This window comes from Girardinichthys multiradiatus, chromosome X, assembly GCF_021462225.1.
Source record: "Girardinichthys multiradiatus isolate DD_20200921_A chromosome X, DD_fGirMul_XY1, whole genome shotgun sequence".
Taxonomy (NCBI): domain Eukaryota; kingdom Metazoa; phylum Chordata; class Actinopteri; order Cyprinodontiformes; family Goodeidae; genus Girardinichthys; species Girardinichthys multiradiatus.
This window is the reverse complement of record NC_061817.1, coordinates 3,896,882-3,968,970: the sequence shown is the minus strand read 5'-3', so window position 1 is coordinate 3,968,970 and position 72,089 is coordinate 3,896,882. Positions and strand designations below refer to the sequence as shown.

Here is a 72,089-nt window from a genome sequence, read left to right as displayed (position 1 = left end):
CTTCATAGACCAATAGCAGAATTTTAAAATCTATTCTTTGACAAACAGGGAGACTATGCAGTGATTTTAGAACTAGTTTAATATGATCCATTTTCCAGATGCTGGTATGAAGATGTATACATAGGTGAAAAACTGAACCAAAATATTATATAAACACCAACTGAAGTAAATAAACAAAAGTATTTAAGTAAATGTGCTCATTGTGGAGAATATTATTGGCTCTTGCCATTTTGATCTTTATACAAACTGGGCATATAATTAGGTGATGTTAGCTGGTTAATTAGAAGGGTTAGGGAGAAAGACTGTTAATGCACCTAAACAAATAAAGAGGGACTAGCAACTCTGCATGTTGAATTTATTTCACTCTGGAAATTTCTGTGGCATTTTATTAAACCAGCAAAGAACTGTAACTTTTAAAATTGGTGCTTTACCTTGAGACCAGGAACTGGCATTTGAGTGTAATTTCACCTCGCATGAGATAGAGAGCAGAGGTCTATTATTAACACGCACCATGTAGCGCCAGAAATCACTAAGTATTGTCAAAGATTTGGTCAATTCAATTCAGTTTTATTTATATAGCGCCAATTCACAACACATGTTGTCTCAAGGTACTTCACAACAGTCAGGTACATACATTCCAATTAATCCTAACCATTGAACAGTGCAGTCAGATTCAGTTATTTATTCAAATTGGATAAAACGTTTTTCTGTCTAAGGAAACCCAGCAGATTGCATCAAGTCAGTGACTTGCAGCATTCCCTCCTCCCGGATGAGCATGTAGAGACAGTGGACCGCCACTGGCGTTGACTCTTCTTTTTTCTGCCCTGTGAGATTATGTAATATGAGATGAATTTATATTAAGGCAGCAATCCCTCATACTGAGCATGCATGTAGCGACAGTGGAGAGGAAAAACTCCCTTTTAACAGGAAGAAACCTCCAGCAGAGCCAGGCTCAGTGTGTGCGGCCATCTGCCACGACCGACTGGGGGTTTGAGAGAACAGAGCAGAGACACAAAGAGAACAAAGAAGCACTGATCCAGGAGTACTTTCTATGGGAAGGAAAAGTAAATGTTAATGGATGTAGCTCCTTTAGTCGTTTCACCTAGAAAGAAAGAACAGATAAACTCTGAGCCAGTTTTCAAGGTTAGAGTCTGAAAGAGAGCACATATAATTAGTTACAGTAAAAGCTAAGTCAATCGCCATGTCTAGGAAAGAGAAAGGGTTAAACACCGAAAGACAGGGCCATGTGGATCATTGGTAGAGGGTAAGCAATAAGTTGCTGCCAACAGAAGCTCGGACGATGCCCCTCTCCAGAAAGGTGTCACAGGTAGACACAGAGCCAGGCCAGGTGTAGCTTCTAGGAAGAGAAAAGAGAGAGAACAAAGTTAAAAGCTGAAATAACAGCAAATAATGCAAAATTGGAGAGTAGTGTGAGAATGTAGCAAAGAGGGTGAAAGTGGTCATTATGTCCTCCAGCAGCCTAAGCCTATAGCAGCATAACTACACAAAAAGTTTCAGTTCAGATTATTTAGTTAAACGGCGCTTATTTTCAACAATGTCGTTTCAAGGCACCCCACAAAGGGTCCGTCCCACTGCTGGCCATTGTTAAACTAAAAACCACAAGGATTGGGATACCTCTCTCTGTCAGACTGATTATAACCATTGGAAAAGAGAAGGGGTCATACAGGTAGCAGAAATGGAGGGTGTGTTTGGATCTCAATCATAACTGAGCCGGTTTAGGCTAAACCTGACTCTCCCTTACTCCATCCAACAGGGAGGGAGGAAGGCTCCCTCCCTGATAAACTAAGCCACTCTAACTATAAGCTTTATCAAAAAGGAAAGTTTTGAGCCTAGCCTTGAAAGTAGACAGGGTGTCTGCCTCACGGACTAAAACTGGGAGCTGGTTCCACAGGAGAGGAGCCTGATAACTAAAGGATCTGCCTCCCATTCTACTTCTAGAGACTGTAGGAACCACCAGTAAACCTGCAGTCTGAGAACGCAGTGCTCTGTTAGGAACATATGGAACAATCAGATCTCTGTATGGTGGAGCTAGATCATGAAGGGCTTTATATATCAATCAAAATTAAAATTAAGCCTTTCAGTAACAAACCCTTTCAGGTGGATCTGGCATGAACCAAAGGATGGACATGTTGAAAAGCACCTAATGCCCCACTGTTAACTATGGTGCGGGATCTGTAATGCTTAGGGCCTACAGTATTTATCTTCCAAAGCCATTGGACTCTTGTTGGGATGCAAGAAAATGGTCAAAATACCAGAAATCAAACACAAAAACAATCCTCTTCCATGGCCACCCCAGTCCCCAGTCTTGTATCCTTTTAAAAAGCAGTAGGGGAAGCTGAAGAGGAGAAGGCAGAACAGAGGACCTGTGACAATGGACTATTTAGAGATTTTGCAAAAAGGAATAGTCAGATCTGTCTCTCCTTATGCTTTAGCCTTTTGGAATGTTACGTTTCCTGCTCGGAAGTATTGGCAGGAGGAGTACCGTCGGTTATACCACTAATCATTTTAAGAAATATTTCTTAACATTGGATTGTTATCACCACTGAATAAAAATACTCTTAAGGGAAGGTTGGATTTCTTTTCACCCTACGCTGCTGCAGTTAAAGATTATGAATAAAATAAAATATTTTATTTCAAAGCTTTTTCATACATCTTTATCAGGGGTTCCAACAAACATTTGAATATAGTGGGAAAAAAATCTAATTTAGTATTGATGCTTTTGGCAAAAAGACAAGCATGCTATATGGTTTCATACTGGATGTTAGCTTTATTGCTGAAGAAATAATACTATAAAATTATTTATGTGATGGTGGATAAAATAATTGCAATTCTGCTCATTGATTATCCTAAATCTCCTGATTTGTGGCTATCTGGATCTGAATGACAATTGATCATTATGACAATCAGTAACTGTGGATTTATGGTTATACGGTTTCATTGGCTATATATTGATGAAGGCTACACCAGCAACTTAAAACATTATTTTAAATATTTTATTTTTGTTTGGTCTCTCTTTCTCTTTCATGGCCCCATGCTTGATTAATAAAAACTCTATTTTTAACACCATCCCACTTTAAAAAGTAAAACTTTAAGTCCATTTTACTTTTCACACAATTTAAGATATATTGTGTTGCTATTTTGTCCTTATAACTTCCAAATAGAGGTTTACGTTTCTGCACTTCTACATGTGTGTCTTTTGTTTCAACAGACACAATGTCATAGGGAATTAAAAACTCCAACATTGCCTTCCTACTCTCTAGTAGTACTTGGCTTTTAAAAGTAACAAAAAAAAAACCTTGAATAAGATGCTGTCATAAATTAAAAAGTATTTGACGCAAGTAATGGCTGGTGCTGCCAACCCAAACACTTTAAGATGCCACGCCAGTGAAAACAAACAGAAAAAGGCATTATTTTATCCATCTGCATCATCCAAGTGATGTGACCTGACCTTTATCTACACCAGAAGTGGATGGTATTCATTCTGTGTAAAAAATCCAATAAAAAAATGTTGAGATCTTACATGATTTATAAAAAATAATTATTATTTGACTTTTCAACTATTAACCATCTGTAAAGAATGGCATTGTGAGCCATGGTCTGGTGTTTGAAGGATCAAGAGTTATTGCTTATACACTTTATGTCCTGACTAATTTATATTTTTATTTTTCCTTGCAGTGCTGAGCTTCTAACTCAACCACCACAATCTCATAATGAAGAGGAAAACAGTAAATAGGTCTGCTGTTCCACTTTTCCCTAATATTTTCAAAGTAGAAACTGAAAGGAAAGACCAAGAGAAGAGAAAGGAGTTTTACAGATGCCCTTCAACCTGATCATTTCCATTATCATATGCAACACAAAAGAAAAAACCCTTTTAATTATGAGCCCTTTTGAATCTTTTCACGACTTTTGAAGCAAATGATGAAGCAAAGCACAGAAGGAGCTTCCCAAATTAATATCTTGAAAGCTGGGGTCTGGAGGCCATCTACCAGAAGGTCACTATTTCCACAGCTGTGTATAATTATTGCTTTACTGATGCCATCTTTTATTTCAAATAACTCTAGTCACATATTTTGGTTTCTGTCATTTTTTGAGATTTTCAGCTTTATAAAGGACCATGAATGCTTAACAATTTTGAGTACAGCCTCTTGCAAAGTTCCTACTGTTCGACTCTCTAACTAATCAGTACTAAGCTACAGGACCTATAAGAATAAACAGGGGTATATTAGATTAGGGAAAATGCAAGCTATCCCCCCAGTCTTGCAGTACACTGTAAATGTTATCTTGAGACATCCCAAATCATAATGTCCATTTTTACCAACTTTGACAGAATTTAACCAAAGGCAAACACTTGGATGGGTATATCAGATGGTACAAGCAGAAACTCATGCAGACATTAACATTTGCATAACAAGAAAACGAGTCTTTCACTGAAGATTAAGATGCAACTGGATCTCTTTTTTTCTTTGCTTTTTCCAATGTTTTTATCCCACCTCCACTCCCTTCCCTTCATTGAAACTGCTCCTCATCTCTAGCAAATGTTGCATGGCATGAATTGAAACAACTGCCACCAGAAAAAGGCAATTAGAAGAATGAGTAAAATGAGAGGAAAGATATATTAGAGAAATAACATCATATTTTTTCCACTTGGTAATTTTAGAAAAAATTACCAAGTTACCAAGTTAAACCCCCTAACTTGTTGTTATAATAAGAAAAAGACACATATCCTAAGGAAACAGCACTTTCTAGAGACATAATGAATGAAGAAGAACTCCTGTGTCCCTTTAGCAAATGAAGAGGAACAGAGATTCTGCAGACCATGTTCCCCCCAGGATGTGAAAGAAGACAGACTTTGTTAAGAAAGCAGGTCATCAGCAATATTAGAAGAGCGTCTCTGCTAAGATATTCTAGGAACAAAAATGACATTGATTTTTCAAGGCATTGTTCACCAGCATGAATATTTTGCATGTCTTCTGCAAGCCACTGATCTCTCCTTATGAATAACAATTCTAAAAATGTAAGTGTGTCTACTTTGAACTGTTTGTGTTTAAATGCCACAGACTGTACTGACAGTCAGATTTAATAATAGTACGATGCCTAAAAAATGCTGTGCGTATTACAAGAAAGGATAGCTACATGATACATGGAAACCCTTTCTTTGTATATATTCTGGTATGTATTCTGGTAGTGCTAGATCATTCTTCTGTTTCTACTATTACTTCCAACAGGGCTGCTTTTCTACTTCCTTCCCACACCACTTCTTCTGTTCATTCTTCTTCTTGTGGCCTTTATCAAAACCTTGGACTATACAATGACAGCTGTGTTTGCCTGTGCCAGTAACCAGATGCAAACCTATTAGTTCAAACTAAACTTAGCTATCACTGATTCTTTGAGTCTGAACTGAAAATTTCTGTTGTCCCTTTACATGGATTTTCCTGTTTGACCCAGGTATCTAAGATATCAGTCTGCTCTTGAAACCTGGTCAAAGCATTTGCAAAGGGATTTTTCTCACCACAACATTTCTGTTTGTTTGACTCTGTAATGTTTCTCTGTCAGGAAATGGGGTAAAAAAAAAAAAAAACCATTAAAAAATACAATAATAAGGTTTATCTGTTATGCAAATTACATAAAATGATAAAATACCCTGAAGTAAGAACAAACACACAGCTGTGTGGAACCATTTTAGAAATATCAAATTCAAAAAGCTGGCATCGCAATAAAATGTAATATATTAAGATAATATGCTTCAGATTCTTAACAATTTTAATTTATTGCCAAAATATAAACTAAATACAGAAACATTCTTAGATATCTATACATATAAATCTGAAAACAATATATAGATATGAACTTATTTAATTACAAAATTATTAAATTAAACATATTTCTCCCAACATTCAGAGATGATCTTTTCTTTACTGTCAAATGGGCACTTGTATTGCAGTCAGATTTTTTATTTAAGTTCAGATCTTGCTCTTTTTCTCAGATATTTCATGGAAATGCATTTCTCTAAGCAGCTATCAGCTACACAGTGTATCATAAACACATTTTTGAAATAAGTAATAAATCCCAAACAACAAAATCTTAGTTGTTCAAACATTCTGGGAGCAATCAAAGAACTGTAGTCTCTAAACCCTGAGGGATTCAGGGAGTGAAATGTTTTAGAGAAAATTCCAGAGTGGAAGCTTTCCGCTTTATTCTTTTTTTTTTTTTTTTGTACAAGTAGCTCAGTGTGGAAACCAGTTGATTTGTTTTAATCATGCTTGTACTTCCATGTTTTACTGTAACACTGACATGAGTTAGTTTTGTGAGCTGCTAATTTGTTCAACTACATTTACTGATGAGAAAGGAAAGGACAGTAGAGGAAAAAAAAAAAACAGGCTCAGAGGCAATCAATTTGGTCAAGTACCCACACTTTTTCATCAAATGTCTGGAGAGGTTGATACGTTTTATATCAGAGAAATTTAATTTTTGAATTATTGGTATTCTGATTTTCCAAGATGCTTTATTTAATTTATGTGTTCCATATCATGTGGTGTTTGGTTTGTCTATGGGAACTTTGTGTGAACTGTTCTGGAGCTGTGACATTGGCAATGTTCTCTTAATCTTTAAAATGAAATAGAATTGTGTGGGTTAACAATATGGGGACAGGCCTTTTCATCCCTTTGCAATGTAACTTTAGCCTTTTTGTATGTCATTTTCACAGTTTAAGATGGAGGTATCTATCATGGGACATTTCATACTACCCACCAGGGAACTATTTGCATCTGCTTTAATAATCAGTGATTTCAAGTCATTTTCTATAATTAAAGCTTCGTCTGTAAGAAAATGCAATTAGGCTCCAAAAAATAATCACTGGCAGCAGAAGGCTACTCAGAGTTATCTTTATTTGATGGAGGGTCATAATCTCATGTTTTTGTCAACAGTCCTAAATGTGGATCAGAACAACTGTCAATGGGAATAGGTGTAATTTTAAATCCTCATAAAATAAACAAATAAATAAAATTAAACATGAAATTAGAATTTTTTACAGATCTTTCTCTTCATAATTCACCAGAACACTTAACTACCCAGAGAAAAAACCTAATACCCAATAGTTTCATAGATATTATGAAATGGTTTGTTGACTGTATGTAATGGAAGTAAGTTGGCACTAAATGGCAGCTCATGTGCATGAATTGTGGTTTAAATTAGCAAAGGGGTGAATTGACCTGGAACCTGAAAATAGTCTAGTTTTTGTCTTTTATTACTTGTGCAGGCCTTTTATTTTGTACCAGATAAACATAACATATAACTTAAATATTCCTTCCCATCTGTTTGCTTTCCTTAAACAGAGTTGAGCAAGTTATGATGAAAAAGGTCTTCACAGTAATAAACAAGAAATACTGTGAAATAATTTTTTGCTAAGGGCTATAGAAGTCTTTGTAGAATTCTAGTATTTTTGGTAAACTTGCTATAATAGTATTTCCTAATGTTTTGCATTGAAAGTTTATACAGAATCTTCACCTAAAAAATTGAAAACAGGGTTGATTCTGGCTGAGTAAAACTACCATAAGTCTAACTTTGTTTGTATTCACACTGAAAACAATCTAGAAGTGAGCTTTGTACCCGTTGTGTACTTGATTAATAGCAAACTTTGTCAAGTCTCAGCATGCACGATGAAATATTTCAAAGTTACTTCACCACCTGCAAGATGTTGGGCAGAATCAAGTTTGTAAACTGAAGTTCAAGCAAAGTTTACAAACTCAAAAGCTATGTCATATCTGCAAAACATAAGTTGTAGCATTTACTTGATATGCAAGCAGGCTATCTAAATGAAGTATTAAATGTTTGGTTTTATTGTCTCATTTTATTTTGCTGTTTAATTGCAAATGTCTGTTTCTGATGGATGGTTAAAAACAAATAGCATTATAACTAAATCAACAAAGAACAGCTTTCTCAGGAATATTTTGTATTAAAATCAGACATACAATGTGAAATATTATGATGATGCTGTATATATTTTCAACAGTACCAATTCTAACTTCAGATAAATATTCAGATTATTTCAAACTGTTGATTTGGATCTGCCCAATTTTACTTGAAGCCTTGAGGTAGATTTTTCAGTCTAAACTGTATGTAGCTACCCCTTCAGACCGCTGTAATTTGTTTCATCTTCTGTAGGATGAAAAGTAATTCCTACCTATTTATGTCAACAAATCAAGCAAATGTTTTCTGTATGTGTTTCAAGCAGAAAAAGTATCTGAACATCAGTGACATTTTTGTGGCATGGAATTATAAAACTGTGATCACATATAGACCAGTAAGAGAATCTATAAAGGCTTTGGTAAACAAGCATGCAATTAACATACTTAAAAGACTATGCAATTACTAGGTTCAGCTTTTTGTGTATTATTTTACAAGACACACCTGATCTTGGTCAGGTTGGATAATTAATTTAGACTTGTAGCGAATTGCTAATGCAGCCCCAGCTTCATTGATTGGTTTTTGTCAAAAGATGTTTAAAGTTGCAGAAAGGGAAATCTTTTGCCACGTACATGTATTTATATATATATATATATATGTATATACAGTACTGTGCAAACGTTTTAGGCAGGTGTGACAAAATGGTGTAAACAAAGAATGCTTTCAGAAATATAAATGACTATTTATTTTTATCAATTTCACAAAATGCTAAGTGAGCGAACCTAAACATTCAGCCAAAGTTATTAGGAGCAATCTTCAGCGTAAATAACAACAAGACTTACTGGTATGGTATGATCCCCACAGAGCCCTGATCTTAACTTCATCCAGCGTGTCTGAGATTGCATGAAGAGACAGAAGGATGTGAGAAAGCCTACATCCACAGAACATCTGTGGTTAGTTCTCCAAGATATTTGGAACAACCTACCAGCCGAGTTCCTTCAAAAACTGTGTGCAAGTGTACCTAGAAGAATTAATGCTGTTTTGAAAGCAAAGGGTGGTCACACCAAATATTGATTTTATTTAGATTTCTCTTTTGTTCATTCACTGCATATTGTTGATTGTCGAATATAAATGATTAACACTACCAATTTTGAAAGCATTCTTTGTTTACAGCATTTGTTCACACCTGCCTTAAACTCTTGCACAATACTGTATGGATATCTATCTATCTATCTATCTATCTATCTATCTATCTATCTATCTATCTATCTATCTATCTATCTATCTATCTATCTATCTATCTATCTATCTATCTATCTATCTATCTATAGATAGACATATATATATAAATTATTATTATTTATATTTGTTATATATATATTACAAATATAAATAATAATAATTTTTATTATTTATATTTGTTATATATGTGTTTTTTAACATAATTCCCATCATGTTTTTTTCCAAAGCTGAGTAATAGAATATTTCACATTTCACAAATGTTGAATGTATGAAAAAAGGTTTGTGTTTTGTATATGCATGTAAAAATGTGCAATAATACAAGAACATTTGCATTTGTGTTTAGAAAAAGGAGCATGCACTTACGCTTTGAGCTAACCAATAATATATATTTGATTAAAATTGTTATAATAGTAAAACATTTGAAGAAATAAGTCTTCATAGTAGTTTTCTTTAGTTTATCCAGAACAATGTTACCCAAATCTCTGTGAAGTAAATTTGATTGTTTTTTCTTAAAGTATGGTGAACTTACATGTAACATCTTTTAGTTTTCTGAAGAACGCAGTGAAGTTCTCTAAGCTAAATATTAGGTCTAATGCTGCGTGTGACCCTAAAGACTATATTGACATACAAGCTCACTGAAATCTTGTCTTGTTTGTCCCAGTTTTGTAACAGCAGGGCTTGACATTAACACCCACCAACCCGCCAAATGCGGGTCAATTTTAGCAGTGGCGGGTAACAGCCACTCCGACTACCCACTTTGGCGGGTTGAATCATATATACAGTTTTTAATTGTAGTTTTCTCAAATGGGATCTGAAATAATAAGCAAGTTGAAATGCGACACTACAACTTCCACGAGCCCCGCCTGCGTACGGAGTTTGCTCTCTGGTCCGTTCATGACCGACGTCGCTTTAGACAGTGGAGACTGTGGAGAACACAGTTGTGTCGCGGTGGGGGCGGTAATATTTGAAACATTACCGCAGTGTACAAAGTAGAAACACTATGTTTCTACTTAGTACACTGCACATTTTCATATTTAGGGAACTTTACACAGAACCAGGCTTGACCCGGACGTTTTGATAGAAGAAATTTACAAGTATTGTAAAGATGCAGCCACAAAATGGTATTGGACTTCACATTTTTACTTAAAAACAATCAGTTAAAAAAAAAAAATTGTGTTCCACATAGTCCACCTTCCACTTCACCTAACCTGACGATGAGTTAAAAGGAGAAACAAAAAGTACTTATTCGCGGCACTGCGAATGCGCAATTACGCACACAGGTAAAGACAGACTCCATTCTGGAGAAGTCCAGAACAGCAGTTCACTCCAGGGCCGTCGACCTGCCTCGTTCATTACCCGAAGAGTTACACTGAGCGCCTCAAACAGGTATAATTTTAGAGCAACCGTGGAGCCAACCAGAGAGTGGGAGGCTGGTGCGTGTGTGTGTACAGGAACAGGTGGAAGCATAGCGGTATAACCCAAGCTGAAGATAGCGGTAAATCAACACATGCTGGATTTGCATCATGATGTGAAAATATTTGGTCCTGCACTTCAGTCAAAAATAAAAGCATTTAATCCTAACGTAGCGAAACACAATAAAAGTCCTTCAGATCAACACATTGCACCTCATTGCTGCAGCCAGTCTTAGTTCTACATGTAGACAGAACAAGTGTTGCTCAATAAACCAGGAAAATATCTCCTGGTGCCAGTAAGACGTAGTAGAAAGTACAAAAGTACGTCTCCCTCTTCTCTTTCATATCTTCTGTTCTGTTTCTAAACATACAGCTCTGAGTTTAAAGATGCAGCATAATTAAGAAATAAATCATACCAATTTACCACAGATGGACCATTAATTAGTTAACTATTTTATTTTTCTGAATTACACATGTAATATTATATAGACTAAACTAATTAAACAATGATACCATATGTATACAGATGTTAATAACTGTAATATTAGTACTGATATGGTCCAGGATGAGGCTCTATGCTATATTTTAAACACCACAACTTAACACCCTTTTCTCTCAGAAAGTGTTTAATAGTAACAACTGCTCTAATGTTTCACATGCTCAATGCAGAACAAAAGACTGTGTTGTAAAATGTTTCATTTATTATTTTTGACAGGCCAAATTTCTTCAGAAGTGGAATGAAGGGCTGAAAAGATGGCAATAAAAGATAACAGGTTCATAAACGAAGAAACAATTTTAATGAAATGTTTCGAAAGCTCTTGTCATAATTAAAATAAATAAATGTGTCTTAGGATTTTACCATTTGACTAGGATTTAATAAAAATCTACTTTATACACATTTCCTTTTTTGAAATTAGACAATGGAGCCTTAGGAGTGGAACGCTTTGATGAGAGTGTGATGTTTAAAAAGGTAATTTATGTAGATGATAAAACAAGGAAATTTATCTGGCCCATAGTAAACATCTCTGAGTTTAAGAAAAAGTTTTGTCATCAAAAATTCAGATTACGTTTATTTCTAAATACCTCAAAATGTGTAATTATTTGCTTCAGCAAAATGGTTTTTCATGACTCCTAAACTCTGTTTCTTCTTATCCTTCATTCAACTTCTAACAAAAATTAAAAAAACAAGTAAAATGATTGTAAACCTTTTTTGTTTGATTCACAATAACTTACCTTCAGTCTAAACCCAGCCGAGACAGAGAACTAGTACAATATGTCCTATGTTATTTTAACTTTAAATTACTTATAAACTATCTTATGGAAAGATAAATATTTTGGGTTTGGGCTAAAGCCTCCAATGTTTTTAGACCCTAAAAACGTCCCTGCACAGAACTTTATCGGAGCTGAATGGTTGATAATGACATGAAGTGTCAAGTATTTTATGTAGTCTTGATATGATTATGTAAAAGGCTCCTTTACATTTAAAACTGCTGTAAATCTAGTTGAAGTAAACTTTAGCATGCTATAGTCAGCTTCAATCATATTAATCATAAATTCTCAACAACAACATTGTGGCTGGTGAAAATGCTGAGTGGCTTGTAACTTTGGAAAACCACTAGCCACAGTGGCCGGTGAGCAAAAAAGTTAATCTCAAGCCCTGTGTAACAGTGATCTAATATATTAAATGATCACACTAACTGTGATTTATGCTCAGAATTTCCAAATTACAGGTCCATTGTGCTTGTTCAGCTGGCCTACATATTCAGGACAAACTGGACTTTTAGCTTCAGTAACTAAAGTTTGAGTTGCATAGTTTTATTACACTATTACAGTAAGTCATTTTTGTATATTTTTAAATCATCAAGTAAGAATTTGCAGTGAGTTTCAACAGTTATCCTTGAGGATTAAGAAAATGTGAAAAGCTTTACCTCTTCCTTTTCATGTCTTCATCTTCTCCTGCTCCTTACCCACAGAATGTTTATTTGAAGTTCTTGTTCTCTGTTGCATCATATTTTAGGTTAATTCCAAATGCATGTGTGGGACACTTACAAAACTGACTTTAATGTAAATGTTCTTTTGAAAGGAAGCCTCTCCTCTTGATAAAAACAGTTGTCTTTTCTTTTCTATGTTAGAGGAGAAACTGTTTGGCATCCGTTTTTCTAAATACCAGGAGTGCACGATGCCAGGGAGAAGTGTGGAAAATGGGCTTAAAGATTCAAAAGTCCAGTGGGGATTTTTTTTAGATGTCTCAATTTATAATACGATTTCAAAATATATCCTTACATGGGTATATTCTTAACTATCTTCTATGGAAAATTTTTTTCCCCCTCCTTGTTTTTACAGCCCATTTTTTACCAACTAAGAATTCTAGGTTTGCCATGAAGATATGTTTGCCTAGTTGATTTGTGATCACAACAAAGTGACAGAGAAAATAAAGGAGCAGAAAGATGAGAGGCTTCCTTTAACTAATGAATGAGTTTATGCAATAAAGATGCTGGATATGAGTAAATTGTCAAAACACTTGAGAGAAAAAAAGTACAAAGTATATATCACTGTACACAATGTATTTTAATTGAATGTCAAGCTTGGTATTTACATTTTCTATTTTTAAACATGTAGAAAATGAATAAAAATGTTGAAAAGAGACTTGTAAAAAAGTTATGATGTAAATGAAAACATGAAGTTCTGACTGAATGCTGATTTATTTGATCAAATACCCTTTTAAATAATAGAATGAACAAAAAACAGGAATATTATGAAAAAATGTTCAGAAAAGTAACACATTCAGTTGAATGAGAAAACTTTAGAAAACAAATAAAAATGACATTAAGACATTTTATATATTTCTCCTGTGCTTTTTTTTTATATATGTTTGAAACAATATTTCACACTAAATTCTTGCATCAACACACTACTATCCAGTTAAATTCAAAACAATGTTGTGCACTGTAGGAGCATGTTTAGTGTTTAGCAAACAACACAATAAGGACCCAACAACATGTCTGAAGACATTTATCAATAATAAATTTTTTTGTAAAAAATGACTGGGTTATTTTATTCTTGGTTATCTGTTGGCTGTTATGTATCAATCTGTTCTGCTGACACCTACAGGTCAATCTAATGAATGTGTAAATTCAGGCAAGATTTACTGACAGTGAAGCAATGCTAATTAAAATCTATGGTACTAACGGTAATAAACTCTACTGTCACTACTGTCAGCTACTAATTTATCTAAACACAGAATGATAATTCTTATTGGATCACTTTGTCATTCATGTCAGACTTGGTGAGCCAATGTGTGCCTTCAAAACAGACCAAATGGGCAGGGCATACAGGTCCTTCTCAAAATATTAGCATATTGTGATAAAGTTCATTATTTTCCATAATGTCATGATGAAAATTTAACATTCATATATTTTAGATTCATTGCACACTAACTGACCCTGCCCTTGATAAAACACAGTGGACCAACACCAGCAGCTGACACGGCACCCCAGACCATCACTGACTGTGGGTACTTGACACTGGACTTCTGGCATTTCCTTCTCCCCAGTCTTCCTCCAGACTCTGGCACCTTGATTTCCGAATGACATGCAGAATTTGCTTTCATCTGAAAAAAGTACTTTGGACCACTGAGCAACAGTCCAGTGCTGCTTCTCTGTAGCCCAGGTCAGGCGCTTCTGCCGCTGTTTCTGGTTCAAAAGTGGTTTGACCTGGGGAATGCGGCACCTGTAGCCCATTTCCCGCGCACGCCTGTGCACGGTGGCTCTGGATGTTTCTACTCCAGACTCAGTCCACTGCTTCCGCACGTCCCCCAAGGTCTGGAATCGGCCCTTCTCCACAATCTTCCTCAGGATCCGGTCACCTCTTCTCGTTGTGCAGCGTTTTCTGCCACACTTTTTCCTTCCCACATACTTCCCACTGAGGTGCCTTGATAGAGCACTCTGGGAACAGCCTATTCGTTCAGAAATTTCTTTCTGTGTCTTACCCTCTTGCTTGAGGGTGTCAATAGTGGCCTTCTGGACAGCAGTCAGGTCGGCAGTCTTACCCATGATTGGGGTTTTGAGTGATGAACCAGGCTGGGAGTTTTAAAGGCCTCAGGAATCTTTTGCAGGTGTTTAGAGTTAACTCGTTGATTCAGATGATTAGGTTCATAGCTCGTTTAGAGACCCTTTTAATGACATGCTAATTTTGTGAGATAGGAATTTTGGGTTTTCATGAGCTGTATGCCAAAATCATCCGTATTAAGACAATAAAAGACCTGAAATATTTCAGTTAGTGTGCAATGAATCTAAAATATATGAATGTTAAATTTTCATCATGACATTATGGAAAATAATGAACTTTATCACAATATGCTAATATTTTGAGAAGGACCTGTATAACTCAGCACTACCCATAACTGTGTTGGGCATCTACCCTCTGTTTGACCGAGCTCCTTATCACGCAGCGCCTCCAAAATCCATTCATTTCGAGTAACGATTTCTACCTCTCAGAGTGGACTTTCAGCTCATGTTGCTACAGAACCTGGTCATTGTGGATAATGACACCCTTTTACCAGTTTCAGTCAGTATGTTGACATGGTCTTATGCTTTTCTCTTGCGGTTAGTAAACATATTTCAACTCAAAATATATCTCATATTCAGAAACCATCTCCTTCCTGAGCAGTATGATGGCTGGACATTCCCTTGCTGTTTATACTAATAATTTAAACAGATGAATGTAAAACATTTATCTAGAAATTGTTCCGTTTGATGAACCAGAGTTAAGGAGATCCCCAACTAGCTTCCTGATGTCCTGCCAAAACTCTATTGATCTTTCCACAATGAAACACAAGGAAGCAGAGTGTTTGAAGGCCCACCATTTATTTCTTTATATTTTTTTGGAACTAGTGGCCTTTATCTTGTAAGTTGACCGACAGGAAATGGGATGGAGAGGGGGGGAGACAAGGCCATCGGCCAAATGTGACGGCTATGTCGAGAATTGTAGCCTCCATACATGGGTTGTGTGCTTTACCCCTGCACCACTGCCGTCTCCTGGTGTCTCCATTTAACTAAATGTTTTAAATTGATCTGTCAGCAGCTTACAAAGTCTTGAAATCGTCTGAGCTTTCCTAATGCATTGTAAACACCTGACTTTAAAGAAAGTACTAAAAGAACTCTAAAGTAAAAAAAGAGATCATTCTGGCATTTTGCTGAAAGTAGGTGTGTCACTATAAATGAAATCCCATTCCTAGTACAAAGGCATTCATTTTGCGTTTGGTCATCCTTTGCAGCTACACCAGTTTCATCTTTTCTAAAAAGACTTCACAAGGTTTAAAAGAACGTTTATGGGAATCTTTGACCATTTTTCCATGAGGATCATATGTTAGGTTAGGTAATGATGTTGGACAAAACAGCATGGCTTACAGTCCATATTTTAACTTATCCCAAAGGTGTTCTGTCAGGTTTAGGGTAGTACTGCAAATGCACTCATCCATCTCTTTATTGAACTTGCTTTGTGCACTGATGCCCAGTCATGCTAGAACAGAGGGGGCTATCCCTAAACTATTCCCACAAAGCTGGAATAGTGAAATTGTCCAAAATGACTTGGTATATTGAAGCAACAAGAGTTTTTTATCAATAGAACTTTTCATCTGGCTCAATTTAGCACAGCTCCGCTCCACTCAGGTCGCTTTGTGAGCGTTTCCATGACTGTTTTTTCCATACCGGTACCTAGTTTTTTGGACCCTGCTCCTGAGCAGGAACAATCGAGTCTAAGTCAGGACTACATGTGACATGAACAAACCGCTGTTCACTCATTGGCCATGGGACCAAGAGAAATTAGATGGTTTTAAGTAAATAAAACTCAAGAGTGCCAAAAACATTTTAAAGACCACATAAGCTGGAGCGGGTCAAACCTAAATAAAATTTATCATTTACAAATCATGAACCATGCCTAAAGGCAAAAAAAAAAAAAAAAAAAAAGCAGCATGTCATCTTTCTGAATTACATGCAGGTAGAGACCACTGTACTTAATAAAATCCTAAACCAGCTGATAACACATAAAATCCGCTGTTCAGACACACGTTTTCCCCAAAACACAAAAGCACCATAAAACAGTGTTTGGTTTGAAAATGTATTGATGGTCCTTAAATGAACCAGCATCTGCAGGAGGGAGCACAGAGTAGCTGCCTGTAATCAGAATGCCTGCATCATGTCACATGGGAGGAAGTCCCTGCTGAATCCATGGAGCACAAAGACCCAACATCCAGCCTGACACCGTTATTGCCAAGGCTGAGATAAAAACATCATAAAGCCCAAAATTGTTACTTCTTCAGGCAAACTTTGGAGCTTCACCATCCAGAAAGCAGCATCTCTCCTCTCTGCTTCTCCTGTCACCCCCCTCATATCAGAACCCCTGAGCCTTATTTTAGAAGTTCTGGATGGGCTGTGTTCTAGATAATTATCATAGTGGATGATTTTTATAAATGAAAATAACATATGACATTCTTGCATATACAATAAAAACTTTATTTGCATTTTGCTTATTTGGTTTTATTTTACATTTATTTTTTAGTTTCGCCAGATTACTTCAATGTGACAATGTCCCACAGTAATGTTATTAGCCACACAGTGCACTACACTGATTGCTGGAAGCGGGAGTTCAAACCAAAACTCCAGCAGTCTGTGGAAACACAACTGGTTCTGTGCTGAGTAGAGAGAGACTGAGTGGAGCCGGGTCACCAAACTATAGCCAGTGAAAAAGGGGAATAAGTATCTTCATTCTTCTTCTCTCTCCCCCCCCCCATCTTTTTCCTGCATCTTGTTTCCTATTCGTTTAAGTGTCTATAACAATTGAAATACTCCCAAAGCAGTTTCTAATAAAGTTTCTTTAATACATTTCAAACAGCATTAGTGTTAGCCGTAATGTTCCACTTGTGAAAGTAAATCTGTTGGGATTCTTATTGGCACTCAGACAATTCTGAGTGCTACTCTGCAGGACAGGAAAGAGAAAAAAAGAGCAGTCATAATCATCAGGACTTTATTACACTTTATTTTGTACTTTTCTGAAACAAGTACCATACAAATGAGTTCAAGACTTTGAAATATCCATTTTGACCAACCCAGGTTTAATAAATCTACAAAAACCTTGCCTGACCCCCATACCCACACAGGTAGCATTTTCTAGTTTAGGAAGTGCGTCACAATCAACAGTTAGATAATGAGATTGAATAAGCTGTAAGTTTCTTCTTCTAAGAATTTCAATAGAACCTAAAGAAAATGAAGAGGAATGCCTTAGATTGGTAGTCTTATTTTATTTCTTAGTGGTCAAACAGCAGCCAGTGGGGCAGAGTGCTTTAGACAAAGCATAGCACTTTTCTTTGTCTTAATGAATGAAAACATTGATAAAACTGACTTGAATTTAAACCCAACCCCTAAGTTAGTTTCAAAACAAATATCTAAAACTGAATCTTTATCTAATGGAAACCATGTTACTATTAGCATATCTTGTTGACAATGATTGTTGTAAAAAAACGCTTCAAGCTTGTGGCCTCCTCTGTTTCTGAGGGGTGGTGAAACTTCATTAAGTCTCTGGTATTTCCATGACAACTGGCAAAAAGTAAGAAATAGTCAGATAACTTAATTTTGTGTTTAAATCTTGTACATAATATATATTTTTTATTTAATTTAAAAGAAAATAGATTTAATATTTGTGCTTCAGCAGACAAGTACTTCCTGTCTCATGCCTTTCAGCTGAGATCCAAGTAGAATATAGTTTTAATACCGTTTTCTAATTTATGCGTAATTAAAACATCAATTTCAATAAATTATAGGCAGGGCTGTTTTGGCGACAAAGACATTTTGTGCTGCATGTAAATTAATAAAGTTTTTGTCCAAAATAAATGTTTCATTTTTTTTTTATTTCATACAACAGTAACCTAGTGAGCTGTTAGGTTACTTGTTGGTTTAGAACTTAAATTATATTCCACAAAGGGAGTATCGTTTCAGTTATAAACCCTTGATTGTTTTTTTTCTAATATCCAGATTGAAGGCTGAATATTTGAAAACACAAAGCTTCTCTTGACTTCATTTCATTGGTCAAAACATTTTGCTGAAGCATCTGCTGAATTGAAGGGCAGGGAATATGTTTCCTTTAAAGTCCAACTAATGACATTCATTTCCCACTGATTGCAGTCCATTTATGTGATTGTATTCAACTGACCAAAACTATCATTTCATCAAGGACGTTAGTCAACAGTTAATTTATTCTTTGATCAGTGGACAACGTGTGTACGAAAAAACTAATCTTCTGGATGCGTGAAGATATGATGGTAAAAGCAGTTTCTTTAAATAGTGACTATCTTTTTTTCCAACAAAATTATCTAAATTCCACATTTAAGAATTTTAACAACACAATTGCCTATTATTGTGGTACACAGCCTTGAACAGAGTTGTAGTGTTACACTTTCCAGTGCTTTTTGTTGACGTTCTTTAGTTGACTTTATCGTTGATGGTGTAGCTAAAGAACTGGATAGTTAGTTTGTATCTCAGTAGCAAAAAAAACAAAGTTTACAAATGAGCAATTTACTCTGCACACTGTAAATCACCCTTTGTTTCCTTACAGCACTGAGGGGGAAAAAAAGGCATACCCAATGGAAAATGTGTCAAAGTGATGTTCAAACAGCTTTTCTCCACATCTGACAATCAGTCATTCCTGATTCATTGTCAACAGTGTCAAAGTCGAACATCTAAAAAGAAATCTGAGGATAACATTTTCATAACAAATTCAGAGCTGCATCTATCTGCAGCCTGGTTGTTCAGACAGACGTAAACCTGTCCACTTAATTAGACAAAATCTTTAGAGCAGCTCCTCTGAGTTTTCCCTCTGTGAACAATGTCTTCCTTACATCTAAAAACAAAACAAGGCTGCCATGAAGGACGGCCTGACATCTGCTTCAGCTTATTCAAGCGATAATGGATTTTCGCATAAATTTCACTTATTCAGCCCAAGCCTGTCTAAACACCTTGGCTTTTTCACTGGGGGGACTAACCTAAATTTGGGTATTACCATTTTATTTTGGAAAATCTATGTAAAACTACCATCAAAATAAAGGTTTTGGATTAGCTGCAAAGGTCGAACAAAAACCTAGTCAAATCTGTCCCCATTAAACTAGTAGGCGGGCGGCCTTTTTCAGTGGGAGAACAGGGATGCCTTATTTTTCTCTCAGCACACAATGGGAGTATCATTTCAGTTCTAAACCCTGGATTCATCTTGGCTGGTGAAGCCATGAACAATAAGATACCATTATAAGATCCCTCACAGAAACCAATGAGTTAGAAAGAAATGGAGGCAAAATAAAGAACCAAAGTTTTAATCAGTTCAAGACCAGCACCATGGAGTCAGGGCTGAGAGCTGCCCTGGCTGTCGAGGTCTGTTTCGGAAGAACTGGTATCTGAGTCTGAGTTGTTGTCATTTTGGTTATCCTCTGCCAAGCATTTTTCCCGTATTCGTCTGTGAGTGGCACTGAGGCGGGCGAGCAGGCTCTGGTAATCGAAACAACCACGCTTCTCACCAAATGGGTCCTGGCGAAAGGCAACATTAAGCACGTTAGAGAGTAAATGTAAGCTAAGCCTCAACAGGAAATTTCTAATAAATAGGGAGAAAACCACAACCCACCAGAAAAAAGTGGCATCTGTTTGTCTTTCATATTTCATATTTGTATTGTCTGGGTCACAACTCTTACCACAATGACACAAGGCAGCCACAATCACAGACGATTTAAAGTGCCTAGAATTGATCATCTTAACCCAACAGATTTAACCTAAGGTTTCAAGTGATTTGGCATGTAGATCAAAGAACAATAGTTTGAACATTTTGACAGATAAACAAATAGGCAGCCAAGGATCATTAGCATTCTTTAGAAATTCAGCTCTATTCTTATTTTCCCATCATGTCCAAAGATCAGATGGGCAGTCATACTTAGTTTCCACCAGCAATCAACAGTTAGCAGTGCAAAACGCTGTTCTTAAACCAAAACTGCAGTGAAAATGTTTGACCTGCGAGAATGAGACCTGCCTAGTACTGAAGATTTGTAGGAGGAGACCAAGAAGACCCAAAATCTCCTGGTTTATTATGGGTGATATAAGACGTTCTATCCAGTATCAGAGGAAAAACACAAGATGAGGTGCATGATGTTGTTTAGAGATGTCTGGCTAATGTTGCCAACTCTGGATACATACTACAGTGAGCGAATTTCAAGCACTGTAGGTAGGTTGAAGAAAGGAGACCAAATGTGGCATGATTAGTTTACCTCTGAGCAAATCAAAGATTAATTATTCTTCAAAAGAATAAGGTGAAGGGGTATGCCTTAATAGTAGGAAGAGCCTCCTCACCTTTCAAGGGAATTTTCCATGTAATTGTGAAAACCATAAATGTTTTCTCCTCTACCCCTCCATTCCCAAAACATAGCAACCCCAATTCAACATTTTCCTATCTACAAAAATGTCAGGGATGATATGGGTGAGAGAACAATCGAGAGTAAACGCAAGCCCACTACGCCCGCCCCTCTTGCAACCCTGGCTTTGTTGTGTTAGTCTGTTTAGGTGGTGCAGCTATGCCATCTCCCATGTTGGTTTCCCTGCTTCTCCTCTCTGTCACACTAAGCAACCGGCAGTAGAGGTGCTTCCTTCCACGGCCATCAAAAAGCTCTGTGCGATGTTCAAAAAGTGCAACCTTTGTGTGCTCAGCAACATCCAAACAGAGCAACACATAACAGAACTGTACAAAAACAATGTTAAGGTTTTTTTTTTATTATTGAGAAGGGTATAAAAACCTTTTGATATCCAATCATTATTAAAAGTTGAAATAAAAACAGATTTTCTTTTTTACATTTTTGATTATCTTTTGAGAGATGCCCATCTCATTTATGGTTTAATTAAAATTATTCAAATGAAAATGATTTCAAATCTAGGTTGGCCAAAGGTATGGATAATTTTGGGCACAACCATCTTTTATTGTTAAATTTCGGCAAAAATGATTCTAAAATTATTAAAAAAATAACGAGATTTACCTGCATGTTCTGACCCTGCAGATGCAGCCTCTCTTTGCAGACTCCCTCATAGAAATCATAGTATTCAAGGAAGGACTTTTCCATCACACTACTAAAGCCCAGACAAAAAACACTCCAATAAGTTTAATAAAACAAGACCCTAAATGCAACACACAATAAATCTAGAAAGAATAATTATTAATTAATTATAATTATAAGTGAGGTGTGTGCTTTCTCACCTCAGAGCTTCAGGGCAGGGTACTTTGCCTTCCAACATGTCGCACACAGCCACCCTCATAGTTTCATGGCGGATACACTCATTGTAGTTCTTACTGTCCCCTGGGTGGCGCTCCTGTAGGACACACAGACCGCAAGCGTACTTTGTAACTTCTGATGTGGCTAACATACAGCAGCCTCTCAGCCGAGTTCCCAGGGCTTTAAGTAAATATTACCCACAGCTCCAGCCTCCAGATCTTTTGTTACATCAGTGCAGATAGGTTTCAATGTATAATTCAGAGTTGGAAACAACTTCACCATGACAAAACTGTTATTGGCTTGCTCCGTTTTCACTCAGTGGCTACAATGTGGCATTATCCCATTTGACATTTATTGTATACTATAAAATAAAAGATTTGCATGCAAACAAAATGCAGAGTACAGGAATACAACGGCAGGGCAGGCAACCCTATATGCAGGGATTTAATTACCAACCTTGGAACCTTGGCTGCATGTTTTTCTCCTTCTCTGCCTATTTCCTGGACTAGTGTGAATAAAAAGATTACTAAGCATGTTAGAAATATCAAATACCTTCACTGGTCACTTTATTAGGTACCGATTGCCAGTATGGGGTTGGATCTGCTTCGGCCTACAAAACAGCCTTTATTGTTTATGGTCCAGATTTAACACAGTGTCAGAAACATTTCTCAGACGATAACATCCAACAGTTACTGCAGATTAGATTTTTACACATCGATAATGCAAATCTCCCATTCCATCACATCCCAAGGTGCTCTATTGGACAGGGATCTGGTAGCTGTGTAGGTCCCTGGAGTATAGAGAACTCATTATGTTAAAAAAACCAGCTTGAGATCATCAGAGATTAGTATATTGGTGCATTATTCTGGGAGTAGCCATCAGAAAATGGCTACACTACAGAAATCGGCCTTGACCTCCCACCTGATGGAGAGCATGGAGAGGCTCATCCTCAACCACCTCTGCACTGCCAAGAGCCCCACCTTGGACCCACTGCAGTGTGCCTACAGGCCCAACCTCACTCACCTAGAGAGCCCTGGGAGCGTAGTAAAATGTATCCTCTTTGACTTCTCCAGCACTTTCAACACCATCAGACTTGCACTGCTGCGGAAGAAGCTGGACGACATGGGAGTGGATGGACACCTTGCTCCCTGGAACATTGATTACCTCACTGACTGGCCACAGTACGCGAGGCTGCGCAGCTGAGTGAGAGGTGATAGTCTGCAGTAGAGGGTGACATTTTTTCGGGAGTCCCACGGGTCACGGGATTCCCATGGGAATCCCGTGGGACGGGAGACAGCATCAGTAAAGATCACGTGATTGGGACGGTACAGGATAAAACATGAACGGGAGCAGACGGGAGCGGGAGCTAACCAACAGGAGGGAAAATAAACTAGGATCAATTGTCTTTGGAGATGTAAATCTGAGACTTTGTTATAAACTTTAAGAAAAAAAAACTTGGATCGACGCCGCCATTGTGTAGTTTTTTTCAAAGAAGCCTATACTATAATGCGAGTCAAACAAACTACACGACCCACAAGCCAACAGTGCTTCTGATCGATGTTTTCCACCTGCGTTCAGGATGGAGGGAGCAAACGCAGGTGCAGAACTGGACGTGGTAAAATTGGATTTGCAACGTAAGGTCAGAAGTAAGGACTTATCTATTAAACTCATAGAGTTGACAGGAAAGTCGCAAATATGACCGAACTTCAGGAGAGTTGAATGTAGCGGTGTTAACACGCAGTCTGCTGCTTGTAAAACGTGTTTAGTCGTAATCAAGTTCACCAGTGATTAAGGGACACTTGTAAGACAGATTCTGGATTAAATCAACCCTGCATCTCTTCATTCATCAAACCAAAAGTACCATCATGTGTCAAGTCTCATCTGACCAACAAAATTGCTGCATGTGCTCTAAAGATTTAAGAGGTAAGGTACGGAAGCCCGTGAGGGGACATGGGGAAATTTATTACTTTTGCGTCCCCACGCAATACTTTTGCGTTCGGCATTTTGGAACAGCAGCACAGATGACAAACTGCTCATAAAACAAACAGCACTGATATGTGATTGATATGGTTTATTTGTCATATGCAGGTTAACACGCAGTAAACAATGCGATGAAATTCTTAGGATAAGAAGAACCGTTCAAATCACAATAAAAACAAAAACACGGCGTACAAAAAAAAGTACACATCATGCAGCAGTAATAAGCAAACAAAGTGTCACAGATGTGGTTTCGTGCAGCATTATTGTTCAGTAGTTTGTTTGACAGCTTGTGGATAAAAACTTTTAGTCTGATTTGAAGATAATTTTATTTAAGGCCGATTTCAAAATAAAACTCAATAAATCTCAAAACGGGTGTAGTGTTTGTTTCATTTTTGCAGTTATCTGATTTGGAAACTATCCCACAAAGTATTGCGAAATAACGCAAAGACTATTGCGTGGGGACTCAAAAAAGAAAATAATCCCCCCTTGTCCCCTCGCGGACTCCGTAGAAAGGCTTCATCAAGGGAAGATATTAAATAAATATGTTGTGAAATAGAAAAAAATGTAATGTACCATTAAATGTACAATTTATTTAATACATCATTAAATATTAAGTGTACCACTAATTACGCCATGTCGTCTTTAAAATTATACTTAATTATTCAGTGGCACATTTAATTGCATAATATTCCATTTCATGATATAATGGTACATTTATCGTTTCTAATGATGTATTAAATAAATAAATGGTACCTTTGATTTAATGGCACATTTAATGTTACATTTCTTTCATGTTACATTTACTTCACTTATGGGACATTCACAACATTTATTTATTTAATGATGATTTTATTGTTTTAATTTTGTCCAGTTTGACCCTCCATTCTTGATGCCTGTATAGGAGGTCATGTCAGAATTTGAATCAGGTGTTCTGGAGCAGACAAACATCTAAAACTTGCAGGGAAGGGGTCCCTGAGGACCAGGGCTGTGAACCATTGAGGTACAGTTTCTAAATTGTGAAGGTAATGCCTTTTTGGCCTTTTGTTCAAGAACAGTTCTCTTACTAGGTGCATTTTTCTTTCGTTTCAGCAACTTGAAACATAAAAGTAATGTCATTATTCAAAGGAAACGATCACTTAATAAATGCGTAAAATACAACTATGTACATTTTGTTTATTCAGCTAAGATAGGCATGGTCTGTTTCCTTGTTTGATATTTTATTATTTCTTCATTATTATTCTTTTTACTTTAACTGGCCTTTACTACAGCTAAAAACAGGGACCTAACTGGTCCTTCAAAGAAAGAAATTGCCAAAAGACTAAATGAAGAAAACAAAAATGGGAGTGGCACAGGAGTGGGAGTCGTTCTGAATGGGAGCGGGATGGGAGTGGGAGTCAATTTACCAGGAGTGGGACGGGACAGGATTTTTTTTGTTATGCTGGCCTGGGATTGGGATGGGACAAGACATTTTTCTGTGGGAGCGGGATGGGACAGGAGAGAAAATCCACTCCCGTGTCACCCTCTAGTCTGCAGCTCCGTTTACACCTTCAACACGAACAATAAGGACAGCTGTCATCTCTCGAAGTTCTCTGACAACTCAGCCATTATGGGCTGTGTGTCTGATGGGAACGAGCTAGAGTACCGGTTGGTCATCATGGACTTTGTGGACTGGTGTGAGCGTAACCACCTGTGCTTGAACACCAGTAAGACAAAAGAGATGGTGATAAGACTTCAGGAGAAGGACACCACCTCACTCACCAGTGAACATTGGGAGGACATTGAGACACTAAGTACCTGGCCAATAAACTGGACTGGTCCACTGCACAGTAAAGCATCTAACAGTGGGTCTAAGGATTTCATCTCGTTACCTAATGGAAGTCAGGGTGCCATCGTTTATCCTGTACAGGTCTGTGCGTCCCTCCCTGGATATGCCTTCCCAGACCAACACTGACCCACAACCACCAAACCAATTATACTGAACAATGTTGCAGGCAGCACATACCAGACCTGTGGATGGGTTAAGGACCTCGGACAGCAGTCTTCTGAAATCTCCTCAATGTTCTTGAGAGTGTGCTGGGAGACACAACAATCCTTCAGGAAATGGCACATGTTGATCTGCCATGCTGGTGGAGTTGGATTGCCTGTGGAACCTCTTTTACTCGTACTCGTCGTTTTCCGCTTATCCGGGACCAGGTCGCGGGGGCAGCAGACTCAGCAGAGACACCCAGACGTCTCTCTCCCCAGACACCTCATCCAGCTTCTCCGGGTGGAGCCCAAGGCGTTCCCAGGCCAGCTGAGAGACATAGTCCCTCCAGCGTGTCCTGGGCCGTCCCCTGGGCCTCCTCCCAGTGGGACGTGCCTGGAACACCTCCCGAGGAAGGCGTCCAGGAGGCATCCGGAATAGATGCCCGAGCCACCTCATCTGGCTCCTCTCGATGTGAAGGAGCAGCGGCTCTACTCCGAGCCCCTCCCGGATGGCCGAGCTCCTCACCCTATCTCTAAGGGAGTGCCCGGCCACCCTACGGAGGAAGCTCATTTCAGCCGCTTGTATCCGGGATCTCGTTCTTTCGGTCATGACCCAAAGTTCATGGCCATAGGTGAGGGTAGGAACGTAGACCGACCGGTAAATCGAGAGCTTTGCTTTTCAGCTCAGCTCTCTCTTCACCACAACGGACCAGCACAGCGCCCCCACATTACTGCGGCAGCCGCACCAATCCATCTGTCAATCTCCCGCTCCATTCTTCCCTCACTCATGAACAAGACCCCGAGATACTTGAACTCCTCCACTTGAGGCAGGAACTCCCCTCCAACCTGAAGAGGACAAGCCACCCTTTTCCGGTCGAGTACCATGGCCTCTGACTTGGAGGAGCTGATCCTCATCCCAGCTGCTTCACACTCCTACAGCATGCGCCCCAGCGCATGATATAGGTCTTGGCTAGAGGGGGCCAGCAGGAGGCGTCATCTGCAAACAGAAGAGAAGAAATCCACTGGTCCCCAAACCAGACCGCCTCCGGCCCTTGGCTGCGTCTAGAAATCCTGTCCACAAAAGTTATGAACAGGACCGGTGACAAAGGGCGACCCTGCCGGAGTCCAACATGCACCGGGAACAGGTCCGACTTAGTGCCAGCAATGCGGACCAAACTCCTGCTCTGCTTGTACAGGGACCGGATGGCCCCTAATAAAGGGCCCCTGATTCCATACTCCTGGAGCACACCCCACAAGGCATCACGGGGGACACAGTCGAATGCTTTCTCCAGGTCCAAAAAACACATGTGGACCTCTTTTAACGTCCAATAATTGCCTCATGCTACCAGTAGAGACACTGACCCTGCTGTCAAATGCAAAACTACTGAAAAGCAGCCAAATATATGAGGAGGGAAACAATGTCCGTAGCCTGCACCTGCAAACCATTCCTGTTTTAGGGTTTGTCTCATAGTTTCCCCTTTAGTGCACCTGTTGTTAATTTCGTTGACACCAGAACAGCTGACACTGGTTAACAAATCCTTCTACTACTTAACTTCCCAGATTTGATATTATACTCTGATGAAAAAGTGCTTCTGCAATTTTTCAAGCAGTGTATTTATTGTATAAATCATATCATTCTGTCAAGCAACTTCAGCAAAAAAAACAGCAGTTGTGTGCTACACTTTTAGCCACAGAAAGGAAGGTTAAACACCTACTAGAAAACCCACAAATACAGCAACATCACCAACCTATCTAGGCAAATAGTAATACTGTACACCAAAGTAATGTTTTTAGAACCACCAACATGTGGTTCTGATCTTGGACATATTCTCTAGGACTGTGACTGACAGCAGGGGTGGTGCAAAACCAGTTCATATGCTTATAAACTACATTTATACCAAGTCTGGTTTGAGCTTCATGCCTTCACCATTTACTTCTCCAGATTATTTTTAAAACATTCTGCTAATTTTCAGTAACATAATTTAGCTGAAATATCTGATTTTCCTATAGACTACAGTATTTCATCTATCATGAGAACTATAAATAACAGGCAACAAGGAGAAGCTATAATCTCCGGTAAAAATAATTTGCTTTATCTACCATTTCCTTAGCTCCAAAAAAGATTAAACAAAAACTGGTGAAAGTTGGTTTTAGTCCCTAAAAAAACCCAAAAAACTCCCACAAAACACTGGTTCAGGTTCTGGGTGCTGTTGGACTCACAGTTGCACCAGTATTGGCAGCCTTGCTGATAAAAATTACCTGCTCGAAGCCGGGCTCATTGTGATATGGATTCTCCGTCATCAGGGACTGAATGGATATCAGAACAGATGATATACTCTGGGCTGGACTCCACGCTGGGCCAGTCCATGTCCTACAGAAACACACATTTCACATACACACACACACATTTCAAATTTTTTTTCTCTTTCTGCTCTCGGTGGGGTCAGACGCTTTTCCACTCTCTCCTCGATCCTCCCCCATTTTTTGCCCTGCTTCAGCCTTTTGTCTATGTTTTTCTTAGAGCCTCTGTTCGCATACCCTCCTAATTTGTTCATTATGGATTTGGTCAGCTGGTCTCTCAACGTAATCGATAAAATTTTCTCGACGGGGACACAGGGTACCTCTTGTCCAGACGGGACGTTCTTCTCCGGATTCCTGGCAGCAGTGAAAGATTGTGTGCCTGACAACAATGTCAGTTGAGGACGTGGAAGATTTGTAAATAATTGGATTTCTGATAACAGGATTTCTGCTTTTTGGAGTTGGCGGTTACCTGGCTTCTCGAAAGATTTGTAAAACATCGGCAGCTGTTCAAAACACTCCAAAGCTGCCCGGGATGTTTTGAAGAGATTTTTAGGGCTCTCAGCACTCGGACTGATATGTTAAGAGAGCAGAATCGCAAGCTGGACGCAATCCTTGAACAGAATCGCAGGCTGGCTGCATTTCCCGGACTCAAAGATGATATGATTTAATCTTGGAGAAAGTTGTTTGCTCAGGATCTACTGATAGTATCAGTAGATCCTGAGCTATTTGGCTATTTGGATTTGAAATTGAGAATGCCAGTAAGACTTTGAAGGCAGGCGGAAAATCACAGCCGGCCTGAACCAAAACATTTATTGTTTGTCTAATTCAGGAGACCCGATGTGGCCTTCACAGGCTTCTTATCAAAACATTTCTCCTGGATGTTCTGTAAATACGACGCTCTGCCCCATCAACCCCCCTCATCTGTGAACTGAACTGTATGGCCGTTTGGTAAAACCTCCATTTCTTTTTCAAGGACAATGGCACCTTCGTCAGTGTTGACAGTCTAATTCTTTGCACACATGATCATACTTAAATATTGGCACCCTCACGAGTCCACCATGCCCCTGCAAAATCTTTGCTTATGTGTATTGCTTTCCCATGGTCCTTATTTTTACCTAAATGTGGATTTCATTTCTTCTCCTTTTCATAGATTTTTAGATTTACCAGTGAAAGGAAAATAATACTAGTTTCTTAAAAATTTGAAAAGCTGTTTTTACACCAGTGACTCAGCGTCCTTAGTTAGAACTCAGTGATTGCTTAGTTAAATTTCAATGGATGCAAATGACTGTTATTATTGGACTACAACTGCATTATACCAGTGAACCCAAGGATCATTCTCTCTCAGCACAAGATGCTTTCCCCTACATAGTGGACTTAATGATATAATTACCTCTTAGAAAAATTGGTTTAGAACCAGCTCTTACCAGTAAAACCCAAAGGATTATTAATGTTATCTGTATCATTGTAATGCTGGCCAGACATTTTTAGATTTCTCAGAAGGATTCATAGATTTTTAGATTTCTTAGAAGGATTGTAGTATCATTTGATTTGTTTTTCTGTGTCTGTATTGGTGTTTATTTTCTTTGTGATTGTATTGTAATTGTATGTACAGCGCTTTGAGGGTCTCGTTACTGAAAAGCGCTATATAAATAAACTTACCTTACAAGCACATATAAAGCATAATTAATTAACATACAATCATTACTTAAGCACTTTCCATCAAGACTCTGGCACCTTGATTTCCGAATGACATGCAGAATTTGCTTTCATCCGAAAAAAGTACTTTGGACCATTGAGCAACAGTCCAGTGCTGCTTCTCTGTAGCCCAGGTCAGGCACTTCTGCCGCTGTTTCTGGTTCAAAAGTGGCTTGACCTGGGGAATGCGGCACCTGTAGCCCATTTCCTACACACGCCTGTGCACGGTGGCTCTGGATGTTTCTACTCCAGACTCAGTCCACTGCTTCCGCAGGTCCCGCAAGGTCTGGAATCGGCCCTTCTCCACAATCTTCCTCAGGGTCCGGTCACCTCTTCTCGTTGTGCAGCGTTTTCTGCCACACTTTTTCCTTCCCACAGACTTCCCACTGAGGTGCCTTGATACAGCACTCTGGGAACAGCCTATTCGTTCAGAAATTTCTTCCTGTGTCTTACCCTCTTGCTTGAGGGTGTCAATAGTGGCCTTCTGGACAGCAGTCAGGTCGGCAGTCTTACCCATGATTGGGGTTTTGAGTGATGAACCAGGCTGGGAGTTTTAAAGGCCTCAGGAATCTTTTGCAGGTGTTAGAGTTAACTCGTTGATTCAGATGATTAGGTTCATAGCTCGTTTAGAGACCCTTTTAATGATATGCTAATTTTGTGAGATAGGAATTTTGGGTTTTCATGAGCTGTATGCCAAAATCATCCGTATTAAGACAATAAAAGACCTGAAATATTTCAGTTAGTGTGTAATGAATCTAAAATATATGAATGTTAAATTTTCATCATGACATTATGGAAAATAATTAACTTTATCACAATATGCTAATATTTTGAGAAGGACCTGTATTTTCTTGCCTGTGCTGATAACATTGACCCCGACTCCTACTCGAAAAATATTAACTTTACACACTATAAAGTTAAACAGAAATGTCTATAACCCCAGAATTATTCTTTTTATCATAAAAAACAAGAAATGTTCCTGTTTCCAAAATTCTGAACACAAGACAAGCAGAAAGTAAACAAAGCCAGAGAGCCTAACTCACCCCAGGATACTGAGGCACACTTTGCCGTTGCGGTAGAAGTTGGGGTTGAAACGTACAGTATTTTGTCCGGTTGTGATGAGCTTTACCCGGGGTGGATGGATGGGATAGTCTGGGGGACAGCGAAATAAGAAAAGGAAGAAGCCACCCTCATATGGCGTGTCGAATGGTCCTGTGATCAGAGCATGGATCTAAAATATTGGAGATATTCAGAAAGGAGAGAGAAAAAGGTCTTAAAAAACCGGTACAGATGTGAGAATACATTCAAATCTATCAAATTTACTTGTCCACTAACAGGTCTAAATAGCTCTTAATACAGATTTCTTCAAAAAGGACCAGAAGCTAGCATCTTCTAGGAAAACAGGAGCAACCAAGTGTGAAGTAAGGCAAACACATAGACCTAAAAGTGCCAGGCACCAACAGCCATTGTGTGAAGAGTGCTATTTACATGTGTCACTCCCAACATTCTCCCAGTCCCTCAGTCATTTCATAGGTGATCTATGAGCACAAAACAGGACCATATACACTGCTCAAAAAAATAAAGGGAACACTCAAATAACACATCCTAGATGTGAATGAATGAAATATTCTCATTGAATATTTTGTTCTGTACAAAGTCGAATGTGCTGACAACAAAATCACACAAAAATCATCAATGGAAATCACTGGAGGCCTGGATTTTGGAGTCACACACAAATTTAAAGTGTAAAAACACACTACAGGCTGATCCAGCTTTGATGTAACGTCCTTAAAACAAGTCAAAATGAGGCTCAGCATTGTGTGTGGCCTCCACGTGCCTGTATGACCTCCCTACAACACCTGGGCATGCTCCTGATGAGACAGCAGATGGTCTCCTGAGGGATCTCCTCCCAGACCTAGACTAAAGCATTCGCCAACTCCTGGATAGTCTGTGGTGCAATGTGACGTTGGAGGATGGAGCGAGACATGATGTCCCAGATGTGCTCAATTGGATTCAGGTCTGGGGAACGGGCGGGCCAGTCCATAGCCTCGATGTCTTCATTTTGCAGGAACTGCTGACACACTCCAGCCACATGAGGTCTAGCATTGTCCTGCATTAGGAGGAACCGGGGGCCAACTGCACCATATGGTCTCACACAGGGTCTGAGGATCTCATCGCAGTACCTAATGGCTGTCAGGCTACCTCTGGCGAGCACATGGAGGGCCATGCCGCCCTCCAAAGAAATGCCACCCCACACCATTACTGACCCACTGCCAAACCGGTCGTGGTGAAGGATGTTGCAGGCAGCAGATCGCTCTCCACGGTGTCTCCAGACTCTGTCACATGTGCTCAGTGTGAACCTGCTTTCATTTGTGAAGAGCACAGGGCGCCAGTGGCGAATTCACCAGTCCTGGTGTTCTCTAGCAAATGCCAAGCGTCCTGCACGTTGTTGGGCTGTGAGCACAACCCCCATTTGTGGATGTCGGGCCTTCATACCATCCTCATGGAGTCGGTTTCTAACCGTTTGTACAGACACATGCACATTTGTGGCCTGCTGGAGGTCATTTTGCAGGGCTCTGGTAGTGCTCCTCCTGTTCCTCCTTGCACAAAGGCAGAGGTAGTGGTCCTGCTGCTGGGTTGTTGCCCTCCTACTGCCTCCTCCACGTCTCCTAGTGTACTGGCCTGTCTCCTGGTAGCGCCTCCAGGCTCTGGACACTACCCTGATAAACACAGCAAACCTTCTTGCCACAGGTCGCATTGATGTGCCATCCTGGATGAGCTGCACTACCTGAGCCACTTGTGTGGTTTGTAGAGTCCGTCTCATGCTACCACGAGTGTGAAAGCACCACCAACATTCAAAAGTGACCAAAACATCAGCCAGAAGGCATAGGTACTGAGAAGTGGTCTGTGGTCACCACCTGCAGAACCACTCCTTTATTGTGTGTGTCTTGCTAATCGCCAAAGATTTCCCCCTCTTGTCTATTCCATTTGTACAACAGCATGTGAAATTGATTGTCAATCAGTGTTGCTTCCTAAGTGGACATTTTGATTTCACAGAAGTTTGATTTACTTGGAGTTATATTGTGTTGTTTAAGTCTTCCCTTTATTTTTTTGAGCAGTGTATATGTCTGGCAGCTTTGTAGCCTTCTGAAATAAAATGCCTGAGAAATCCAGGCTTGTGCAGCTAGACATAGGTAACTGTCACATTTGAACCGATACCCAGTACCTGGGAATCAATATCGGTACCAGTTTTCAGTACTTTTGTGTGTGGTAATAAATGTTAATTTGTTAATAAAATCTGAAAATGTTTCAATTTAACATATTTATTTCTCATTATATAAACTTTAATGAATATATCAAAACAACATCCAGCTGTTTGTTTTGTAACATCTCAGTTGTTTCAAACACTTCTTCTGCCATGCTGCTGGCTGCAGACGAGTCACTAACGAATGCAGGCGTGGTAACGGTGACGAATGCAGGAGTTGTAGACATACAGGGGTTGGACAATGAAACTGAAACACCTGTCATTTTAGTGTGGGAGGTTTCATGGCTAAATTGGACCAGCCTGGTAGCCAGTCTTCATTGATTGCACGTTGCAACAGTAAGAGCAGAGTGTGAAGGTTCAATTAGCAGGGTAAGAGCACAGTTTTGCTCAAAATATTGAAATGCACACAACATTATGGGTGACATACCAGAGTTCAAAAGAGGACAAATTGTTGGTGCACGTCTTGCTGGCACATCTGTGACCAAGACAGCAAGTTTTTGTGATGTATCAAGAGCCACGGTATTCAGGGTAATGTCATCATACCACCAAGAAGGACGAACCACATCCAACAGAATTAACTGTGGACGCAAGAGGAAGCTGTCTGAAAGGGATGTTCGGGTGCTAACCCGGATTGTATCCAAAAAAATAAAACCACGGCTGCCCAAATCACGGCAGAATTAAATGTGCACCTCAACTTTCCTGTTTCCACCAGAATTGTCCGTCGGGAGCTCCACAGGGTCAATATACACAGCCGGGCTGCTATAGCCAAACCTTTGGTCACTCATGCCAATGCCAAACGTCGGTTTCAATGGTGCAAGGAGTGCAAATCTTGTGCTGTGGACAATGTGAAACATGTATTGTTCTCTGATGAGTCCACCTTTACTGTTTTCCCCACATCCAGGAGAGTTACGGTGTGGAAAAGCCCCAAAGAAGCGTACCATCCAGACTGTTGCATGCCCAGAATGAAGCATGGGGGTGGATCAGTGATGGTTTTGGCTGCCATATCATGGCATTCCCTTGGCCCAATACTTGTGCTAGATGGGCGCGTCACTGCCAAGGACTACTGAACCATTCTTGAGGACCATGTGCATCCAATGGTTCTGTGATGGACATTCTTGCAGTAAGCATTCCACAATGTATGACCTTTGGTTTACCTCACTCCAGTGAACATCTGTGTTAGAGGAGGAAGCTGTAAAAGCCATTATCAGAAGTTTAATGGTTAAGGACATTTGTTAGGGTGATGCCTCAGGGAGAGTAGATGGTTGTTCCTAGGTAACCTAGTCTCCTCTGAACCCGAGAAGGGTCTGGGGTCATAAAACACAGACTATTTGAAGTTGAGATAACACTGTCATGTTCTGGTATAAATACTGTGTGTAAATGTTGTTCGGGGCTCTGTTTCACTGACTAACCTCAGTGTCAGGGTCTTCAAACGCTGAATGCCTTTGAATAAAACTTATAAAGACAAAGTCCGGATTTTCTCTTGTTATGAGTCAACTTCTACCCACTTTGATAAGAAAATTCCACAACAGTTCAAACATTGTATCCTAAAGGCGGTGCCGTGTATCAGGATGACAATGCACCAATACACACAGCAAGACTGGTGAAAGATTGGTTTGATGAACATGAAAGTGAAGTTGAACATCTCCCATGGCCTGCACAGTCACCAGATCTAAATATTATTGAGCCACTTTGGGGTGTTTTGGCGGAGCGAGTCAGGAAACGTTTTCCTCCACCAGTATCACGTAGTGACCTGGACACTATCCTGCAAGAATGGCTTAAAATCCCTCTGACCACTGTGCAGGACTTGTATATTTCATTCCCAAGATGAATTGACGCTGTATTGGCCGCAAAAGGAGGCCCTACACCATATATAAATTATTGTGGTGTAAAACCAGGTGTTTCTGTTTCATTGTCCAACCCCTGTAGATCTGAGGCTGATGAAAATTGTGTCTCTTCAACCTTGGGAAAAATCTTGATCTTAACCAGGTGCTTCCTCAGATTAGAAGTATTCCCGCCATTGGTCTTGCACTTCATGTCACAAATATTGCAGCAAAATTTATTGAATGTCCTTAAGAGAACCCACGTCTGCAGGAGGAGGAAGCAGGCAGAGGGCAGCTGCCCGTAATCAGACTGCCTGCATCGCATCAAATGGGAGGCAGACCCCGTTGAATCCATGAAGCACAAATATCCAATATTGAACATAAAACTTACATATAACATCACAAAACGTCACCGCGGTCAAAAGTCTGCAGTTTTGCGCTTTAAAATCCTTATCCTCATTATTGCCATGGCTGAGACAAAAACTTTCTCATAGAGCCAAAAATTATTACTTTTTCAGGCAAACTTTGGAGCTTCACCATACAGACAGCAGCACCTCTCCTCTCTGCTTCTCCTGCTACCCCCCTCACATCAGAACCCCTGAGCCTTGTAGAAGTTCTGGCTGGGTTGTGGTCCAGATAACTATCCTAGTTGATCATTTTATAATGGAAAAAAGCATATAAGACATTCATGCATATGCAACAATAGAAAAATTACTAGTATGTAGTTTATTTGTATTATTTTTGTGTTTATATTTTACCGTTTCACGTCGATTACTTTAATGTGACTATGTCACACAGAAGTAACTGATGGCTGGAGGCCGGGCTTCAAGCCAGAACGCAAAAACTAACACCGTCCCCCCCCTTGGATAATGGTAGGGGAAACACTGCTTTGGAAATCAAGGCAGTCAGGGCCACAGTCCTACATTTCAGGGGTCTGTTTTCACCACAGACATTTTTTCACTTTGCGGCATGTTTAAAAAAAAAATTGTTGGTCAAAACTAGGGGGTTACAGGACACATTGGCAGAACCAAGCCTTCAATTTGTTCATGTAATATTCCCCGTTTTCTTCCACAACCATTTTTTTAAAGTCTGGATTTCTTCATTATGATTTTCATCCGAGTTCTTGTTATTAGTAGCCTATATAGTGGCCTAAGATTAGGTCTATTATACTTGGAAGAGAACTTTGCTATCCTTCTGGCTGAGTGAACACCAACCAGTTAGTTCACTGCAGACTGCTCTGCAGTTGCTGGTTAGCATCCTAACACCACAATTTAAAGCATTCTGTGGGGACAGCCTCTCTTTAAAACACAGTGCTGTGAACTGGAGGTCCCAAACAAGATGGCAAAGATGATTAGTATGCACCTTTAATGGATCAATGGCGGATATCAAGTGTCAAGTGGAAGCCAGATTGGAAAATAACGTACTGATAAAAATGAGTCAGGAAGGACCACAGTTAACATGTTTCAGATTAAAAACAGGTACAGAAGACAGCTGAAGCCAGGAAAGGTGGCAATCTGGTTAATGCTTCCCACATTAATCAGATGTTGACTGGTCTGTACTTTTTACCTTGGTCATGTCTTGAGGATCTGGAACTACAAACATCCCAGGAGGGGGTTCCTTGTATATGGACATAATATCCCTGCAATGAAAGGGCAACAGAAAAAACTGAGACACTTCAATTAGAAACTGAGGAAGTGATCCTAAGATACGTAGCAATCCCTAATTCACCAGCAACTTTTAAGTACTATCGAAGTTCTTTTAAGTACAATTAACTAGGGCTGCACGATCTTAAGAAAATCTGATATCTATTAATATTGTAAGTTGCACTGATGATATGACCTGCAATAAAAAATAATTACAAATTGTTACTGTCTTTGTGCTTTGGGTTTATATCAAACACAGACTCCATACAATGAGTCTATTCAGCTATTGGAAAGAAAATGTATTCATTATTTCCATCTCAACAACAAGGTTTCACTGAAAAAAGTTGGTTGTTACTAACGTCTGCTGTTATGGCATTGAAACAACGAGTTTGTGGTTGACCACCTTACCACCTCTTTACCTTCTATGACTTTTTATTTTGGATTAAAAAATGTCAGTAAATATATTACAGGAATAGAAAGCCTGAATGCATAGTACTTAAATAATTGGTTAACATTTCTTGCAGTCCTTCTACAAACATATCACATATATTCTTACTGCAATAATGATAATTTGCGCAGCCCTACTAGGAACATCAGACATGCACAACTTGGTAGGATTTTTTACAGCAACTGTGACATTAAAAATTCAAACACAATGTTTGATCTTATGAGAAAGTAAAGGTGCATTCATCTGAGCTAAGACGATAAACAGCACTAGGGTTGTGTATTTTAGGGAGTTTTTGGGGTTTGAGAAAGCATGGTGAAAAACTAACCAAAAGGAAGCAGTCATGGCAAGTGATTAATAGCTAGTGTGAGAAATTATTAACATTTATAAAAACACTGGTGTCGCATTTTAAAAAAGGTAGCTTCAGTTTCTACTTAGAGTTTAAACTAAATTTATTTATATAGAAATAACTAAAGATTAAATAACCATATTGAATAAAGAAATAATGGGTCTTGTACAAATCCCTGGCATTACTTCTACTGATAAAATGCATGTTATAAAATCCTGAACATCCAGTTGCAATAAGGGACTAACACCAAGTAACTAGGCCATTTAGAACTCTATGCAGAACAAATAAGTTAAAATATATTAAGACAGCAGAACTTTTTTCTCTAAGTCGCTGAGTGCGTGGCTTAGCTTGTGCTTTCACTTGTTGCGGCCGCAGCAAAAACGCTATTGCTGATTAATTAAGAGTTCAGTAACAGCAAACATTTTAATGAAGCTTTCTGACTTCACTCCTTACTACACATTATCAGACTAAAGTATTCAAACTGTTTCCGATACATTTTTATTTACCTCTTTATCCTCAAAATGCATTGCTGGGATGCCTTCTCGTTGTCCCAATCTGCACTAAGAGTCGGGTCCCAGGACGTGGCGTGGAGTTGAGACAAGAGTGCCCCGCCTGCTAGCCCAGCCACTCCTAGGCCGACACCGGGTAGGGGCGAGGACGTGTGTACGATCGGAGACACGGCCACGACAGGTGGCGAGGATCCGGAGGTGAATGTGTTCCCAAATCCGGTTGCAGAAGATGTAACAGCGGATATAGGGGACATTACAGCGGCCAGGCCACCCAGCGCGGCTGCAGTGGGAGAGGCCGAGTTCGGGCTAGGATGAGCACCGCTAGCAGGAGGGTGTCCCCCCGGCAAAGAGTTGGCCAAAGTCGGCAGAGGGAAGGCTCCGCTGCCCTGTACGGGAACGCCTAAGCCATGGGCACTGCCGCTATACTCTCCAAAGCTGTCCGCCATAGCTGACGAGCTAGCACGCTGAAACAAATTAGATATGGACTAACCTGTACTGGAACTTGAAAGCCACATTGACTCTTGACTGAGAAATTCCCTTTACCTTTCTGTTTCCGAGCTCAATCACAGAACAAGGAAACGGCTTTAGACGAGGCCAGAGAGCAAATCAATTCCTCCCACGACATGATAGCTGTTCCTCGTTAGCATAAATACATTTTAGCAACCTTGCCTAAAGTCTTACGTTTTCATATGAGTTTAAACACTGTCTACTCGCTACCACAATGAAATCTGTTCTTCGGCTGGATGTTATTGATGGGAAAAAAGTTGGTAAGAAATTGCTTCAAAATGAACACCTCACCATCACTAAAGAATCATATCGGAACTTCAGGAACATCTTGTCAGGTCTGCTGGAAGTGAGAAAACCTAAAATATCCGGTGGAAGATTTTCAAAGTAAAACTTATGTATGAGAAGTGTTTTCTGACATCTTAAAAAAAACATCAGTTTTTTAAAATCATGAAATAGGTGGTTTGTTAAAGAACGTCGTCTCTTAAGGTAAATCAAGAAGACAAACTGGCAAATCACAGGACTTCAACAGATGTAAGCTGCTGTGCGTCTACTTTTAACACGAGGCTCAAAAGTTGCCTTTTTGTTTTTCACATATATGCCGGTTATGCTATGCTATCTCTACAGCTATGCTGCTATAGGCTTAGGGTACCCAAGGACATACAGATCACTTTTCCCCACTCACTTTCTCCTACGACTCTCCATTCATATTTTCGATTATGGTTAATAATATGTTTTCCGGTGTTGATCAGGATATTATGCTATCATTATTCGCTGATAATGGGGCTTTATGGAGAAGGGGAAAAAAATGTAACATTAGTGTATGAAAAAATACAAAATGCTATTAAATCTGTTGAGAATTGGGCTTATACTTGGGGGGTAAAATTCTCAGTAGATAAAACTAAAACAGTTGTATTTAGTAGAAAGAAGGTTGAACAAATTGATTTAAAAATGTATAAAGAAAAAATAGAAAAAGTAAGTAACTTTAGATTTCTTGGAATATTATTTGATTAAAAACTGCTATGGGGTGACCATATAAGATATATTGAGGGAAATTGTAAGAAAATTGTGAATATAATGAGGTGCTTAACAGGATCAGATTGGAGGGCTGATAAAACTGTTCTAAAAACAATATATATCGCTCTGATAAGATCAATATTAGATTATGGATCTGTATTATATAAACAGGCTGCAAAAACAATGACACATAAATTAGACATTATTCAGAATCAAGCGCTGAGATTATGCTGTGGGGCTATGAGAACTTCTCCAAATTTGGCTGTACAGGTGGAAATGGGAGAGCTAACTTTGCATCTAAGATATAAAAAAGTTACGATGAATTATTGGGCAAATTTGCAAGGACATAGGGTAGAAAGACATCCAGCATTTAAAACTTTACAGCCGTGCTGGGAAAGTGGAAAGGCAAAAATATACTGTTTTGCTTGAGCAGCAAACAAATGTGGTAGGGAAATGGGATTACAAGGGAAGAGATTTAGCACAGCTGTGCCCTATTCAGTTACACCTTATTGGTTGTTTCCTAGCATTAATGTTGATCTAGATATCCATAAAGAAATGCAGATTTATAAGGATAAGAGGAATTGGATAGATGTAGTACATCATAGAATTGAGAACACATACAGATACCATCTGGTAATATACAGATGGTTCTAAGGATTCAGATTCAGGTAAAACAGGATTTGCATATTTTATTCCTGAGTTAAACATATCTTTGAAACAAAGAACATCAAATCATTTAGCTGTCTTTACAGTTGAAATGATTGCAATTCTGAAGGCGTTACAATGGGTAGAACAAAACAGAATAGAAAGAGTTCTTATCTGCTCAGATTCACTGTTCTCCTTGATGTCGATTATGGGTTTCTCATCCAAAAGCTGTATAGATTTAGTATATGAAATGTATGAAATTTTATTTAGACTTATACAATTTCATTTAATAGTTAAGTTCATGTGGATTCATCCTCATAAAGAAATAGAAGGTAATGAAGTTACAGATTGTTTAGCCAAACAGTCTTTAAGTCAAGATAGAGTTATGGAAATTGCATATAGTGAATCTGAAATACAATCTGTTATTAAGAACAAAGTAAAATCAGAATGGCAGCGGCTTTGGGAGGAGGGAACCAAAGGGCGACATCTATTTCAAATACAAAAATCTGTAGTTAAAATGGAAGTAATTGGAGAATATCGGAAAGAACAGGCAGTGATAACAAGATTACGATTAGGACATACAAGATTAAATAAAACATTACACATGTTGGGTAAACATCCAACAGGCAGATGTGATTGCGGAATGGATTTGGAAACAGTAGAGCATGTTCTAATTCAGTGTGAAAAATATAGGGTGAGGAGAGAAAAATTAAAGTACTAGCTAAACATGAAATGATAGAGTATTTATAAGATTTTTAAGACAAACGGGATTATTTGAAAGAATATAAAATAGCTCGGTTAGATACTCGGCCCACATTCTAGCATTGTAGATGGCGATAATGCATCTAAACGTTTGATGCCACCCGCCAAAAAATCTCAAAAAGAAGAAGAAGTAGAATCAGCACAGAAGATATGAAAGAGAGAACTGAGGCTTACTTTTGCACTTTCTACTATGTCTCACTGGCACCAGGAGATATTTTCCTGGTTTATTGAGCAACACTTTCTTCTGTCTACATGTAGAACTGGCTGCTGCAATGAGATGCAATGTGTTGATCTGAAGAACTTTTAATGTGTTCAGCTACGTTAGGATTTAATGCTTTTATTTTGACTGAAGTAAATGACCAGATATTTTCACATCATGATGCAAATCCAGCTAGAAGCTCACAGAGAATGTTGCTACTGTTTTCTATCACAGACAGATCATGTAACTTTACCTGTAGCTCAGGTGAAAGTCCCTCTGCTCTCTATTCCTTATCATGACCCTGGTGATGCTCATTAGAGTGAACCTCCACCTCATGTCTTGCTGGGTGAATCAGTGATTAGCTGTAACTTACAATTAGCCCATTCTAAATCAGCATTCAAGTTTTACCGCTTTCTTCTCCTGGGTTATCCCGCTCTGCTTCCACCTGTTCCTGCACACACGCATCAGTCTCTCACTCCCCAGTTGGCTCCGCGGTTGCTCTGAAATGAGCCCTGTTCGAGGCGCTCAGTGTAACTTTTCAGGTAATGAACGAGGCAGGTTGACAGGCCTGGAGTGAACTGCTATTATGGACTTCACCAGAATGCAGAAAGGAGTCCGTCTCTGCCTGTGCGCATAGTTGTATTTTTTGTCTTCTCCTTTTAACTCATTAGCAGGTTAGGTGGAGTGGGAGGTGATTATATGGAACACAATTGATTGTTTTTAAATGAAAATGTGAAGTCCAAATACCATTTTGTGGCTGCATCTTTTTAATACTTTTCTTCTATCAAGAAGTCCGGGGCTATTCAGAAAACATCCAGGGCTTCAACCCCGGACGCCCAGGTGTAACGACGCGCCAGGTTGGCAGTAATAGTTAGCTAAACTTACTCGATGACATGACTACGCAGATTCACCGGGTCTGGGTAACAGAGAAAAAAAAAAAAAGAGGAAGAACAAAGTTATTGGTACCAATAACTGCAGATGCATGGCCCTGTCCCAATACCCACACTACACCCTACGCCCCTCTATGAAGTGTGCACTTTGTAAAAGTGCACGTAATGGCTCGAGTGCGCAGGTTACAAGCGTCCAAAATTGCAGAAATGAGACACTAGGAGTTACTTCATCATCTTGCACCTCTGCGTGGTAACTACGATATCAAAAATGGCGAGAGCCGTCGCAGTTTTTGCATTTTTGCTGCTAAAAATGATTTTAAAACTACAACAAATAATTATTTTGAGGAGAAGAAAGCGCAGGTACCGAAGGAGGTTTATACAGCAGACTCTTTCTCACAAATTCGATCAGCCTGGTAGCCAGTCTTCATTGATTGCACATTGCACCAGTAAGAGCAGATTGTGAAGGTTCAATTAGCAGGGTAAGAGCACAGTTTTGCTCAAAATATTGAAATGCACACAACATTATGGGTGACATACCAGAGTTCAAGAGGACAAATTGTTGGTGCACGTCTTGCTGGCACATCTGTGACCAAGACAGCAAGTCTTTGTGATGTATCAAGAGCCATGGTATCCAGGGAAATGTCAGCATACCACCAAGAAGGACGAACCACATCCAACAGGATTAACTGTGGATGCAAGAGGAAGCTGTCCGAAAGGGATGTTCGGGTGCTAACCCGGATTGTATCCAAAAAACATAAAACCAAAGCTGCCCAAACCACGGCAGAATTAAATGTGCACCTCAACTCTCCTGTTTCCACCAGAACTGTCCGTCGGGAGCTCTACAGGGTCAATATACACGGCCGGGCTGCTATAGCCAAACCTTTGGTCACTCATGCCAATGCCAAACGTCGGTTTCATTGGTGCAAGGGGCGCAAATCATGGGCTGTGGACAATGTGAAACATGTATTGTTCTCTGATGAGTCCACCTTTACTGTTTTCCCCACATCCGAGAGAGTTACGGTGTGGAGAAGCCCCAAAGAAGCGTACCATGCCCAGAGGGAAGCATGGGGGTGGATCACTGATGGTTTGGGCTGCCATATCATGGCATTCCCTTGGCCCAATACTTGTGCTAGATGGGCGCGTCACTGCCAAGGACTACCGAACCATTCTTGAGGACCATGTGCATCCAATGGTTCAAACATTGTATCCTAAAGGCGGTGCCGTGTATCAGGATGACAATGCACCAATACACACAGCAAGACTGGTGAAAGATTGATTTGATGAACATGAAAGTGAAGTTGAACATCTCCCATGGCCTGCCCAGTCACCAGATCTAAATATTATTGAGCCACTTTGGGGTGTTTTGGCGGAGCGAGTCAGGAAACGTTTTCCTCCACCAGTATCACGTAGTGACCTGGCCACTATTCTGCAAGAATGGCTTAAAATCCCTCTGACCACTGTGCAGGACTTGTATATTTCATTCCCAAGATGAATTGATGCTGTATTGGCTGCAAAAGGAGGCCCTACACCATACTAATAAATTATTGTGGTCTAAAACCAGGTGTTTCTGTTTCATTGTCCAACCCCTGTATATAGAGAGAGAGAGAGCGAGAGAGAAATATACTGCTATATATTTATATATAAAGATACAGATATAATATACAGATATATTTATATATATTTAGATATATATATATCTATATATAGATATATGTATAGATATATCTACATAAATAGATATATAGATAAATAGATATATATACAGGTCCTTCTCAAAATATTAGCATATTGTGATGAAGTTCATTATTTTCCATAATGTCATGATGAAAATTTAACATTCATATATTTTAGATTCATTGCACACTAACTGAAATATTTCATGTCTTTTATTGTCTTAATACGGATGATTTTCCTATCTCACAAAATTTGCATATTTCATCCGACCAATAAAAGAAAAGTGTTTTTAATACAAAAAACGTCAACCTTCAAATAATCATGTACAGTTATGCACTAAATACTTGGTCGGGAATCCTTTTGCAGAAATGACTGCTTCAATGCGGCGTGGCATGGAGGCAATCAGCCTGTGGCACTGCTGAGGTCTTTTGGAGGCCCAGGATGCTTCGATAGCGGCCTTTAGCTCATCTAGAGTGTTGGGTGTTGAGTCTCTCAACGTTCTCTTCACAATATCCCACAGATTCTCTATGGGGTTCAGGTCAGGAGAGTTGGCAGGCCAATTGAGCATAGTAATACCATGGTCAGTAAACCATTTACCAGTGGTTTTGGCACTGTGAGCAGGTGCCAGGTCATGCTGAAAAATGAAATCTTCATCTCCATAAATCTTTTCAGCAGATGGAAGCATGAAGTGCTCCAAAATCTCCTGATAGCTAGCTGCATTGACCCTGCCCTTGATAAAACAGAGTGGACCAACACCAGCAGCTGACACGGCACCCCAGACCATCACTGACTGTGGGTACTTGACACTGGACGTCTGGCATTTTGGCATTTCCTTCTCCCCAGTCTTCCTCCAGAGTCTGGCACCTTGATTTCCGAATGACATGCAGAATTTGCTTTCATCCGAAAAAAGTACTTTGGACCACTGAGCAACAGTCCAGTGCTGCTTCTCTGTAGCCCAGGTCAGGCGCTTCTGCTGTTGTTTCTGGTTCAAAAGTGGCTTGACCTGGGGAATGCGGCACCTGTAGCCCATTTCCTGCACACGCCTGTGCACGGTGGCTCTGGATGTTTCCACTCCAGACTCAGTCCACTGCTTCCGCAGGTCCCCCAAGGTCTGGAATTGGCCCTTCTCCACAATCTTCCTAAGGGTCCGGTCACCTCTTCTCGTTGTGCAGCGTTTTCTGCCACACTTTTTCCTTCCCACAGACTTCCCATTGAGGTGCCTTGATACAGCACTCTGGGAACAGCCTATTCGTTCAGAAATTTCTTCCTGTGTCTTACCCTCTTGCTTGAGGGTGTCAATAGTGGCCTTCTGGACAGCAGTCAGGTCGGCAGTCTTACCCATGATTGGGGTTTTGAGTGATGAACCAGGCTGGGAGTTTTAAAGGCCTCAGGAATCTTTTGCAGGTGTTTAGAGTTAACCCGTTGATTCAGATGATTAGGTTCATAGCTCGTTTAGAGACCCTTTTAATGATATATGCTAATTTTGTGAGATAGGAATTTTGGGTTTTCATGAGCTGTATGCCAAAATCATCCATTTAAGACAATAAAAGACCTGAAATATTTCAGTTAGTGTGCATTAAACCTAAATATATGAATGTTAAATTTTCATCATGACATTATGGAAAATAATGAACTTCATCACAATATGCTAATATTTTGAGAAGGACCTGTATATATATCTTGTTGGCTTGTGGTCGAAAGTATAGGCAGTTCTGATTCTGATTTGATGGTTTATTGTGGATAAATACTCCCAACTAACTTATTTAAGCCATATATTTTTAATTACAGGTATTGATTTAATATTTTATTTTCATATATTTCAGGCTAAAGGACTGCTGAGGTACACCAGACTGAACTCCACCATGCCAGTTTGCAGTGCAGACTACAAAGGTTTGACACCCTAACTCTGTGTATTTGGATGTTCATCAAGATCTCAGACCAGACTTCCGCCTTACAAGGGATTCAATGAATGGTTTGATGATGGTTCTGAAAAGAGATCAAGATCATGGCTGGGGGTATCCACTGGAGATTTTGGTCTTTGTGTATTGGCTTGCACATGGAATATCATACAGAGTTGCAGCCCGAGCATTCTCTGTGCCAAAGTCAACAGTCTGCCGGGTTGTGCACCAAATTGCACAAGCAATAAAGGAAAATGCACACAAAGTCATCTGTTATCCAAAACAGGAGGAGTTAGAGGACATTGGGGTGGGATTTGCACGTTTAGCCCGCCACAAAGCTTTTCACAAAGCTGTTGGTGCAGTGGACGGCTGTCTTATTCGAATTAAGCCCCCAAATCAAAACAAAGACGACTACTTTAGTTATAAGCAGTTCTACTCCATTCACCTGCAAGCTATTTGTGACTCCAGCGCACGATTTCTGAACATTTTCATTCGGTTTCCTGGCTCTGTCCATGACACTCATGTTCTTGAAAACAGCCCTGTCTATGTGAATGCTGAATACCCACCACCTGGCTACTTTATTCTGGGTGATGGCAGACATCCTGCATTCAGTGGCCCATAGCCATCATCACCCCTTACAAACAGCCACTTCAGAGCCGGGTTGAAGAAAGATTCAACCACTGCCATGCACGTGCACGTTCTGTTATAGAACGAGCTTTTGGCATGATGAAAGCTCGCTGGCACACAACCATGTTTAAAGCATTAGAAAATAACATTTTGCACTGAAGAAGTCACTGCATGTGCTTTCTTATACAATGTCTGCCTGACCCATGGTGATGTCCTCGAGCCAGAAGATGTTGATGAGCAACACCCACCACCACCGCTACCTCCAGGAGATGCAGGACAGGAAGCAAGTGGCAACATGTTGAGAGCAAGACTCTCTGCCCAGATTTCTGCACCACTTGCTTTAGAGGCACATCTTTGTGAACATGATTACATTTAGTCAGTCTCTTGTTCTGATTTTTCTTGTTAACATGTTTATGATTTGAATTGGTTAATGTTGTTTTTGTAAATATTGAAGATACAATAATAAAAATGCATAATTTTTTTTTACCACAAATTAAAAATGCATGGATAGTAATGTTAAAGCATATACTTAACTGAAATATTGTATGTCTATGTTTTTACATATATATTGTGTGCCTTTTGTTAGGTATTATTAAGTCAACTCAGAGGCAAGAACGATACAGTCAGTTTTACTTGCAGCAAGGGTAGCTCACTTTGCAGTGCAGACTACAAAGTTTTGACACCCTACCACTTTATTTATATGCACAGTTCAACAGACAGTTCAGACAGGGTGTGTGTGTGTGTGTGAGGCTGAAAAGAGGCTGGTTCCCACGGGATGCGATTCAGCCTAGTGTGTGTGTGCGTGTGTGTGTGTGTGAGGCTGAAATAGATAACGATGATAGGGAGGGCTGCATACCAGAGCATGATACAAAGCGGAGTGCAGCTGCACTACAGCACAAAGTTTTTACATGAATGATATGTTTTCGCACCCATCCAACACCTTTCAACAATGACAGCACCTTGTTGTGACACTGTTTTTGTTACCGAAAATGCGTTTACAATAGTAAAGACATTTGATATTTTTCATAAATATTTGTTCATTGTATTTATCACAAATTCATCCACAGTTGCTGTGGAGTAAAACATCAACAGAGCAGACAGGAAGCATAAATGGTTGGTGGCTTTTTCGGAAACAGACACTTTCAGAGAAAACAAAGAACAAATACACTTTCACTTGCTGCTTTCTTTTTTAAAAGAACATTTTAACTTGCAAGACATTTTAAAGTGCAAATATATCGAACACATTCAACAAAGATAAAATAAAACTAAACCGTCTGCTTACTATTTAGACAACACAGTTTTTACTTGGTTAGGTGATCAACAAGTCTCCCAAACAGATCTAGCATTTTATCCATTTGTCCCTGTGAATGGTCCAGCCAGGCTCTGTCCCGGTCATCAATCTCTTTTTGCCTCCTCTCCAGGTTTTCACACCATTCCCTACGGCCCTCTACTGCACTCTTATCACTCTTTCTCTTCCTTTTAGGAGGGGGACTTGCTGAACTTTCTGGTGAGCTGATCTCTGAGTTCACTGATCCTACTGCTGACAGAGTGGCTGTGTGCTCCTCCTCCTTATCATCTTCCGTCTGGCTGGGGCTGACCACTACACTGCTTGGCCCTGAAGAGTATAGGCTGACTGGATTTACTGATGGCTTCTGGCCTATAACTTCATGCATGGCTGCATAAAATATCCATGTTGCTGCAGTCACTTCTCCCTCGTCTGTCCCTGACCCAGTTTTTGGAAGTGACAAGTCCTTAACATAGTAATACATTCATATACTACACAATCACAGAGGCACTTTAAATTATCAAGCAACTTACCTTGTACTTCTTTTTAAGATTTTCCCAATTTGTTTTGCATTGTTGCGGTGTCACTTTTCCCTCCAATCCCATTGTTTTTATTATTTCACTGCATGAGACATATATATACTTAACACTTATTGCTTTATACTTACGTATTATGTTTCTATTGTTTACATCTATAAACTTATAGCCTTGGGTGGAGGCATTCCTGTGTCCAGTAAACAGATGGTCATTTTCAGATCTAAATTGGATTAAATTAAAAGTAATTTCATCCGTCCCTGTAAAAGAAAAAAAAAGTACAATTATTATAAGTAAAAATAACTACCGTATGCATTTTAATGTGGCAGTACACTTTTCCCCCAGTGGGCCCACCACCTGCAGGGGGAACCGTGAGGGACCGGTGCAAAGAGGATTGGGTGGCGGACGAAGGTGGAGACCTCAACGGCCCGATCCCCGGATGCTTAGGCTGGCTCTAGGGACGTGGAATGTCACCTCGCTGGGGGGGAAGGAGTCTGAGCTTGTGCGGGAGGTCGAGAGATATCGACTAGAAATAGTCGGGCTCGCCTCCACGCACAGCGTGGGCTCTGGAACCCATCTCCTTGAGAGGGGTTGGACTCTCTTCTACTCTGGAGTGGCCCACGGGGAGAGGCGGCGGGCTGGTGTGGGTTTGCTTGTTGCCCCCCAGCTCAGCCGTCTCGTGTTTGGGTTTACCCCAGTGGATGAGAGGGTTGTATCCCTGCGCTTTCGGGTTGGGGAGAGGTCTCTGACTATCATTTCAGCCTACGGGCCGAGTGGTAGTGCAGAGTACCCTGCCTTCTTGGCGTCCCTGTCGGGGGTGCTGGATAGTGCCCCTCCCGGGGACTCCATTATTCTGCTGGGGGACTTCAACGCCCACGTGGGGAACGACAGTGACACCTGGAGAGGCGTGATCGGGAGGAATGGCCTCCCCGATCTGAATCCGAGTGGTGTTTTGTTATTGGACTTCTGTGCTAGTCACGGATTGTCCATAACGAACACCATGTTCAAACATAAGGGTGTCCATCAGTGCACTTGGCACCAGGACACCCTAGGCAGGAGGTCGATGATCGACTTTGTTGTCGTATCATCAGACCTTCGGCCGCATGTTTTGGACACTCGGGTGAAGAAAGGGGCTGAGCTGTCCACTGATCATCACCTGGTGGTGAGTTGGATCCGCTGGAGGAGGAGAAAGCCGGACAGACTCGGCAGGCCCAAGCGCATAGTGAGGGTCTGCTGGGAACGCCTGGCGGAGCCCTCGGCCAGGGATGTATTCAACTCCCACCTCTGGGAGAGCTTCGACCAGATCCCGGGGGATGTTGGAGACATAGAGTCCGAGTGGACCATGTTCTCTGCATCTATTGTCGATGCTGCTGCCCATCGCTGCAGCCGTAAGGTCTGCGGTGCCTGTCGTGGCGGCAATCCCAGAACCCGGTGGTGGACACCGGCAGTAAGGGATGCTGTTAAGCTGAAGAAGGAGTCCTATCGGCTGTGGTTGGCTTGTGGGACTCCTGAGGCGGCTGACGGGTACCGTGAGGCCAAGCGTGCTGCGGCCCGGGCTGTGGCAGAGGCAAAAACTCGGGCCTGGGAAGAGTTCGGTGAGGCCATGGAGAAGGACTACCGGTTGGCCTCGAAGCGATTCTGGCAAACCGTCCGGCGCCTCAGGAGGTGGAAGCAGTGCTTTGCCAACACTGTTTATAGTGGGGGCGGGAGACTGCTAACCTCGACTGAGGACATTATCGGGCGGTGGAAGGAGTACTTCGAGGATCTCCTCAATCCTGCCATCACGCATTCCGTGGTGGAAACAGAGGCTGGGGACTCGGGGTTGGACTCTTTCATCACCCAGGCTGAAGTCACCGAGGTGGTTAAAAAGCTCCGCGGTGGCAAGGCTTCGGGGGTGGATGAGATCCGCCCTGAGTACCTCAAGTCTCTGGATGTTGTAGGGCTGTCATGGTTGACACGCCTCTTCAACATTGCGTGGCGGTCGGGGACAGTGCCTCTGGACTGGCAGACTGGGGTGGTGGTCCCCCTTTATAAGAAGGGAGACCGGAGGGTGTGTTCCAACTACAGGGGGATCACACTCCTCAGCCTCCCTGGTAAGGCCTACGCCAGGGTATTGGAGAGGAGAGTCCGACCGATAGTCGAACCTCGGCTTCAGGAGGAACAGTGTGGTTTTCGTCCCAGCCGTGGAACACTGGACCAGCTCTATACCCTCTACAGGGTGCTCGAGGGTTCATGGGAGTTTGCCCAACCGGTTCACATGTGTTTTGTGGACCTGGAGAAGGCATTCGACTCTGTCCCTCGTGATGCCCTGTGGGGGGTGCTCCAGGAGTATGGAATCAGGGGCCCTTTATTAGGGGCCAGCCGGTCCCTGTACGAGCGGAGCAGGAGTTTGGTCCGCATTGCCGGCACTAAGTCGGACCTGTTCCCAGTGCATGTTGGACTCCGGCAGGGCTGCCCTTTGTCGCCGGTCCTGTTCATAACTTTTATGGACAGGATTTCTAGATGCAGCCAAGGGCCGGAGGGGGTCTGGTTTGGGGACCAGTGGATTTCGTCTCTTCTTTTTGCAGATTACTTGGTCCTGCTGGCCCCCTCTAGCCAAGACCTACAGCATGCGCTGTGGCGGTTCGCAGCCGAGTGTGAAGCGGCTGGGATGAGGATCAGCTCCTCCAAGTCCGAGGCCATGGTACTCGACCGGAAAAGGGTGGCTTGTCCTCTTCAGGTTGGAGGGGAGTTCCTGCCTCAAGTGGAGGAGTTTAAGTATCTCGGGGTCTTGTTCACGAGTGAGGGAAGAATGGAGCGGGAGATCGACAGACGGATCGGTGCAGCTGCCACAGTAATGGGGGCGCTGTGCCGGTCCATTGTGGTGAAGAGAGAGCTGAGCCGAAAAGCAAAGCTCTCAATTTACTGGTCGGTCTACGTTCCTACCCTCACCTATGGCCATGAACTTTGGGTCATGACCGAAAGAACGAGATCACGGATACAAGCGGCTGAAATGAGCTTCCTCCGTAGGGTGGCCGGGCACTCCCTTAGAGATAGGGTGAGGAGCTCGGCCATCCGGGAGGAGCTCGGAGTAGAGCCGCTGCTCCTCCACATTGAGAGGAGCCAGTTGAGGTGGCTCGGGCATCTATACCGGATGCCTCCTGGACGCCTTCCTCGGGAGGTGTTCCAGGCACGTCCCACCGGGAGGAGGCCCAGGGGACGGCCCAGGACACGCTGGAGGGACTATGTCTCTCGGCTGGCCTGGGAACGCCTTGGGCTCCCCCTGGAGGAGCTGGAGGAGGTGTCTGGAGAGAGGGACGTCTGGGCGTCTCTGCTGAGTCTGCTGCCCCCGCGACCCGGTCCTGGATAAGCGGAAGACGACGAACGAACGAATGAAGTACACTTTTAAATGCAGATCTTTCACACTCAAAACTAATTGCACGACACATTCGGCTGTTAAAATATGTAGTTTCATGACTTGTTGAATACAGAACAAAATTCAGTTGTATTCACACACATAAAGTTTAGTAAAACATAAATTATTTTGATACATTTTAAAATGCATTTTTTTCGGCACAGGCGCAGGAGCTGAATTACTTGACGGAGCCATATTCCACCTTTTTGCACAAAACGCCTTGTGGAGTTGTTGTTGTTTTTGTTGTTGTTGTTGTTGTTCTTCTTCTGTTTTTATTGCCGGATGACAAACCAACTTAGGTGCATTTACCGCCATCTACCGGACTGGAGTGCGGATGTCATTGCTAGTCAGAGGGAACTTAATTCACTCACATTAATGATGAGTGTGCATACCCATACACACACACAAATTGTATGTGAATGAATATGTAAGTACATATACATATATGTTCATACTTTAAAATCGACTAAACATCCTAATATTTTTTAATAATTTAATTGATTTCTAACAGATTTTGATTCCTCTCCTAAAATATTAATTAAAGAAAGTGCATTTCCCTCTCTGTTTAAAACCGACTTTAAATGCTGACGTTCTTCTGAATATTTGCTACATTCTAAGAAAACATGCTCCACTGTTTCCATCTAATTACGATAAATACAAGTCCCTGTTTCATGTTTCCCTTTCCGAAAAAGAGAACTATTAAGACCTGTATGACCAATTCTGACGTGATATAATCACTTCTTTTCGACTTCCATCCCTACTTCTATTACCCCCCACAGTCTTTTGAATATTATATAAATGCCTGCCATTATCATGATTATCCCATTGCTCCTGCCACATTTTAATGATTTTGCTTTGAATAATAGATTTTCCCTCTTCTTTGCTCAGAGGAATATTTAAGTTAATAATATCTAATTTTAAAGCCTGCTTAGCTAACAAATCTACTTCTTCATTTCCTTTGATTCCTACATGAACAGATATCCAGACAAATCTAACAGATCAGTTTCTATTATGTAACTGGACCAATAAGTGATATATATTAAACAATAAATCTAATCTACAAGATTTTCCAGACTCTATACCTAAAATTGCAGCTTGACCATCTGATACAACTATAGATCTATTTACCTCCTTAACATTATCAGAAAGCAACCATTTAGAAGTTAATATAATAGCAATTAATTCAACTGAATAAAGTGCTAAATTGTCTGTTGTTCTTCTTTAAATCATGACTTTATAATGCGGGATATACACAGCTGCCCCTGTTTTACCACTATTTGGATCTTTAGACCCATCTGTATATATTACAAGGTCTTCTTTAAACTTTTCAAAATATTCTTTAACTATAACCCATTCTGGGTTCTTTCCTTTTTAAGTATTTTTCCTATTTGCAGGTCAACTACTGGTGTGATAAATAACCATGGTAGAATTGGTGATTGTGGAACAATAAAACTATACTGAAACTGTGTCAGACCTAAATTTTGAGCTTTCATATTCCCAATCCATTCGAAGCTATTGTAGTTAGATTTATTATGTTCCCAACAGTCCTGCAGTACAGCCTTTGTTGGATGACCATATTTATGTCCCTGAAGGTTTATCCAGTATATATACATTTGCTTCATTCTTCAACCCCTAACCCTAACCCTAACCCTTAAAGGAAGTTTACCAGTCTCAACTTGTAAAGCAGCTAAAGAAGATGATCTAAAAGCTCCACAACATATTCTCAACTCCTGTGTTTGTTCTCTATCAAGCTTCCTTATTTTGAACAGATTCTATTTGCTGTTTCCAAGTAAATTTTTCATCAAAGATGACACCTAAAAATCTCACTGAATTCACTTGTTTAAGCTTTTGATTGTAAAGATTCAAAGTAATTTCCTAATGTCTTCTATCCACAAGTTTCTGTAAGAGCGTACGTAGGCTGTCATGACACACCGCTACTTCCGCTGTCCGGTTTTATACCTCAGGGTACCCAAAGGTAGAACCACTAGAATTAACGACAAATTCTGTTAATTTGTGCTGTAACGGGCGGCTTAACCAGTTTGTATATGAGTTTGGGTTCAACTTGTGCTGTTGTTGGCTGTCACAACTCAAGAAAACTGAAAAATGAGTTAGAAACATTTTGTCTTCAACATCAACAACTTCGAAAGGCCTGTCCGTGCCTATCGCCATACCCTAACCCAATCCTCCTTCCTCGGCATCGAGTACAGTGCGTACTCGATGCCGAGGAAGGAGGATTGGAAATGAGCGTGGCTGGCAGTTTTAAAACTCAAATACCCCCCCGAAGAGAGTTTATGTTTGCTCCTTTTATTTTATTGATAAAAAGCACACAGAGCTACAGCCCGACCTGGAGCTTTAATTGGGCTATGACCTACCTCCACCAAAGAAAAGAAGGCAGCTCATCCGGACCTCTGTGAGCCAGACAGCTTCCAGCAACATCAACAAAACAGCCAAATTTGTTCCCGGTGAATGAAATTGTAAATGTGGTTTGTCCTCGTTTTCACATTTTCATCAGTCTGGATGTTAGTATGTTTTTAATTCAGTTCAATTCAAAAATACTGTATTTATCCCGAAGGGAAATCAAATATTTAATTAGCAGCCAAGTGTAATTTTTAAAGACAAAATGGTTAGTAATTAACACCAGTCGCATGCTGGCAGAAGTGTATATGGGTTCATTTAACAGTCCCAGAATAGCTTTTCATAACATGTAATAAGCTAATTGACACTTTACAGTTTCTGTTATGCTAACCGAGCTTACATGAGTGTACATTTGATTGTATGTTTGTGTTATCCAGCGCGCACTGTGGATTCACCTTCAGTCATCCCAGACCAGGCCAGCATCTCCACACAACCTCCTGAGCCACATCTGCACTCAGTCCACACACAGTGGGAGGACCCTTCGCAACAAGATCATAAATACAGCAACACTTCTTGCAGTAAAGATCTCCAGGACAAGATGACTCATTGTGACGAAGTTGCATATTTTATTCTTCAAAATGACGCAGACACTTTGCTGTGCACTGGTATAGCCTTAGAAACATTTAACAGTCTTGTGTCAACCCTGGAAGGATATGAAAACAATGAATTTACAATGCCTGTACGAGATCAAGTCCTTATGACACTTATGAAATTAAAGAGTAATTGTGTAATAGGTGACCTAAGCCGCCAGTTTCATATATCACATAGCATGGCTTGCAAGATCATTTCATACTGGTTAGACAGACTGGAGGAACATTTCCAACCATAAATTCCATGGCTGCCAAGAGGAGCTATTCAAGCAACTATGCCTGCAGCCTTCAAGAAGAACATTCCGAATACTACATACATTATAGATTGCAGTGAGAGCCTTTTACAGAAACCCAAAAATCTGGACTCATACAGCCACTATTATTCACACAACACAGTCAAATATTTGGTAGCTGTTGCACCATGTGGACTAATCATGTTTGTGTCTGCGGCATATGGCGGTTGATGTAGTGACAAATTTATCACAATGGACTCTGAAATATTAACGTGCCTGAAACCTGGTGACAAAGTCATGGCAGATAGAAGTTTTACAATAAAAGGCTTGCTCTTTGAGAGAAAAGTTAGATTAGTAATTCCTTCTTTCACAAAAAAACATCGACAGCTAACTGAGGAATAGGTAACATACACGGGTCGGATTGCAAAAGTAAGAATTCACGTTGAAAGAGCAATCAGACATTTGAAAGTTTTCAAAATACTATCTCAAACTATAAGCATGGCTTCTAAAATAGACAAGATTTGAGGATATGTGCTGCTCTAGTAAATTTAAGAGAGGATCTCATCCGTGATACACAATAATTTTGATGTACAGATATATAGTGTAAATAGTTTCCAGGTCTCCCTTTTTTTTTTTTTTCTACACGTTTTTTTTTTTAAAAGCTTGTGATACAGTGCACATATAGCGCAATCACCTGAACAGGGATTTCTTTTTTTTATTCAACCACAATGTGACAGGTTCTTCAAATGGCAACAAATGATTTTCTCAAAATGACATTCTTGACATTTTGTTGTCTTGGAAGACTGCAAAAATACAGAAGTATTTTATGCTGTCATTTTGTTATTAATTACCCAGCATATGTTTGAATTTTGAACATTTTAGATGTGAAATACTAAGCAGATTTCATATTGAATGTCTCCTTTCATTCACAGGACTGAGGCTAAACTCTGCCTGTATGTTAATGTCTGACTGTCCCATTTATAGTTGTCACATGAGCAAATGTGAATTAAAGCTTGGCCATTAACTTCAAGTATCTCTCATTTAGCTGAAACCGTCCTGCAGCATAGTCTTCTACAAGTCGAGGTAAGAAACATGAGAAGTAAAATGCTCTCAAGCGATGTACTTTTTCCTTTACAAATGCTTCATCATATTGCACTGAAAATGAAACATGCTCACTAGGTGTCCAGATCACAAGTGTGGCAGTCTTTAGACCTGTGGAAAACATAGTAAGTTGCACTTGCATGTAAGAGTCTTTGCTTCCAGTTTTCTTCAGCAGCAGCTCTCCATCTACCATTTTGATATCACTGCATTTCTGGGTAAGCTGCTCAGTGAGCGAAGGATGGGTTGGTACAGAAGATTTAATTTCTAGCAGCATATCTGAGTCTGATCCCATCAGGACTAGCAGAGAATCATGGCTCCTGGATGCTGATAACAGTGCCCATGTGAATGGTGTTCATGTCCTGTTCTTTCAGATGATTACAAGCTCTAACTTCATTTTCTTTACCATAGTTTGTTTCAGAATTACCACGAAAGGAGGGGTATGTTATGGAAATTTTAGTGCCTTGCTTGATTTGCTCCTTGATACTCTACAGGAACTGAAAAAAGTATTAGAACCCCTCTGTGTTGTTCCATTCTTCTTTGTTTAGTCTTAGAGTAATGGTTTCTCAGCCTTCTGCTTGTGAGATAATATGTATGCCACACTGTTAAGATTATGTCTAGGACAACAGGTCTCATGAGAGTCACCTTGAAAACTGTTGTAGCTTATAGGAGAACTTTTACTTTGTCTGGTCAGAATGATTTGGCATCACTACTGAGCACATCTCCAATGCTGTAAAGTCCTTCTCTCTTGCAAGATTAAAATAAAGCTGATTCTGAGTGACATTCATCAGTCTCTGGATGTGAATTTTTCTACAACAATTTGGCATCAGGAACAGGATTCCTTGACTGATTTACTCTGGGGACATCGACGAAGAAGTGCCAGGCGCCAGCCTTGGAAGAGATTCCTTGCCTTTACCCCGCTTATTGTTACAGGGACAGAGGACTTCTGCGTCGAGGTTCCTGGGAGACTCAGCACTGGAATCCAGAAAGAACCTGATTTTTTCCCAGAGATGGTGAGATCTTGAATCAGCACAATTTAATAATTATTATCATTAGGTTATATTAGGAAAACAAAAACAAATAATAACCTAAGGCGTATAAATTAAATTGCAAAAATAGAGAAAATAATAATAGGCTTAATAATAATAAGAACTTCTTAAATTTTAATTAAAAGGTTAAAACTAACAGTTTCTACTGGGGACAAAGGGGATCTGGGATTTTTCCCTCCTTGGAACAGGAGCAAGGTGTACGGACCTCGCTGGCGCAGTTGATGCCACGCTGTGCGCGGGTGAACGGTAATTCACCAGTAGAGACCCCTCCCTGTACGGTTGAGCGAGGCTCCCCTAACGAGTAAGTTAGGGGGAAGGCAATTAGGGTGCCATAAAGCTCTAAACTCTTGTGGAGACGTCTGCAGGTTTTAAAGGAATATTCCATTTACCAGTAAATAAAGTGTGTGGCAAGGCTGTCAGTATAGGACAGCAGTTCAGTTCTAAGGGATCACCTCCTTCTCTCCAGGGAGAAACGTTTGATTTTATGTTAAAAAAAATCATGGTCCACAAAGCACTGAGGGGGGTTCATTCAATCTTACAGTTTTACAGAGGGTTGAAGAAGCTATAAAAGAAAAGGAGGAAAAATTAGACGGACAAAAGAAAATAGATCAAAAAGATTACCGGGCTATGAAAAACGATAAAGCATGCTTACAATGTTGGAAAGATGAAGCTGAGTGATGCCAAGAGAAAAAAAACTCTAAATTGATGCCAGGGAATCAGGATGACAGTAAACCCATGGGTGGGCGACAAAATAAAAGCTCTATCTCTGTACCTGTTCTAACCAACTTTGGACCAAATACTGATAGAAAAATACACAAAATAATCCCACCCCCTTATAATCCAGCTGTAAAGTCTGACACTTCTGCTAATTCTTCTCTTGTTTCTCACTCTCTATACCCTGATCTACGAGCTTTGACGACTCTGGCGGCTGTGGTGGACCACGATCTGGACTCATATGCTTTCCGACCCATCAGAAACGAACAGCAGCCTGACAGCTCCTCCTCTGCAGTAGCGACCTCCAGACCTCCAGCTGCAGAACCAGCCACATCTGCAGCCTCGCAGCAACAGCAGTCACTGAAGGTGGAAGACAGCTCTAACACCACATCTGCACAGCTGCACAGCTCCTCAGATCCTTCTGATTCACGGCCAGGTCCAAGCTCCAGCCCTCCGTCTTCTCATACCAGACAGAAGGGACAGGCTCAGGGACACACTCTCACTACACCTATGGTGGAAGTAATGGGTCCAAATGGACCTAACTGGTTTTCCGGTCCTGCACTTCTCATGACATCAAGTGAAGTTTTTTCCACCAGTTTCTCTGATTTTTGCAAGGAATATCGCCCTACTGGTGCTGAAATACGCCGAATCCTGACACGTAAAATAACTTTGTCTGACATTGCAAAAATCCATAACAAGCTCCCTGTTCGTAACCTACGTCTGAAAAATGAGGATTGGGATGATGCTTCAAATATGGAATACAGGAATGCCGTTGATGTCCTGGCGGTTGCCATAAAGACAGAGTTTCCCCGAAAGATCAATATGACTAACATCTATGCCTGCAAGCAGAAAGTTGATGAAGACACTAATGATTTCATCACCAGAGTGATCGAAGCAGTGACTAAGTACAGTGGGATAGGAACGTCCACAGAAGTGGGTACAGAAGCAGGTGTCTGGGAGACCCTTGTTTGTGATGCGGTCATAAAAGGAATGCTTCCACTTTTAGCACAACATCTTAAGGGAGCATATGTGGGCTAGGCTGATCATCCTCGCCTTGCCAATGTTCGCAGGCATGCCAAACATGCTCAACTCATGTTTGAAGAACGGCAGCGGAGTAAAAAAGAAGCATCTGACAAAGAACTGCATCTAGCCACGATTACGATGTACCAAAATGTCGGAAGGAATAGGGAGGGAGGATATCGACGAAAGCAAGGCCCATTGAGAGATCCGGGAAGACGTTTTTGTGATCCAGACGCCTGTTTCAAGTGTGGCAGAAAGGGACATTGGAGGGAGCAATGTCCCTACCCAGCTGAGGCCGCATCTTACCAGGCTGATTGACTAACCGAGGCAGAGGAGGGCAAGCGCAACCCACCACAGTGTCAGCCATCTCGTCAAAGCGGTACCACACCACACCTCTTTAACACACCCAGCTGCTCCACACTCTTTTCCTAGCTATCCTATTTCTCAGTTAGACACACACACACACAAATATACATATAGATGCTCAATCCACTTTTCCTTCTCTTCCTATTTCAATCAATGAAGAGCTGCTTTGCAATGACTGTGATGACTTGACTAAAGTGCAACATGCTGTTTTGGAAAAGAAATTTGAGAGAAAATATATACCAACTTATATAAAGCTTTCCCAATGTTTGATCATATCGTCTCAGGACAGAAAATATCATTTATGGTAGACTCAGGAGCAACTTCTTCTGTTGTTAAGGCAGAGGAATTTTCAACACCCCCAAAGCTCAGCGGAAATCATGTTTTTTCTATGTCAGCATCAAGGCAGATGACAAGGGAACATGTTACAAAGCCCATCGCATGTGTAACACCTGAGGGGTTTACTTCCAAACATTGTTTCCTCTTATCATCATTGTGTCCTGTAAATTTGATGGGTAGAGATTTGATGTGCAAGCTAGGGATCATTCTAATGTCCACCCCAGAGGGTGTAAGGGTCTCTACTCAGGCTGACACAGTGCTTACTGCAGTACAGTTCAGTCCACAAGCATTGAACTATGTTTATGAGTGGAAAGTGCAAAATTCATTGTGTTCTCAGCAGTTGCTGAAGGAGGTTAGATCAGTTGTTAATCCCTCCTGTGATTTTATGCAAGCTGTTGATTTAAACTGTATTGCTCATATGTCGTTGGGTTCTGACAAAGAATATGAGAAAGCTTGGTTTTGCATTTCTTGTGAAAAACTAACCACATCTATGCTGTATTGGAATGCTAATACAGCCACGCTTGCTGTTTGTCTGAACTCACACCAGCTGCAGTTTTTCAAAACAAGAGACACTGTCCCACACATCGCTTTGGCAAAATCTGTAACACAAAAGTTGACAGATGTGAACTATTTTGTGTTGCAGTGTGAAAAAGTGTCTGATTGGACTGTGGTATCAACAAATTCTAATCTTATGTTTTCTAAGAGACTTTCTGCATTTAAAAGACCTTTTCTTAGCACACTGCACTGCCAAAGAACTGTTCAGTTGATCCCAGAAAATGATCTGTTTTCCCAAAATGGCTCATTTGTTGGTCCAGGTGCCTCCTGGCCTGTGGGCAAAAAGTGAATATGATGTGGGACTCATAAAAGGTTGTGAACTTGTTGTTGTGACTCCAACGTCAAACTACAGACCGTGTGTGAAACAATACCCACTCAAACCAGAAGCCATTGCAGGAATCAAACCTGTTTTTGAATCGCTTCTGAAAGAAGGAATTATTGTTCCTTGTGAAGCTTCTCCTGTAAGAACTCCTCTTTTTCCTGTTAAAAAGATCAGGAGTAAAGGAGAACCTGTTGAATGGAGGTTTGTGCAAGATTTACAAGTTGTAAATGCTTCAGTACAAGCCAGAGCTCCTACAGTTCCAAACCCGCACACTATTTTGTCAGAAGTTCCTCCAGATGCAAAGTTTTTTTCTGTTGTTGATCTTTCAAATGCATTTTTTAGTGTACCTGTTGATAAGCAGGTCCAATTTTGGTTTGCTTTTGAGTTTGAAGGAAAACCTCACACTTTCACTTGTCTGTGTCAAGGTTATTGTGAAAGTCTGACTACAGGTCCTTCTCAAAACATTAGCATATTGTGATAAAGTTCATTATTTTCCATAATGTCATGATGAAAATTTAACATTCATATATTTTAGATTCATTGCACACTAACTGAAATATTTCAGGTCTTTTATTGTCTTAATATGGATGATTTTGGCATACAGCTCATGAAAACCCAAAATTCCTATCTCACAAAATTAGCATATCATTAAAAGGGTCTCTAAACGAGCTATGAACCTAATCATCTGAATCAACGGGTTAACTCTAAACACCTGCAAAAGATTCCTGAGGCCTTTAAAACTCCCAGCCTGGTTCATCACTCAAAACCCCAATCATGGGTAAGACTGCCGACCTGACTGCTGTCCAGAAGGCCACTATTGACACCCTCAAGCAAGAGGGTAAGACACAGAAAGACATTTCTGAACGAATAGGCTGTTCCCAGAGTGCTGTATCAAGGCACCTCAGTGGGAAGTCTGTGGGAAGGAAAAAGTGTGGCAGAAAACGCTGCACAACGAGAAGAGGTGACCAGACCCTGAGGAAGATTGTGGAGAAGGGCCGATTCCAGACCTTGGGGGACCTGCAGAAGCAGTGGACTGAGTCTGGAGTAGAAACATCCAGAGCCACCGTGCACAGGCGTGTGCAGGAAATGTACAGGTGCCGCATTCCCCAGGTCAAGCCACTTTTGAACCAGAAACAGCGGCAGAAGCACCTGACCTGGGCTACAGAGAAGCAGCACTGGACTGTTGCTCAGTGGTCCAAAGTACTTTTTTCGGATGAAAGCAAATTCTGCATGTCATTCGGAAATCAAGGTGCCAGAGTCTGGAGGAAGACTGGGGAGAAGGAAATGCCAAAATGCCAGAAGTCCAGTGTCAAATACCCACACTCAGTGATGGTCTGGGGTGCCGTGTCAGCTGCTGGTGTTGGTCCACTGTATTTTATCAAGGGCAGGGTCAATGCAGCTAGCTATCAGGAGATTTTGGAGCACTTCATGCTTCCATCTGCTGAAAAGCTTTATGGAGATGAAGATTTCATTTTTCAGCACGACCTGGTACCTGCTCACAGTGCCAAAACCACTGGTAAATGGTTTACTGACCATGGTATCACTGTGCTCAATTGGCCTGCCAACTCTCCTGACCTGAACCCCATAGAGAATCTGTGGGATATTGTGAAGAGAACGTTGAGAGACTCAAGACCCAACACTCTGGATGAGCTAAAGGCCGCTATCGAAGCATCCTGGGCCTCCATAAGACCTCAGCAGAGCCACAGGCTGATTGCCTCCATGCCACACCGCACTGAAGCAGTCATTTCTGCAAAAGGATTCCCGACCAAGTATTGAGTGCATAACTGTACATGATTATTTGAAGGTTGACGTTTTTTGTATTAAAAAAACTTTTCTTTTTTTGGTCGGATGAAATATGCTAATTTTGGGAGATAGGAATTTTGGGTTTTCATGAGCTGTATGCCAAAATCATCTGTATTAAGACAATAAAAGACCTGAAATATTTCAGTTAGTGTGCAATTAATCTAAAATATATGAATGTTAAATTTTCATCATTACATTATGGAAAATAATGAACTTTATCACAATATGCTAATATTTTGAGAAGGACCTGTATATATAATGCTGCATTGAAAGCTAGTCTTGAGTCATTGGAGTTGACCTCAGTCTCTGCTTTATTGCAGTATGTTGATGATCTTCTGCTTTGTTGTCCTACTAAGGAGCAATGTGAGAAAGACACTTTCACGCTGTTGAAACATTTGCATTCAGTGGGGCATAAGGCCTCTCTTTCTAAACGTCGGCTTATCCAGCTACAAGTAACCTTTTTAGATCGTATTATTTCTGCTGAAGGTAAAACTCGTTCCTTAAAGCGTATGAATGCAGTGCAAAACATTCCAAAACGTGTTACAAAAAAACAGTTGATGTCAATTTTGGGCATGGCTTCATATTGCAGGAATTTTATTCCTAATTATTCCCGTATGGAAGCCCGTTGGGTGCTCTCATTCATGGTAAAGGTCTTCAATCTCATGACAATATTGTTTGGACACCTGAAGCAGAAGCAGCTTTCATACAACATAAGCTGGCTTTGCAGAAGGCTCCTACTTTAGGATTACCAAATCCTAACAAACCTTTTTTTCAGGCTGTTGATGAAAAACATGGGTGCATGCCATCAGTTCTCCTCCAAAATCATGGAGATAACCTGCCACATGTTGCTTATTTTTCTGCAAAATTGGATCCCGTGGCTATGGGACTCCATAACTGCGTTCGTGCTGTGGCATCTGCAGAAAAAGCTGTGTTGGCTTCTAGAGACATTGTTGGATATGGAGACCTCACAGTTTTGGTTCCACACTCTGTTGCTCTTATTCTGCTTGAACAAAAAACATCACACCTTTCTGCTGCTCGTTGGCTGAGATACACATCAATTCTTCTGGACATGCCAAATATAACTGTTAAAAGGTGTACTGTGCTCAATCCAGCAACACTTCTCCCCACGCCAGAAGATGGGGAGCCTCATAACTGTGTTTCAGTGTTGGAGGAAGTTTGCACACCCCGGCCTGACCTTTCTGAGATACCTCTGGAGAATCCAGAGATGATTTTATTTGTTGATGGTTCGGCTTCTCGAAACCCTGATACTGGTAGGAATCAGGTGGGTTTTGCAATGTGTTCTTCCCGTGAAACTTTTGTTTCAGGCTCACTGCCAAAACACTTTTCTGCCCAGGCTGCTGAGCTTGTGGCCCTGACTGAAGCTTGCAAATTAACCGAAAATCAAACTGTAAACATTTGCACAGACTCAGGATACGGATTTGGTATAGTCCATGATTTTGGGGCATTGTGGAAACACAGAAAGTTTCTTAAAAGCGGTGGAAAACCCATTTTGAAAGATGTTCAGGTTTCTTCAGTTTTGCTTCTGTGGGCGAGAGGCGCGTGTGGGCTTCTGCAGGAGTGAAATACACTGATGGTGTTTTGTCAAAATAAGGTGAGATCTTTCCATGTAATCCATGCAACATTTAGTAACCGTTCACAGTTAACTCCATAAAGGTTACAATAAATATCCTTATATCCTCATGTGTAATCCATGCAATAATTATTAAAATACACAGTTGAAGCAGTAGAGAGTGAAACAAGCATGTTCTCATATTCTAGAACTGAGAGACTGGAGAGGCCTGTGTGGAGCCACATGTTATCTGCCACATATTATCTGTCTTATCTTTTGCAAAAATATAAACAAGTGTATCCAAAGAAATGATGTATGATGATTTTACATTCTTTCACATGTATTAAATGAAATTAGTAATCTTTGATTATCAAGTTAAAAGATGTATGATTGAAATGTGATTAAGAAGTGAGAATTAAAGTAAAAAACATTAAGGTTTGACATTCTCAATCAGCTATATATGAAAGAGATATAACGTTAATCATTTCTGAAACATGAATAAGAAGAATGAAGTGATGGTTTTGTAACTGTGTTTTAAAGTAAATGCAGAAAGCTGAGAATGGAATGTGTAATACTGTGTAAAGTTTAAGACTGAGCAGATTAGGGAAAGAACTGTAGGATGACTAGCAGTGACGAGAGCCAACTGCATGCTGACAACAAATCCTTTGAAGGCCAGCGCAAAGAAGGGAGGATGAGTCTACAGCCAGCTGCGTGGCTATTACCGGCCTCTCCAAGGCCGAAAAAACAAGAACCAGAAAGTCACGATGACCATGACTAAGTATTGAGCAATAACTAAGAAGCTGAGCAGAGTAGGTTGGGCAATAACTGAGAAGCCTAACAAGGGGCTGACTGGTGAAAGCATCAAGCACTATAAAAGCAATGCTGAAGGAGGGAACTGGGGTTGTTTTCTCGCAGAAGACCAGCGAACAAGATCGGACGGAGAAAAGAAGCTCAGATGGAAAAGGAACAGAGACACAGCCCAGCTGATCGACTGCATTAAAAAGAGGATCAACCCGTGTGCCCAGAAAGGACTGTGCCTCAAAATCAAGAATCTGATTTCATCTAAAGCCTTTTTGTCCACACAACAGAAGTGAACTTGATCGGTGAACAGCTGACTGCTCTAAGTTTCAGGCTTCTGGAAGTCCTGAATCAACCTCATTTATGTCTCCAGGTTTCCTTCAACTCTTCAGCCTCTGGAAACTACTGTCTTCAGAGACATATGACAACAAAGATCCTGTTTAACCATCGAAGCCTGGAGCATCAGTGCCTACCACTTAAAGGAAGAAAAGATTAAGTCGTATTCCCTTCAAGAAACCACTCGTTACCAGAAGAAACATCTCCATCAGGTGCATGGATGAGCCTCCGTCTTCAAAGCCTCTCCAAACTCACTAGTTTCAGCATGAGGGAAAGACAGTTTGAGTTGATTGATTCATTTCTATTTTTGAAATTATTTTGTGTTGCCGCATTTAAGCTATTACTGACCCCTGCAAAAGCGTTACTAATTAAAGAAACATATAAAATTCTACTTAAATCATGGACATTCAATTATTTGAGTCACCGTATTTTTGGTTTTTCATTGGTGGTAAAAAGTCTTGTTGCCTGGTTCTAAGATATTTTAGGAGGTTTTTATAGGTTGTCTTAGCCAAGTTTGTTAAAACAGCGCCCTTGGGGCTCGTGCCGAGCCACTACAATTAACCTAGCCCATATACCAAGAGCCAGTTGTAAAATTAGGGAATGAGCAGCCGTGGAGACGGACAACAGCCGTGGAGACGGACAACTCAAGACGACAAACACATAGCGATGGACGAAGAGATTGAAACGCAGAAATGGACGGAGCGGGGAGCTGATGGATCACTCCCGTCAACAGAACAACTGACATCAACACAGTTAGAGCTACACCGCTTACCTACCGAGGTGCTGCTAGGTGGGGATGGATATTCAACATGGGCTTCATCGGTAAAGAAAATGTTCTTCAGTTTCAAATAAGAGCAATCGAAAGAAGCACTAGAGAGTCAGCTAACAAACCACCTCCAAAGAGATGAAGTATACTATTGTTCAGAGATAAAACATGGATTTAGACTGGTCATGGTACCATGCCCCAAGGCAGTCCAGAGGAAGGAAGACATTGGTCGACGGTTACGCTGGTGGATAGGGTTCCTTGAACAGTGGGGACCAGGGAAGCTGATCTCACTGTACAGTCCATCCGAAAAATATGACCCGATCGTAAAAATGGTTTCCAGCGAGTCTGGACAGAACGGGTACCTCACAAACCCCACCGCCAGAGCCACGGCAAGGTTGAAAGAGTATGAAATAGATACCAGAAAAATGACACAGTTCAAAGAAAAGCTTGGAGCCATCCAAGATGGCGACAAAGAGAGTTTGCTTGAGGAGTGTAGTGAGTATGGCAGACCGGATCAAAGAAAATACCACAGAGCTGACCCAGAGATACCAACTTATGATTTAACAAAAGAAACAGAGAGTGAAGAAGAGGGCAACGAGTCAAAACAAGAGCAAGACCAAAGAAAGCTGAACACAGCCAAGGACCAACTATTATCCCATACATCACAAGGCCGAAGGGTGACATCCTTCAACGGATTGCTCAGGCCAGACAGGAACTGCAAGAGACTGCTGGGCAGGGAGCCCTCTTATCAGCAGCCTTCGAGCGTCATAAGGGAAACCTCCAATGTATAGCCAACACCCCAAACCACATGGAGCATGACCCCACACAAAGTAAAGTAAGAGACCTTACCTTCCAATTTGAACAAGAAGCCAAAGAAAATAGTGCCAGTAACCAACTCAGAATGACAGGAAAGACAGATGTTGAAGGAAAAGAGCCAATAAAGGTTAGTCAGAAGTCAGACAGAGTCATGATGAGGAAAGTCCTAGACCTGATGCCCACAGATGCAAGTCAAATTTCCCTGCAAAACGGGACTCGACTCTACCAAGTTATCGGAGACCCCTGGGACATACAGGGAGACGGAGACTGTTAGTTTTCACAAATGACAACTTCAAGATCCACCATACCAAATTCAGGAAAAGGTTAAGAGCCCAGGCAGGGGAAGATTACAAAAAAGAGGTTCGAGAGCCGAGGAGACAAGTGAGCCAGAACAAAGCAAACAAAGTGCATCTGACTAGTGGGGCCGACCTCACTTATTATGCTGTCATCCACTCTCCCATTGCCGCTTACAAAAAGGGAGAAGACTTGAAAGAGTACAGAGAGAAAATGTGGTTAGCCCTGGAAGAAGGACTGAATGCTGCCATCAACCACGGCCTGAGAAGGGTAACAATATGCCTAGACGGACTGAGATCGCATAACCTGCCATGGGAGTCAGCAGAAAAAGTAGCCATTGCAACAGCACACCATGTAGTCAAGAATCTGCTGACAGATGCCTCACTGGCCAAAATAGTCATCATCACGTCCCTTAGCCAGCATGAGAGTCGGAGGAAGAGAGAGCTGACATTAGTAGAAAGGATGGATGAGAAGAAGCCGAAAGATCCTCCTCAATTAGAGATATCAAGAATCAAACAAGGGAGTGAAATCAAACCACACCTTGATGAAAAATGCTACCTGCACAAGAGTGAGACCAACCAAGTGTCCCGCCTGGAGAAAAGACCAAAATCAGCAAAGAAAGACGCAGCTGCCCCTTCAACCTCCGTGCAGGCTGTGGAAATAAGCCTAGCTAATTGCAGCCTGGAAGATCTAGATAAAACAGAGCTGGTTCCAACAAAAGATTTAAAAGCAAAGAAAAAGATAAAACAAAGTCCAGCTCAAGAGGAGCTCCTGAGTCCATTTAAAATGGAGCCCTTGAACCCAGAAAGAGAAATCAATGGCTCGGAAGAAGAAGAACCATCAGAATATGAGACCTCTGGGGCAGAGAGTGATGACAGTGAAAGCCTGTTTTCAATCCAAGTGCAGCAGGCAACCCCTCACAAGCCAATCAAAGTAGGACAGAGAAAAGGAGAAAAGAAAGCAGGGGAAGTGTTTGACATCTACCGGGTCTCAGAAAGAATGGCCAGAGACCTGACATGGGGGCCGGTTCAAGCGAATGATGGGCGTCGAGCGTACATACCAGAAGCTGGACAGAGAGACTATGACATCCCAGCTGTATGGGCTGACAAAGTCGAACTCAGGGTAAAAGCAACAGTTGGGGAATGGGCCAACATCCTAATGATGCCATCCTACCACACCCTAGCAACTTATCAGCCCCTGACCAGCAAGTTCAGATCTGCTTATGATGGAGATGTGATGTTAAGAAGACTAAAGAAAGCAGCATACAAGTATACACAAGAGATCGAGCGACAGGTTGATGAGCTGTCAGCCGAGGAAGAACCTCCACTGCGGTCAGCACCACGCTCCATAAGCAAGCCCATAGGGAAAATGTCTGAACAACCCACGGCATCCAGCCCTGAAGCTGATGTTTTTCATAAGTACAAAAAGATCAAGACCTTAGTTAGAGAGAAAAGATCAGAAGAAAGTAGTGAAGTTTACATCAAAGATGTGTGGCCGATGATTACCAATGCTACTGAAAGTGACGAAGCTAAAAAATTGTGGCTGAGCCATGTAACAGCACATCCCTTAGACAAACAAGGAACAGCTCAAAGCCATTATGAGAGGTTGGTGTTGGAAGACATGGATGATGAAGACTCCCAGATCAGAAGAGCAAGACTGTACATGGATGGAGGTCAGCACCTTGGACTGGTGTGGCATGTGCTTAAGCAAACAATCTCACCAGCTAGATATGTGAAGGCCCTCCGAGAAGTAACTAAAGGGAGGAGAGGAGAGATCGCTTTTGCCAAAATGCCAGCAGGAAAACACCCTTAGAGCCGTCTGTGAAAGAAAAGCCGTGAACGGAGTGATGGAACGCACCAGGTCTGGTGAAAAACTGGATAGCAAAAAACGCTAATTCTCGTGACTGGAGCACCAAAGCTGTAGAAATAGGGCAAGAACTGAATGACAGACATTGAGTCAGTAGGCCCTCCCCTGCAGCAGAACTCAACCAACAACCATTATCTTCACAAAAAATGGGGCGGAGCTCCAATGAGAAAACAAGGAAGCCAACGCCTAAGGTGCCATTCCGTGAGGGACGAGATCACCCTGTGTCGACAGCAGTGAAACCCAAGTACGATACCACTGACATTGTGAAGCAAGAATTAGATCGTAACACGGTGTTGTTACAGAAGAGAGGGATCCAAGGAGTTGCACAGCTCAAGCCAATTCTCAGCTAAGGATAACCAGAAACCAGAGGGATGGCCAGTGAACCAAGCACCATGCCACCCTACATCAGACTGGCCACTGTATAGATGCCTTGCAGCTGACGTCACACATTCATCGAACTCTAGCCGCCGCCATATTGAGTACCTTCTTTGGTGCCCCTGTCGTCGAAGATGCCATCCGTGTGTTGTGCAGTCGGGTGTGATTATAAGAAAGGTGACCCAAATATTTCTTTTTATCGCTTACCGAAAGAGGAAGAACATCGTCAGAGATGGCTGTCAGCGATCAGGAGGGCTAACTGGACGCCGACTGCAAGTAGCCGTCTGTGCAGTGCACATTTTGTATCATGTGAGTTTCAAACCACGTCAGGAGAGCTAGCTCAAGCTACTGCCAACTGGATTTAATGTCTTGAACATATTTTTCAGAAAATTAAGTGATTAGAATGAAACTGATTTGACACCGTGTGCAACAAATGCATTTGATATGAAGATCTGAATATTTTGCTTCAGAGATTGCAGTTGTTAGCTTAGATATCTGTCTACAGCGGGATCTTTGAGATTAATGTAGTATTTTTACATTACATTCAATTGAACTTACGCAACATAATGACAGTAAAATATACAGCAACAAAAGTTGAAAACTTACAGTATTACAAGCTAATAAGCTTGATGATATATTGTGCTGATCTTAGATTAACCTAGGAAGATATTTCATTTCTCTGGTTTCTTCGTTGTAGATGCTTTGGACACAGACCTAGTTACATTAACTGAATCCTTTGTCTCATCAGGTGCAAAAAGCCAAAACCCACTAAGCCCAGACTACGTGCCAACAATATTTCCTCATCTAAGTTCTCCAAACAAGCGAAAGAGGATTTATCAAATGGCCAGGTTTGAACACACTCAGGCTCTAAAAAGAAAAAGAGCAGTGATTGATGCTGACAGAGGAGAGACAGGAAAAGCAGAGGACAGAAAGGAGGTGGATGGCAATGACCAGCAGGATGGAGGAGAAGACAGACAAGAGGTGGATGATGATGACCAGCAGGATGGAGGAGAAGACAGACAAGAGGTGGATGATGATGACCAGCAGGATGGAGGAGAAGACAGACATGTTGGATTGGCGATGGATGGTTCCTGTACCAATGCTTCTTGCCAAGTCACAATTAAAAGACTCAATGAAGAATGTATGAGATTAAGGACTGAAATCTGTAAACTCAAGGGTCAAGTAGATTCATTGACATTCAGTAAAGAAAGTTTCCAAGGCAAAGATGAGAAAGTCAATAAGTTAACTGGCCTGCCTTCTTACTGTAAATTGATTGTTGTATTCTCTTTTATATCACCATTACTTAATGTTAAGTCATGTTTGTCACCTTTTCAGCAGTTTTTACTAACATTAATGCGCTTGAGAATGAATTTACCACTTTTTTTCCTAGGTCATTGTTTTCATACATCAACATCAACTGCTAGTAGGGTTTTCAACAACACACTGAATGTTATGTATTTCCGGCTGTGTAATATTATAAGGTGGCCAAGCAGAGATCAGATTTTAATTAGTCTTCCCATGTGTTACAGAAAAAACTTCAAAAATTGCACTAGTATTATTGACTGCTTTGAGATATTTATTGAAAGACCTAAAGAGATGACAGCACGTGCACAAACCTATTCACAATATAAACATCATAATACAGTTAAGTATCTCATTTCCATAACACCACAAGGGGTCATTAGCTTTGTTTCAAAAGGTTGGGGTGGTAGGACAAGTGATAAGTATGTGACAGAGCATAGTGGATATCTTGACCTGTTGTCCCCTGGGGATGTGGTTCTTGCTGACAGAGGGTTTAATGTAGCAGATTCTGTAGGACTTGTCAATGCACAACTCAAGATACCTGCCTTTACCAAAGGAAAAGCACAGCTTCACCCAGAAGAAATCGAGTCATCGAGAGGACTGACAGCAATGCGCATCCATATCATTAGAATAAGAACAATAGGGAATAAAGAAGGCAGGTTAAACACAACTTTAAAAGATCACAAGACAATCGCAGTACCTTAATAATAAGGTTTTTTGACTTAGATGGAAAATAACGCAAAGTGGGATTACTGGAATGACACCATGTTTATAAGTGGAAAACTCTGGCATCAGAACAAAAGGAAACAAAACCTTAGGCTAAATATTATTGAATATCTTTTTGTTATGTTAGGTTTGTACAATGTCTGTTGCATAACAGTGTAGTTCCTCAGTTTTGCTTTATCTTCCTGCATTCATAACATTTCCACACTTTTGGACCTGTGAAAATGTCCTCGCTTGCATAGTTTTGATGCGCAGATGACTACATCCTCTGGAGCTCCTTGTGGTTCACCACAGTAGCATCCTGAATGTGGCTGTTTCTCTGAGATTGGGGAGACCACTATGCGTGGTACCGTGTAGTACTTTCCCAAACGTTCTGGCAGAAGTCTAGTTTTGTTGAACTGCACTACTCTGCTGTACATCTCACTGAAGAACAAGTCATCAAACTGAATGCGTTGTATAAACATTTCAGTGGGACTCCACACAACAAAGTCACAAAACTGTACACCTGCAATACGCATATGGGCTTGAACTTGTGACACGTATTTGTGATTTGTCTTCAGTGTCATCACATTGTCCTTTTCCACTAGACAGATGTTTGTGTCAGTGTTACAGCTGTTGGCAAGAGAGCTATTTTTGAAGATAAAGGGACATTTTATTTCAAGCACAACTTTACCATGGCAGACACATGTAATGATTCCATCTGGCGATGCACCGATCCATGGCAAAGATGTGTTGATGATGAGGCCTGCTGTTGTCACCTGGAAATCTGTGTGATGATCTTGCAACGCTTTGATGTAATGTATCCTTGCTACTGGCTCATTTAGATTTCCCCATCTAGAAAAATTATGTTACACATGAATTAGATTGACTCCTACTTACAACAATCACAACCTAGAGTTTACTACTTCACATCTAAAACCTGTGCATTAGCAGTTATGCAAACATGATCTAATTATACATTGTATACATATATCTAACTGTGTAATTACCTGACTTTTCGACAGAGCAGAAATGAAATAGTGGAAGTGTTAGGACTGGGATCTTATCTTGAGCTTGCATCACTTAAGTCTTTGAAGTGTAATGATAATAACTTTGTTATTCTGCAATATCCCTTAAAAATTAAATAAAAACCAACCCTGGGTAAACCTGGTTGGTTATGTAGCCTTTCCATATGCACTTCTGTCTTTACCTCACTGCCTCAGTAGAAACCTGACAGGATCGAGGGTAACAGATCCTTTTAATCAAGGATATGGCACTGTCCGTCCTGCCTGCCTCATGGAAGACCGATGCTGTTACTCTGCCTGCTCTTTGCTCAAACCACACCTTGCTGGCTGACTGTTCTCTAGTTGACTTTTCTACTGAAAATGATTGCAAGATGTTTTGAACACTGAAGATTAGTTAAATGCAGTTTTTAATGTTGATACATCTGTTTATATTAGTGTTAAGCCAGGGGTCTGCAACCTTTACGATCCAAATTT

At 40.8% G+C, this 72,089-nt stretch overlaps 2 protein-coding genes and 1 long non-coding RNA gene across 5 annotated transcripts in view; 2 read left to right on the top strand and 1 right to left on the bottom strand.

The window, feature by feature from the left end:
- Nucleotides 1-8,943, top strand: part of LOC124863150 (potassium voltage-gated channel subfamily C member 1-like) — a 239,019-nt gene extending 230,076 nt beyond the window's left edge. The window contains exon 6 of one of the 2 annotated variants that reach the window (XR_007037063.1): nucleotides 3,697-8,943. The gene's annotated coding sequence lies outside the window, so the exon portion shown is untranslated. Of the gene's footprint in view, nucleotides 664-3,696 lie in introns of those variants that run through there. The other variant, XM_047357409.1, reaches the window with a different exon arrangement.
- Nucleotides 8,944-17,592: 8,649 nt separating this feature from the next.
- LOC124862677 (ubiquitin-conjugating enzyme E2 Z-like) lies at nucleotides 17,593-38,658 on the bottom strand. Its single transcript, XM_047356730.1, has 8 exons — nucleotides 38,380-38,658; nucleotides 37,834-38,300; nucleotides 36,457-36,529; nucleotides 30,849-31,036; nucleotides 28,069-28,180; nucleotides 21,849-21,961; nucleotides 21,631-21,721; nucleotides 17,593-20,143 (listed from the first exon to the last, which is right to left on the bottom strand). The coding sequence occupies exons 2-8, from the start codon at nucleotides 38,280-38,282 to the stop codon at nucleotides 19,961-19,963; spliced, it is 1,209 nt and encodes a 402-aa protein (XP_047212686.1). The 5' UTR covers nucleotides 38,283-38,300; nucleotides 38,380-38,658; the 3' UTR covers nucleotides 17,593-19,960.
- Nucleotides 38,659-38,742: 84 nt separating this feature from the next.
- LOC124862678 lies at nucleotides 38,743-54,417 on the top strand. Of its 2 annotated transcripts, XR_007036980.1 has the most exons (4): nucleotides 38,743-38,874; nucleotides 45,351-45,417; nucleotides 47,536-47,812; nucleotides 54,057-54,417. It is a non-coding gene; the product is annotated as an uncharacterized LOC124862678 (long non-coding RNA). The 2 variants fall into 2 exon arrangements; XR_007036981.1 differs by lacking the exon at nucleotides 54,057-54,417 and having other exon boundaries at nucleotides 47,536-48,310.
- The last annotated feature ends 17,672 nt before the right edge of the window (nucleotides 54,418-72,089 follow it).

Coding starts and splice junctions, on each gene's coding strand:
- LOC124862677 (XM_047356730.1), bottom strand. CDS start 38,282: ATGGCGGACAGCTTTGGAGAGTATAGCGGCAGTGCCCATGGCTTAGGC. Junction 21,722..21,848: donor CCCTGCCCTGAAGCTCTGAG/GTGAGAAAGCAC, acceptor TCTGGGCTTTAG/TAGTGTGATGGAAAAGTCCT. Junction 20,144..21,630: donor TGCAGGGTCAGAACATGCAG/GTAAATCTCGTT, acceptor GCCTTTCGCCAG/GACCCATTTGGTGAGAAGCG.